Below are 72,089 nucleotides of genomic sequence, written 5' to 3' on the forward strand. Positions count from 1 at the left end.
TTTATTGGAAGCCGAGAACACCTCTGCACTTCCACGAGAAATCACTGGGATGTTGGAGAAAGGGAAAAGGTATAAAGCAGGGTTCGTTTTGGTAAACGATGCGCTAATTTCGAATGTCGGGTTCTTCAGAACAAGTGTCGCGCCTACAAGTTTATTACATCCGCCACGATATTCATAATGTGATTCGAACTTATTTAGTATGATAATGTAATACCGCAACAATAAAATGTACGCGAGGATACAGGACCTTTGGCTAAACCGAGATAACTTAAAACTACCGTATATCTCCTCGTAAGGTGATGCTCTTTATACCTAAAACTATTGCGCGTTGTTGATCTATCTGTAGATAATACGACCTCATGAAAGGTATCGACGCGGAGGTTGAAATGATATTTATCGACTGAACGAAATCTACTTCGATTTGCGATGTAATAATTTAGATGCAACGCGCGAGCAGTCTCCGGCTTGACGTTGATGAAGATGAGAAAGATATGATGAAATATCTGGGTTCACTTCGCGAAATCACCACACGCCGGAAGTCCATATATCAGCAAAACTCTCCCGGGCTGAATACGCGTTTACACCGAAGCGTTACGAACAACCGCTTTAATCCCCCCGGCCGACACATACGCGCAGGAACTCGGCGTTTACGTCTCTTATCGTTATCTCTTAACGATGTACGCCTAATACGCCTAATAAATATGAAAATTGGCAATGTTCCATGCATCCAAAGCCTCAACAATTTGAAAAAATGCAAATATACATATTAGCCAGAATATATTTTAAAATTTGTTGACAAAGTGCCGAACTAGTCATAAATATAACATTTTATGTAAAACAACTGGTCAAAAAAAAAGCTAGAACAATAAAAAAATCAAAGCATATGATTTCTGGGAAACACATACTCCAAACTCCACAAACCACACTAACACTTTGTGGACAAATACAAAACTTGTTACTGAAACCCTGCGGAAAAAAATACCGCGCACAAAATTTCAATGATGAAATCAAAATCTCTCTGTATCTACTTTCTCACAAAAAGTAAAACTAGAAACAAGCACCAAAATATCACTTTACAATACAGACAAGACAAAACGTATACTTAGCTTTCATCTCTTCATTTTCCAGTTGTTTTCATCATTTTTAGACTTTTCTTTAAATGGAAGTACAGTGGCAACATGCATGTATGCCTTCACACACTCGTTTAATCCATACAACATTTCATTCGTTGAAAAGAGATAGCACATAAACACTGTAAACGGCGATGCATGGTTTTGATCTTATTGGCAAATTTTCACTTCAAGTTCAATTAGATACAAGCCAAATATAATTTGCACTATGCCAACGAATAAATTCCTAATGATTCAATCACTATAAAACTATGTGGAGCAGCTGCTCGAAAAACACTCTCCTTATTGTATCCAATAACACCACACACTCCACACTTTCAAACCGTCGCCAAGACAATGATAGAAAAAAAACAAGAAAAAATAAACACTTTGGTGGATCTAAAAAGCAACGCAATAATATTCAATTTTTACAATTAAATTCACTTTTTTTTGTGGAACTTCACACTTTTCGCACTCAGCACATTGCAATAGAACACCTGTATATATGTTTAACAATTCTTCAAGTGTAAAATAACCGAAAATCACCAAATAATGTGATGATTTCAAAGCAGGAACCAGCTGGCCAATCTTGATCACGGCCTCGCACAACCATCCGCGAACTTTTCCAAAAATTAAAACAATTGTGAATTTAGAAAATAAACTCACTCCGCGATAACATCTATAACGCACATGCACAACTAAATTAAACAATTTTTCTTCGGATATAACATGCGAGCGAAAAATTTGTGCGTCCGATTTCGGTCATGGCTTGCTTCCTCAGTCAGAAATGGTGTCTTGAGCAAAGTTATAGATAAAGTTTTTTTTTTTTTTTTTATTCTCGTTTATTTTCCGTCGGTCTAGTTCCGCCACTGTTGTGGCCAATCACTGACGCCCAGGGAAGCGACTCCACACCCAGGACCCTAACTCACGACCCGTTTATTAACGGACCGGCGCCAACGGCTTTACTTCCTCATGCGATGGGAGGCGTGATCCCAGAGATTTTTCGCCTCAGAAAATCTCCCGGTGTCGGCTACGATTGAATCTAGACCAGTTGGGTTGGTTGTGAGTGGATCACCCCACCTCACAACCATCGACACCTATGTCGGCGGTGAGATTCGAACCCAGGCGTCGAGCGTGGTTGACGGAGACGTTACCAACCACACTAGGCCCCCGCTCAATATAGATAAAGTTCTTTTTTTTTTTATAAATAAAGTTCTTACAAAAAACTTTGTCGAAGACACTTTTTTTCTTACTCTTCTTGTTTTGGATATATAACGTTTCTTATTAGACTTGTCTTTAGAATTAGTTTTTTTCAAATATACAAAAAACTGTAACATTTAGAAGGTTATAATGTTCGGCATATATTTGTATATCATTAAAACACATAACTTTGTAGAAGACACAAAATAGCTAGCTTCCACACAAATCGAGTTATTGCCAAAAAATTTAAAAAAGCATCATTTTTTGTACACACCAAGAACACAAAAAAGCAAAAACTAGCAGACGAAACCTGCATAGAATGAAATGTTATCATAATCAATCTTTTTCAACCACTGTTAAATCAACCACTTTTAAAATTCGATTCATCTATAATTTTGGACCGTAATTAAATGATCATGGAATGGAAAGGAAATTATTGCATAGGTATTGCTTGCAGGCATGGCTCCAGGGCCGACGTTTCATGTGGGTAGTATGGGTAGTAGTACCCACTCGCAAAATATCCATATAGGTACTCACCCACACGGAACTACCGGACAAAACCAGAAAAAATGTAATGTTGCGTGCGACAGTCAAAACACAAGTCCGTCGCTCAGGACAGCCATACAACAACTACAGCTCCACGACGTGTGGGAAATACTCTGCCCAAGAGATACCGGCTTCACGTTTATAAACAGAAATGCACGATCCCGCCTCGATCGTATTTACGTAAGTACTGGGCTGCGCGATCATCTCCGAACAGCACATGCTCACGTCTGCTCTTTCTCCGACCACAAAGCACTCACACTCCGACTATGTCTTCCCCACCTCGGCCGAGAACACGGCCGTGGTTTCTGGTCCCTTCGCCCTCATTTGCTGACCGATGAAAATGTGGCGGACTTCCAATATCGGTGGCAATATTGGACCCGCCAGCGCCGAAACTACGCATCTTGGATGGAATGGTGGCTGTCGTATGCTAAGCCCAAAACCAAATCTTTCTTCAAATGGAAGTCGCGAGCAGTTTTTGATGATTTCCATAACGAACACCAGCGGCTCTACTTCGAATTACGGCTAGCATACGATGGCTACTACCAGAATCCAGCGATGCTACAAACTATAAATCAGCTTAAAGGTGAGATGCTGGCGCTGCAGCGTAACTTCTCGCATATGTTTATGCGCATCAACGAAACGTACCTGGCTGGAGAACCTATCTCTGTTTATCAACTGGGAGAACGGAGCAGGAAACGAACCATCATATCCTCTCTGCAAACCGAACAGAACGAATCCATCGACCAGCCCCAGGCCATCGAGGCGCATATGGTCGACTATTTCTCCCATTTATACTCCGAGGAAGAAAGAGCAGAAGAAGCTGACGACGACACGTTCGTCTGCGAAAACGTAATACCACCCAACGACGTGATCAACGAAGCCTGTACGAGTGAGATAACTACGCTAGAGATTCTCGCCGCAATACGAGCGAGCGCGTCACGGAAATCGCCCGGTTCCGACGGTCTCCCAAAAGAGTTCTACCACCGCATGTTCGACGTTATCCACCGGGAACTCAATCTTGTGATGAATGACGCTCTTTCTGGCAATTTCCCCACAACTTTCGTAGACGGCATCATCGTCCTAGTAAAGAAGAAGGGTGGCGATGGCACAGCCCGCTCGTATCGCCCCATCTCACTTTTGAACACGGACTACAAGCTGTTTTCTCGCATCCTCAAAACCCGACTGGAGGATGTGATGCGTTACCACCATATACTGAGCGACGGACAGAAATGTTCAAACTCAGAGCGGAATATCTTCCAGGCAACTCTCGCTTTGAAAGATAGGATAGCCAGTCTCCGGCATCATCGTCGCGCCGGGAAACTTGTAAGCTTCGACTTGGACCATGCTTTTGATCGAGTCCGGCACTCCTTTCTCTTTAAAACCATGCGATCACTCGGCGTCAACGAACGCCTCGTCACACTGCTCTCCCAGATCGCTCAACGCTCCAGCTCTCGACTGCTTGTTAACGGACATCTCTCACGGTCGATTGACATTCAACGTTCGGTTCGGCAAGGGGACCCGTTGTCTATGCACCTCTTCGTGCTATATCTCCATCCACTGGTGTGCCGACTCGAACAAGCATGCGGGAATGATCTACTGGTAGCTTATGCAGACGATATCAGCGTGATCGTTACCTCGCCTGAACAAATCGAAGCAATGAATGAGCTGTTTGTTCGGTTTGAGCTAGTTGCTGGCGCCAAATTAAACGTCCGCAAAACTGTTGCAATCGACGTGGGTTACTATGAAGAAAACCAAATAAATGTTCAGTGGCTGCAAACATCTAGCACGGTTAAAATATTGGGTGTTATTTTCGCCAACTCGATCCGGCTGATGACATCATTGAATTGGAACGCTGTGGTTGGAAAATTTTCACAATTGTTATGGTTGCAGTCGTCGCGCTGCCTATCTTTGCATCAAAAGGTAACTGTGCTTAACACTTTCGGTACTTCCAGAATCTGGTATCTATCTTCTATCCTGCCACCATTTGCCGTACACACAGCCAAGATTACATCGAGGATGGGCGCCTTTCTGTGGAGCGGTCTTGTAGCCAGAGTTCCAATAATGCAGTTGGCGCGCAACCGCGAGCATGGCGGCTTAAAACTTCAATTGCCGGCACTTAAATGCAAATCACTAGCCGTTAATCGGCATTTACGAGAAATCGATTCCATTCCTTATTATAGATCCTTGCTTCTCCAAGACAATCCCCGCCCAACAATTTCGATAGATAATCCTGACATCAAAACCATCCTCACCACTATATCCCAAATTCCCCTCCAAATCCAACAAAACCCCTCCGTCGATCTAATCCACCAGTACTTCATCCGGCAAACCGAACTGCCAAAGGTGGAACAGAACAATCCGACTACCGACTGGCCACGGACATGGCGAAATATTGCATGCAAACAGCTCACATCGGTAGACAAAAGCTATCTGTACCTGGCGGTAAATGGCAAAATACCGCACAACAAACTGCTCTTCGTGATGCAGAGAGCTGAGACTGCCGAATGCGTACATTGTGAGGATCATGCGGAGGAATCGATAAACCATAAATTCTGTTCCTGTGATCGAGTTGGTCCTGCCTGGGAATTATTGCAGCGAGAAATCACCAACATTTTGAGAGGATGGAGACGACTCTCTTTCGACGACTTAATCGTACCGACCTTGGAAAGGATTTATCAAAGAAAAAGAGTAAAAATTATGAAAATGTTTGTAAATTATTTATATTATATTAACGCTCATAGTAACGATAGAATAATAAATTTACAAGGTTTAGAGTTCCATCTTAAGTTATAAATAATGAAAATTGTTATACGCTATTGACAAATAAAACCAAATATTTACAAAAAAAAAAAAAAAAAAAAAAAAAAAAAAACAGTTGTAACGTTTCTCAGGCAAAAGGATTATTTTTTAATTGTTTCATTTACGATCGAATTCTAAATTTCATTTACGATAGAGTTGTAAAGTCTTGTTTTCTCGTAAAAATTTCCCATGCTAAATTTGAGCTCAATCGGACTTCGGGAAGTAGAGTCTCAAAGCGGTCAAAGTAACAGTTTTTTGATCGACGGAAGAAATGTTCAAGCTGGGAGTGTCTCTTGTGTTCGGGTGTAGCTCGAGTCTTCCAACGCAACAGTTTTCATGTCCCTGAAATTGAATTTTTGTTTTTCAAACAATTTTTTTATGAAACAACATCAGATCTCGACATTACATGCATTTCTAAGAGATTTGCTATAAAAAAAAATCGATTTCGGAAACTTCAAGAACTATTTTTGTGCATTTTTAGGTTGGTCAAAAATGTAAGACTTTCACGACTGTAGGTGAAACCTCATCAGAAGTTCGATTAAGGTCGAATTTTGGGTGGGGTCTTTCTCCGAGAATACACAATTACGAAACTACCAATGCAGCATCAATCATAGTAACCCATGAGTCAGCGGAAAAAAAAAATTTCTCGAACTATAACCGTAATGGCGAAAACAGTGAAGCTATTCCGTTCAGAAGTGTGTGCGATCCAAGAACGTTTCCCCGCCGCGTCGAAAACATACATCGTACGGAAAAGAGACGCCGGTTACGCTTGTTCCAGTATCTACAACATCTTGGCACTGTTGGACTACAATCAGAGCATCGAAAGAAAGACTGGTTCCGGACGGCCGACGACCCTGAGCGTCAAGAAGCTCCAAAGACTGCCGAAGAGGAAGACCGAAGGAAAAGTGGCTACATCTCTGCGTACGCTTGATCGGGAAGTCGGTTCAACTGGCCAAACAATGAAAAAGTACCTGGCGAACATGGACATCAGAAAGCGGCAGTCCCGTCCATTGGTCTCGGAGCTGCAGGCAATGACGCAGTGTCAACGGCTGAATAAGATGGGTGAGTCGATTTTTCCGGCGAATCGCGGCGTGATGGTGGTCGACGCCGAGACCTATCTCACCCTGGATGACAACGACTGGTAGGGCAATCCGTTATTTACATTTCCCACCAAGGAAGTGACCTCTGAGGTGAAATTCATTTCACACACCAAGCTCCCAAAGAAGGTGCTGCTGTGGCTGACAATCAGCGAGAAGCTCCGTACTGGCCGTGAACGGGAAAATTTATAGTACGAAGTGCCAGCCGCAAAGACGCGGTGCTCTGGCTAGATCTGATGTCGGCCCACTACTCGAAGCAATCGTTGGAGGAGATGGAGCGGCTGAAAATCGATGCGGTACCCAGGTCGGCCAACCCACCCAACGTTTCCCAGCTGCGTCCCATCCGGAGTTTCTGGGCAAACCAGAAGCGTAAGACCTTCTCCAACAATTTTGACGCGAAAATAAAACGAAGAAAGAACTCAAAAACATGCCTACACGCATGTTTTCGTCCATCATGGCGAATGTTCCGGTAAACTCTCGGAAAGCCACTCGCAAGGGCGTGGAATACCTTTTGAAAAGAAGCCTATACCTAATTACCTTCCATGGAAAATTCATGGGAAGTATTACTACTGAATGAAATTCGAAAATCTACTTTCTCTCAAATATTCCATTGGCACCCTATTGTTGATGCTGTCGATTTTTCGTAAAATTATGTTCAGGTATCAGTAGGTCGCCCCGCTGGCTACGCCTTTGTCACCCATTCCCTATTCCTTACTACCCACTCGGGAAAATAATGTGACGCCGGCCCTGCTGGCTCACATCTCACTTAACCAATAAACACGCTCTCATCTATCTCATCACACTCTCTGGTGTTGCTCAACTTGAAAAGGTGTTGCTTGACATGAATAATCAGGCGTTTTGGAGTGATGATAGAACATACAGGGTGACAACGTGAATGTGATACACACTTTTGAGAGCCTATTTGCGCATCGGGAGGCTTATCCTGTTAATCAGCTCTGTTTGTTTTCGATTCGAATTCAATGTATTTTATTTTTAAAAATTCTTAACTTTTGAACCAGTTGAACGATTTTCGATCTTTTTGGATCAAATTAAAGGTATTTAATTCTAGTTTTAAGAAAAAATACAAAAAATAACAAATTTGTGTACTTTGTTATGCGTATTATAAAAAATTATTGAAATTTCTGTCATGTTTTTAAAATGAATTTACTCAAGTTTGAAAAATAACATATTTTGAAAGATGTCTCCATTTATAGAGTCAAATATGCCCTTTAAATTTAGACCAAAAGATATTTTTTTATGTTTGCCTCAAAAAGAATGACAAACAAATGAAAAACGCATATTTTGTGATGAAAAACATAAAAAATGTCTTTTGGTTTCAATTTAAATTTTTGACACTCGGTCCAATGTAGCTTTGATAAGTCGTGTGAGTTTATCCGGAAAACAGTAGTCGTGCATTACTTGCCATAGCTGGTTTCGATCGACTGTATCATACGCTGCCTTGAAATCCACAAAAAAAATGATGTGTAGACACTTTGTACTCCCGGCTGAGGGATCTGCCGGAGAGTAAAAATTTGATCCGAAGTAGCGCGTGCTTGTGTGAAGCCCGCTTGGTAGTGCCCTACGACCTTTAGCGAAAGATAAAGGAGATAGATGGCGGAGTAGAACCAGTCATTTTGTCGGCTCGACTCGACACCTAGTGCCGCGGTTGCGGCCTCTCCAATGGCCGAGCGTTACTTTCTCCATCCATCGTCAAGAGTCAAAGTACATAATTCTTACGTGGAAGGTAATACCTCATCGAGCAGGCGCGCGTAGCTCTCGGTAGCCTGCGGGTGGTTCCGACGTGTGTGAAAAACCGTGGAAAATCTTGAGCGCACATGTACTGCTACTAGGTGTTAGTTTTAGTCGATATGCGCACCCCGGAGGGAGCGTATGTTTGAAATCCCGAGTAACACTCGTTGTTATAGAATAGTTGGCGTTACCTATTCCATGACATCTCTATCACCAGAAAAGCGCAAAAATTGGAAGCTACTAACCTTTCAAAATAAGTTGTTTCTTTCGCTTAAATACTAAAATTGTTTTCACGTAGTTAACGTAGTCTGGACATAAAATCGAACAAAACTAGAGAATGTTGTCAGATAACCATAACAAAAGTTGGAGTGATATTGGTTACACTGCACTGTTTTGTTTATCTTCTGGTGGCATATTTTGACCCGCTTCGAATAAATATAGAAATCATTCAAATAACTGAAATATTATTTTTAATAAGTAATTTTACGTTGGGTTCTGAATACTATGAACTTTGTCCTAAGGAAAAGCACTTCACAGGTACGCATTGTTGTTATTAGATGGTGTAATATCTTACGGAAAGACGTACTGAGGATATTGTTATTGTTGAACTCATGTAAATAAAAATATTTCCTAAACTAGAAAAAAACGAGCTTGTTTTCAAAATGCGGTTGTGAAGAACAACTTCAAACACAATATAACAACACAAGTTTTCAATTACGCTTGTAGTACACTTATATACTGTAACTTATTTTTTAGAATGTTTTGTGTGTTACTTGGGATGTTTGACAAAAATCGGCCATAAATGAGAACGTGGTCAATTTTATTTGTTGTTCGGTGGTCAGGTGATCTCCAGGTGGCTTTGTGGACATTTTTGCGTGGAAAAAAGGTGCTTCTAATCACAAGGCCTCGGGAAGCTACGAAGTTTATGCATCGTTGGCCGTTGTCGTGCGTGTCGGTGTCGCCTCCCAATTGATCACGCCTTCTGTCCATAACACAAAAACCCGTACTCAGCTCGTTGGTTGCTTCACCGCTCTGGTAGGACTGGGCCTTGCTTCCACGGACTTTTCACACTTTCTCACCTTTGCGACAAATCTCCTGCAGAACCACGATGCGGAACTTGTGGGGTTCTAGCTGCTGAAGCAGCACCCTGGTTCCACCCACAAAGTTTGGCGACTTGCAGTCCCAGGTACCGAGTTTCCACCCATGGTCCGTTTTTTGTTGCTTAGGTTCATGCCAAATGTTCCGAGTTATATTTTCTTGAATGTTCGTAGTGTAATTGTTTAGGCAGGTTGCCTTATTAGGGCCACGCTACCGAGTCCCGTAATGGGTCTGCTACTTGGGTATAGCGTTCGAGACAGCACGTTTCTTTATTCAGTCGCCCGCGCCGGGTCAGACGCAGTTATGAGCCGCCCCTAACCTAAGAAACAGATACATGGAAAGACTTCTGTTTCTTCTATCTTTAAAGATAAAAAGTTAGATACGTTATTTCTTGCGCTTTATCATATGTAACAACTTTGTAGAAGAAAAGTTTTCTCTAAAATATTGCTATAGAGCTCTAGACCCAAATTTACCCCTGAATTTGGTTTCTGGACCATTGTGCAATGGGGTCTATTTTATGGCAACTAGTACGAGTTGTACTGCAGGTACGCTCTGCCCAGCTGTTTACCAGTCTGACTTGAAGAATGCAGCCGTTTTCTTCGCGGTGTGTTTTCGGATCGTTGTCCTGTTGAAAATTTTTATTGGTCTCCAGACGTACGGAAACCTCCAAATTCTCACATAGTATGTCTACATATTTACATCAGCTGTCATAATTCCTTTGATATGCGCCAAACTTCCCACCCCAGACCATGCGAACGATCCCCACACCATAGTGTTGCCACCTCCATGCTTCACTGTCTTGTAGATATTGTATATGGTTCCTTAGGTGCATCAACTGATTTTCTCCACACTCTAGACCGTCGTTTTGCCCGTAAAGCTCTAATTTGTGTAAATTTGAATTTAAATACCCAGCCTCTAACGGAGCACCAGGGCACCCTTCACAGTAATTAGCCCTTACTGCATCTAGCGGGTCACTGATGCAGCGAAATCTTCTTTACCTAGCGAATTGTGAGAATTTTATGGAAAACATCAATTCACAAAATTCGGCCACCGGCAGCCTTTCTTTGCCGGTATCCATGGACTTATCGGAGCGAAGTCTAATAAAAACAAACGCACCGGGCAGAACGAAGGAGATGGAGCATGAAGATGACTTCAACCTCGACAGCGAATCGCTGGACTGAGGACCCTCTGCTTCATCCTTAATCCTACGTTCTCCACAAGGGAATGACGAAAGTTAAATGGACTTACTTCCCGGTCCAGAGACAAGGCCCGATGACGAAGGGAAACCCGAATCATCGGCACCCCTTGTCAAGTGACTTTGAAATGCGCAAAGGCGGCGACTGAGCAATAATCTTCGCTCCGGTCTCTCGTACGAGCCAGGAAGGTGGCCCTTCCGACAGAGCAGCTCAAACCAACCAAGTCGCCGTTAAGCGTCAGCGGTCCTAAAAAACTGCGGAACGGCACTGGTTTGGGGTCATCGGGTCCGAAGCCGCTCCCGACGGCCACATTTAGGGACATGGCGGGAGCTATAAGCCTTGTGGTTACTTCTTCCACCCACCCCAGCTCCGAACTCACAACGGACCAGCTTCAGACTGTCCGGACCTCCAACCTCGATCACATTGCTGACCAGGAAAATCCAACCACCAAGCCCAAGTTTAACGGTTGCCATCTAAAAAATGGCTTCCTGCAACTTGCCTGTGACGGCACCGACACAGTGCAGTGGTTGGAAAGGGAGGTACCTTCCCGAAAGCCAGACGCTATGTCGGTTACTTCGTGGACAGTACGAACTCTCCGGACGAGAAGATCCTTCGTTCACTCCAGAATCAGAACGACCATCTCTCTACCAAAATATGGCGAGTCTGTAACCGCAAATTGGTAAAGACATTGGTCGAGCTAGTTCTGGATATTGACGAAGAATCGACCAAACTCATCGAAAATGGAAACCATGAACTGCACTACGGTTTCGGCAAAGCACGCATCCGAAAGGTAAGCGAAAGGCCGAACGTCACAGGCAGGAAAGACTTAGTCGCAATGTCAGGGAAGGTACGTGCGGGTAACTCCTCCGGGAGTACCCTGCCACCACCCAGGCAAAGCGATCCTGCGAATGGGCTAAAGGTTCGCGTGGGAAACTCCTCCGGAGTGCCCCACAACCACCCAAACGCAACCCTGCGGCTGGAAAGGTACGCGCAGGATGCTCCCTCGGGAGTGCCCTGTCACCACCCAAGCAACGCAACCCCGCGGCTGCTCGGACGGTTCCGCCGACTAGAAATATCGCTATCTTCTAGCAACCGACTTATCGATCATGTCTTTTACCAGGTTTGATGCTTTTCTTGAATCCTAGTGAAAAAGTCAAGAAAAACTTCAGTCCTTTTCAGTCAGTTTCCAAATGATGCATCTGGATTTTCTTTCAAATGAAAGCTCTTTAGTTGTTTAATAACATGCTAACTTCGGGTTCTGGACTGTTTTCTGTAGAGAAAATAGCATCCCGAAAATCCAAGATAAATTTTTTTTTCGTCATGCAAATCCTTATGTCACTTTTTCATCTTCCCCTTAAGTTCGTATTTAACTAGAGTGATAATCTGAATTATTAGTAAATCTATCAAGTCTAACCCGAGTTCTTGCAGTTCTGGTGATTTTGACGGCATTTTTTGAAAAAAAAAATCTTCCAGGAACGTTTTACCCCAAATTGCGTATCTTCTGGTAAAGTAGGTAGTTCTGGTAAGGTAGAGTGATTATCCAAATTTTCAGCAAAATCTATTAAGTATAGCAGCAAATATAATGATTTTAGTGACTTTGACGGTTTTTTTTAAAAAAACTTCTATTCAAAAAAAAAACCTTCTAGGGCCGTTTTACCCCATTTGGCACACTTGGCTTATACATGACATCGAGCTCTTGAGTTGCTCTACAGAACGCTATATTCAGATATTTTTTCTAGCGATGTTGAGAAGAGTAGGATGACCCTGAAAATTGACAATTTTTAAAAGAAAAATGCTTTTGGCGTAGAATACGTCTTACGGCAACATAAACAGGGGTTTAACTTCAATACAGGGATCCAACTTCGAAAACCAAAAACATCAAGAGCGTCACGAAAATTGTCCAATTTTAAACGTTTTAAACTCAGTCAGTTTCCAACCGATTTCCGTCATTTTTGCAGCAATCGATTGGAAAATCATCTAAGCACCCTTCCAAATACAGAAAATTGTATTCTGATTGTTTTAACTATTGTACTATTGAAAATTGTTGAACCTCGTCGAAACGTAAATGTCGACCTTTGATTGGTCGCTTGCTGACTTTTCCTGAAAAGGACGACAGTATGGAGTACCTAGTTAACCGGAAATGCACTCGTTGGGCTATATAAGAGACTGCTTCGCCTCAAGCAAGCTTATTTTACTATCAGCAGGCAGCAGCGGCGGATGGTAGCAGCAATGGCAGTGGGTAAAGGTGGCGTGGAGCAGCAGCGGGCAACAGCGGTGGCGGTAGTGGTTCCAGTTCGGCTCTCCTTCGATCTGAGTTGAACCCACCAGCCAATTCAGAAATCTTTGGGTGAATACAGCCAGAAACTGAATGACACTCGCACCGCTAGCTGGTTTGAGAAGCCACCATCATCCAGCGTGTATGTATGTATAGGGTGTGTGCACATATAAAACGTGTGTGAATATCTATAGCGTGTGTCGCTAGCGTGCGTGGCTAGCTATATAGCGCGTGCATGTCTATAGCGTGTGTGGCTTGCGTGTGTATGTCTATAGCGTGTCTGTGCATGTCTATAGCGTATGTGGATTGCTATATAGCGTGCGTGGCTTGCGTGTGCATGTCTATAGCGTGTGTGGATTGCTATATAGCGTACGTGGCTGCGTGTGCATGTCTATAGAGTGCGTGGCTTGCTTGCGTATGTCTATAGCGTGTCTGTGCATGTTTATAGCGTGTGGCTTGCTATGTATCGCGCGTGGCTTGTTATATAGCGTGCGTGGTTTGCTATATAGCGTGCGTGGCTGCATGTGCATGTCAATAGAGTGTGTGGCTTGCTATATAGCGTGCATGGCTTGCGTGTGCATGTCTATAGCGTGTCTGTGCATGTCTATAACGTGTCTGTGCATGTCTATAGGGTGTGTGGCTAGCAGCATAGCGATTAAAATTATCAAATATAGTTGTATAGTAAATCATTCAGAACTAAATCAAAAATTTGCCATGTTGAAAAAACAATATTCAGTTGTCAATAAATGGCATTGACAAACATTATTAACCTCTTTTGACTTCATCTAAGCCTCAAAGTTTATACAATGTATTTAACATTTATTCGGAGAATGTTTGAGCCAGTGAGCCTGAATTACATAATTTTTCGCTCAAGTCCTACTATTGGCAGTAATCAGTTGTAAAATTATCTACGCTACTGCAAACTGCAGAAAATTGTTCGTATTAAACCTAGTTAATCGGGAATGCACTATTGGCCCTCGTCTATACTTCTTCGTAGCCACTGCCTAAACTAAGCTATCTCAGTGCAACTTGTTACAAAAGACAATCTCACAACAATTCAATTTTATTCTTGTTTTGGATACGGCAGCAAGTGAAACTGCATAGCTGCACATAGCTTCTGCTGTTGTTCATTGTCGTTACCGGGGCCGTCCGAGAGGTGAACGTCATCTGGAGCAGAGAGACCATTAAATTGATTAACCCCATTGAGTGAATTCCCAAACCTATTGCAAGAAATACATTGACTTAAGACAGGCTGTCATATTCTACGTTAACTCTGCGGTAGTGTCTTCTAAACAACCTCTTCAACTTTTTTTTCGTTATGTTACTTATTTGCCATATATGACCATTAGAGTGGCCATTTTTGTAACATCATGTGAATTCGATGAGCGTCGGGCGGAAAACGTTTCCGTTTTACTCCAAAAATAAGCCATGAAAATTTGAAGTTGATCCGAGTTCATTAAATGGACCCACAAAACGCTTATATTTAAAAAATAATAGATTCTCATAAGAACTGTTGTTTTTAACTCTTTTTGGAATTTTCGCCTTAGTTTCTTAAAATAGTTGTATATTTTGCGACGAAATACTCTTCAATTATAAAATCATATCGTTAGGGACATTCACATATTTCGTAACGCTAAATTATAGCAATTCTGAACACCTCCCACCCATAAATAACGAAATTTTGCATGGGGGCCTCGCGCAATGGAACTCTTCGTTGAATATTCCCTTCTACTTAGTACGTAATGAATGAATGACCTCTCATATTCGTTAGAGGTTTTGAAACTGCCATTCAGTGATTATATCCTCAATCGTACTTCATTGCTGCAACTGCGTGAAGTGAACCGCCACAATCGGATTGGTGAAGCAAAATTATTAAAATTATTAAGAACTTTTTGTATGGATTTAATGTTATTTTGAATATTATTATTATTATTATTATTTTCTATGAAACAGTTCAGCACTAGTGATCTGAATGCACTACGATGGCGAATTTTATCAAATACGGTCGGTAGATCTCCTGTTGATCGAATAGCAATTCTCAGAGTTTTGATGAAAGTGCAAAGTTCTTGGGTGCGCTCAAAATAGATTCAAGCTACGGCAAAAATATCGCCTAAGAAGTTCATAATACGCTAGTGGATCGAAATATTTCGGAAAAGTTTCGAAAATTCAAAAATATTACTTGTCCTCTTCATTTCTATGAACTTTTGTGCAAAATATATTACATGGCAAGAGCATCGGACTTCAAACACTTGTCTTTAACCGTTTCACAAGAGCATCAAACGAAATCAACTCATTCACAGCCAATCAAGTCACTCACAGCTTCAATGATCCAAAAGTTCTGATCATTGACCATAAATTGCATTCAAGACATGTCTCTGTTGGTAGTCAAACTTCACATTCAAGTGTTTTTCGGATGTACGAGTGCTGGCTAATGTATTTATCAAGTTATGAATTTTCTACGTGATTCTTTCGCTTATGCCGAAATTGATAGTCGTCTCAGACGCTGTAACTGAAAAAATGAAGAATCGCTTGTGGTATTTAAGCTTGAATATAAACAAAAAATAATCAGGCAAATAAAAGCGAATGGTCCTTAAGGTGAAACGGTGTTGAAGCCAATAACAGCCAATTTTGAGCCACCACTTCGTATTTTTAGAAGCACAGGACTCGGAAATAAATAATGCACTCCCTGTGAAAACGCTATTTTATGTTTGCTTCACCACAGCAAACATAAAACAGCCTTTTCACAGATGACGCATGACTTGTTACCGAGTCTTGTGCCTTTGAAAATTCAAAGTGGTGGCTCAAAGGCGGCCATTTTTGGTTTGAATACCGTTTGGCCTTAAATAGCTGATGTCGAATGTATGTTATTAATCCCATCTCGTTTTATACAAAACCAATGCTTTCTTTTCGAATTTTGAACTTAATATTGATTTTTTCGACCGTGACCCAGCCGAATAGAAAAATAATGGGGAATAGCACACTTTATTCAAAAATCATTCGCTTTAAACGACGCCAGAGAACATGGTGTTAAATTCATGAAAAATTCTAACTGTGTTCCAACACATAATTAAGACGAACTTCAGTTTATATTGCATGTAGTTGGTTCATACCGTAAAAATACCCACCTCATTCAAAATCCGATCTTTTTAACAAACATCAAAAGTTTTAAAATATTTTAAACATAAATTAGGACAATAATATAACGGTTTTATAAAAATGCAAGTGTATTTGAATACGTTTATCAAGAGATAAATGTTAAAAAAAGAAAAAACTCCGTACAATTTTCATGTAAATCGATTTCTAAAATATAAGCGCTTTGTGGGTCCATTAAATATACTCCGATCAACTTCAAATTTTCGTGGCTTATTGTAGAGGTCAAAAGGAAACTTTTTCAGCCCGGCGCTCATTAAGATCGATAGTTTGAAAAACGGCCATATAAAATATGGCCACTCTAATGACCATGCGACCATGCGTTCTGAAGTACCATGGAACGAGGTGAAATTGATCAATTTTTATAGCAATTTCCAATTAAGTAGCTTCATGTACATTTTTCCCAAAATAGTATAATTTTAAAACAAGTACTGGTATGTGCTCCAGTAAACCTCTATGGCTATTGGTGAAATTTTTATCGTCTACTTCATGAACTAAATTCGATAATTCTTTAAGGTACTATGAGGTAAATTGGGGTGAAATTGATCACCATTAAAATCCATACATTCTTTTGGCAATGTGCTTTTCTTTCGATATATTAAAAATAAATGATGGTTTCTGTACTGAAAAATATCATTTACAGCTAGTTTGAGAACGAAAATAACGATATTTCAGGTTAAAATTTGTTTATTTTGGTTCACGAGCTGCTTGTTGCTAAATTCGCTCTTATTTGATCGTCGTTTGACCGATTTCAATTCGGTTTGTTGCAAAAGCTCAAAAACTAGCTCTGAAATTAAAATCTTTGTGGTTTCCTGCGAATTCATCAATATTTTTTTAATAATATGGAATGATCAACGTTAAAAATTACATTTTTTGAGCTTTTATCAAACCAAAACAAAACATATTTAAACACTGCATCATCGTATCCTCCCTTTGGTATTCTATGCGCGACACTGTACCTGTGAATGATTGCATAGTATTTAAACTAGCGTTGATTAGGTCTCCAGTTTTCTGCAGCGTTGCAGCCAGTTATCAGCCTCCCGGAGGGGTCACGATTGTTGCCCATCACGTTCTACAGCGATCAGCTGCCATACGATGCGAAATTGAAATTGCACGGGGGAAATCCAGTTTAGTCGGAGTCTAACTAGGACGTAGCCTCCAGTCGCTAGTGTTCAATATCCCGCTACGACTAAATTGGCAATCTTTGCGTTGCATTAGGCACTAGCAACAGCAACAGAAGTCTATCTCAACGAACGACGTCGAACGTTCTTTGGCTGAGTGTACACTGGTGCCGATAGTGTGTACTGTAGTTTGCTTATTCTCCGTCAAGCCGTCACGGACATTTACTTCAAAAACTCATTACGAGTTATATTAGCTTAAGATTAATAAGTTATTGTCTTCCAATTGCATAGCCTACAAAATTCTATTGAAACGAACCGGATTTCACGATTACGAACTTAATCAATGAATCAAGATAAGGAGTTTTGATGAGAATTACGAATGATATTTAAGCATTCTCTAATCAACCCAATAATATGAAAAGAGAGTAACTATACATCTATTTACTTCACTGATCTCAACGTTGAAACAAGAAACAATCTCAACGTTGAAACAAGTTTACCCTTGTTAATCTCTCATAAGCCGTTTTCAATATGACTTGTCAATTATAAAACGGCGTTTATCGTTTCCAATTCGTTCTTGACCGAACATGATGCATGCACATTGTGTTGTTAATAATTATTTAAAGAATTTTCTATATACCATACAGCTATTATCAAACTCGCAGTATACCATAATCCCACATCATACAAAAAAAGATACAAAACAAAACAAAAAACATATCCACACTAGAGCTCTGAAAGACGACAAAAATTGCACATTCTGAGTAGTTTGTTTGGCTTGAAAGAGATCAGCTCAGCTTTGGCAGCAGGTTTAGCTTTTCTCAACAGTTGATTCCAAGCAGCAACGGTCGTACCAGCGCCATATATGAATCAAAACGGAGACCGAGCCGTCGCATCTACTCCAAATAGCTTTCGGCTACAGCAAATAGCAACTTCAACCGAATAAAAGAAAAACATCACCGCGCCACTACTGCGTCTCCACAAAATGCCACAGGTGTCCTGCAAAGAGTATGATGTGATTATTCCTGGCCACAAAGAATATTTGTGCTGCATTCGACAAAAGGGGGTTTAATTTGTACGAAATAAAATATTTCAAGATGTACAGCTCTGGGAACAGCATGAATTGGTTACATTGTGCTTCACAAATTTAATACGATAATTTTTTTCGAATTTTGTAAAACTCTTTTGGTTTGACTAAGTAATTAAAAGCTAGACTGTTTAAATAGTCAGCCTTAAGCTCATATGCTAGGCATTCGACATAAATTCGTTTTGCACGTGTGAACATCTTCAAAATCATCACCATTCTCGCTAAGCAAACTAACAGAGAGCGTTTCCTCAAATGGGATTACATATTAATCATACTCCTAGCAGAATGCAGCTGCGAATAAACGTTTATCACGCGTTCGCGTCAAGAAGAGCATCTTGAAGCAAACACAAAAAAACATAGCTTTGGTGTAAACTTACTACCGAACTTGACCTTCAGTTAACCAAACTTATTTTTCAATTAAAAACTTACACTCCCACTAACCCAAGCCCAACAGAGGCTGAAAATCGTTGCTTATCGAAACTCGAACAATAGATTGTTGAACACGCGCTACCTCTGCACCATCGGAAAACCATGCTTGGTAATCCCATGCATATCCATAATGGCCCATTCATATTATAAACGGGAAAGATCATCATACACGTAGCAACATAGTTTGCCTCAGTGTTCCACGGGTGCACACCGCGTTGATGGAAAATATATCCACCGGATGATAAATGACTTATATTGGAAAACTCGATATTATAATGTGTGCTCATCGCCTCATAATAGATGCGTTTTATTCGAGACTATGGAAAAGGGATGGTTTAAAGATGAAGTAAAAGGAGCGACTGGAAGATCGGATCATCTATCTTCCAACATTTTCCCTAGCTGCGAACATTGTATGATTGGGGTCTCCTTTGCTGGCACGGAAGCTGAACGATATGTAACTAATTTTATGCTTATCGATTTGGTCCTAAACATCTGTTGATTTGTTGGTGCTCTCCGTGGACGTCTTCGAGACATTTCGTTAGCAGCTGGCGAAGGAGCTTTCTGAAACAGGTCCCACAGATCGACTCTTGCCTTTTCATCAATCATCTGTGCAAGACTGAATGTAGCTACTCATCTTGGTTAGGGGCTATCTATTTTTTAGATATATGGGTATCAATAGGATGACGATTAGCTGGGCCAATGAAAAGAACCGACATAAGTCGAATAAAACAATGACTATACATCTTTTAATATATAAAAAAAATATCTCAAAACCATATCTTATCTTTTATTTTATATTTTTTTAATTTCAAACCTTTCAAAAGAGGTTAGTTATCCAACTTCTGATGTGATATTGATTTCGAAGACCATGCGTCCCCATGCATTCGTTTCAAAATGGAGAAGCATTGTTGTTTGTTTCAATACATAAAAAAGTACTGCAATGGATGCGAATTGAAGATACCGTAGAATTTAACATACTTTCGAACACTTATATAATAAATCATTAATTTTAAACAACAATTGTCTGCGGCGAACATTATTTACGAATATGTTACCGTCATATCTGTCTCTGTTGAAATATTTTCCCATACTTTTGTTTACGCAGTGCCAACAATTTATTGGTCTAGACTTACCACGAATATTCGAACATATGCGAAAAAGAATATCATAAGCAATGCCATAGCGTACCCTGTGAGGCAAGCAATATTAATTATATTAAAATGATCGGAATCCCATTATAACAAACTCTCTTGTTTTACCGCAAAACCAACACAAGATAGTTTTTCATTCATTGAAAATGGAAGCGAATTTGAGCGGTAGTAACAAATGCATTCAAATTAAGAATAAAAATAAAATGAGTCTTTATACAATCGATATGAGGATAGAAGATTACCCTATATTGAAAGAATACACTCCTAACACCTTTAAAACATATTTGGAATGTATATTTGTCGCATTACTAAAAATAATCTGTTCTAGTTCATATAATTTTCAATCTATGGCGATACAGATATTGTTTCAAATAATAAAATCAGGTGACCGATGTTAGCGACTTGAAAGGAAAAACAAAAATTATGTAACGTTATTTCATACTCGCGAAAGTCCCCAACGTGAACATCGACCAGAGCCAAGTAGCGTCGTCTGATTTCTCATTTTGGAATCGCTTCTCGACAATCATGTATTAGAAATTATTGTATTGCTGGACCAGCTGGACTGAAAATAGGAAACTTCAGCAGAGCTCGATTTAACCCAGCCGGAATATTTATTGACAGGGATGGTGTTGTGGCAGTTCTTTGGCCATAGCTTCACCAACCGACCGCCGGTTTCCCCCTGCCCGCTCCCTTCCCGGCGAATTTTGTTCCTAATTGCAGAGACGTGACTATTTCCCCAGCACTCGTATTATGTCTGTCCGGTTCCGAAAATGCCCATTCAAGAGACAGTAAAGGGGACGGTTTTACAAAAGGTCGTTGTTAGTTCCTTTCCATCGATCGGTTCCTCCGCAAATGGCTTGGCGATTCGTTGCCCGACGAGAACGAGAAGGACAAGGCTTTTTAAGAATCTCTCCAAATGATATTGCTATCTACGACCGACGAACCATCAGGGACCCGTTTTGTAACTGGGGCAGCTCTCTGTGCCTCTGGAATTTTTTTGCTCTCCTCTGTCCACCTTGGCATATGGCGTTCGTCATGTTGGTATATCGAACAGAATGGAAAGCGGAAAAGTCGAACAAATGAGAACGACAATAATAGCCTCCCGGAGTCCACACGGTGCTTCTTTTCTGTCCTCGAGAAATATTTTACAGGATCGGCAATTTATAAAATGTGATAAGGTTTGTAGACGTACAAAGATGTTTTATTTCTTGATTATTTTGTATACTATGAAACTCAGAAAAGTTTAAGTAAAATTACGCACATATCGTTTTTTTGATAAGGTAACTGCTCCATTATTCATCTCAGCCTGTATATTCATCTCATTCAACATGTAAACACAATTTAAAACAGGAAAAAAAACGCATATTTTCTTTTTAAACCAATCTGCTAATCCATGGAATGGATTCTTCTTAGTTCACTTTAGATTCCTCATAAAGTATAATCCCCAAAAACTCACTTCAAAGCACTAAATTTGATATTATAGTCGGGCATATGCACTCGAAAACTTATTTAATTCAATCACCTACCTCAGAAAACAAAATCCGCGCATCGTTCTATACGGCTACAACGGGACTCGTTCAGCAGCCAACCAAAGTTTTCTCATCACTAGTGGACCACTTTTTATTTCAATCACTAAACAAAAGCAGTCACTACACTAAGAATACTTCAGTCTTTAAAATGTTCACCTCAAATTTCCTAAAACAAGCTTGAATTATCAGAAATATATGAGTCATCTCTACATTTCTACAATTCCTAAATTTCAACTGTATGTATTTTCATCTGTTTTCACTGCGTTGAAAAAAATCAAGAGTTGCCAAATCAGTTCCTGTTAATACGAAAAAATCATACAGAAAATATTGTATTATTCCGACATAATTGACATAAATCTACAGCACTGTAGTGGTTACCTAGGTTACCAGTTTTGAACGTAAACAACTGCAGCGGATATCTAGGTAACCTACTACGACGCACAGTAGCCGGAAGCCGGACAAAACTCAAGTTCTAATTATTGATATTTTATATTTTTTTAAAGTTCTACTGCATTGAAAAAGGTGTTTTCCAAATATCAAGACAATTGGATTAAATTTGAATTTTTAAGGGCACTTCAAACGTTGTTAAGTCATTTTATTTCAACGATTTTTTTGCTCAGAAAGTACATATTGGGGTTTACTTTAACTAGTAAATACTCACCTAATTCTTATTCGAATTCAATGCGATAGGTTGCATTTTGAAGATAAATAATTAGAATTGTATTTCGTGTTAAATGTTTTGATATAATTCATCATAACTATTGTAAAATGTTTAAAATACCTATTGACTGGTCTGAAAAAAACTTTTTTTTTGCGCAAATGTATGCTGTACGATCTGACCTTTCGGTTCGCACAGGTCGCATAGTATGCATTTCATAGGAAATTTTCTCTACTTTTCGAATATTGAGGTCTCATTTTGCCCCTTTCTGCCCCACTGAACAAAAATTTCAATTGAAAATAAAATAGTTTTAATGAAGGCGCATGGTGATTTGTGAAAGTTACGTTGTTTACAGAAGTAGTAAGTAGTTTTATTCAATTGTTTAAGAAGAACATCATCGGCTTACGTTTAGATGTGAAAACAAGGTAAAAGAACACATATAATTATATTAAATTTACATGAACATTCATTTTTCAAACCAATACATTAGGTTTTAACATTTTACTCGTCATCGTCAGTATCATCATGACTGAAAATTAATAAATCTTCAACCTCTTATGTGAAAGCAGTTTTCAATTTGTTGTTGTGTCTAGAACTCGGAACTACCGGATCTGATGCAAGCTCACGAAACTTGTCACCGATAGTTCTCTCACGTGATCCTTTCCAGGCGTTTATTTTCTCGTGTTTTTCGAATTGCTTTATTCATGCTTTGTTGAGCTCCTTCCGAAAGTTTGCCAATGGGACTCGAAGATTAAACGATTATTTCACATCCTTGAATTAGTTATTTTGTGTACTGTTGTTGAACATCCATACAATTTTACGTAATAATAACCGGTAGCGTTGGACTCCAATTTTGATGCATCAATTCTTTCGCCACTCGAAATCGTTGCTAGAAGCGTTTGATATCGCTGGATTAAATTTAAATCGACTCCTGTTATCTCCAAAGAAACTTCTGCATTGGAAAAAACGTCCCGCTAACACCGTTATTGATATTGCCGAAGCCAGCGTGCAAGTTGTCGACATGCAGACCAAGTTTGGCAAAAAATTCTTTTTGAATTCGCTGTTTGATGCTGTTGAGCTGATCGATGTTACCTGATTTCAAATATTGAGAATAGGTAACATTTTCATTAAATTCTACTCTGAAAGTTTATCATGAAATTTAAGTTCAGTATTCAATATTAAATTTAAATTTAATATGAAATCTGCTTTCTTGAAAAACTGCAAATATAGACAAATGAACAAAAGTCTGCACACGGACTCTAAAAATCTTGATTTTCAGATAAATTTGCATATCTGGTATCCCTGATTACTATAATACGATGGAGACACGTCACAAATTATGCACTTACGTATATAAACACTGTATTTTTACTAGTATGAAAACTCATAAAACTGGCATACCCCCTTTTGACCACGTTGAACGACAAATTTTTACTTAGACTCAAGGTTTTTAAATCTATTAAAATGGGACCATTTTGCATATTTCAACATAATATATACTGTATAGTTCGTTTCGAATGCACATTTCTCTTAAAATAGTAAAGCGTGAAAAAAAAACAGAACAGTTAATTAATGGCAGTGGATTTTTTATTAAAGACAGCTAATTACACACACTATTGATCCTATATGAATGAATATTCCTTTGTTTGCTACTCTCGTATTTTAGTTCAACGTATTTAACATTTTGTTTCCTAAATTAATACGATGTATTAATTGACCAAAAAATGATATCTATTCCAATAATACATGATCGCAGTTTTACAACTGCGAAATTTGACACACAATCGGCTGGTTCACATTTTGACAGTTTATACTGGTTTCCTATATTCGCTTCGCCAGAAACTGACTATACTGACACCGTACTTATTTAAATTATATTTATGATTAAAATTTTATTTTTTTTTAAATAATACATTATTATACGTATTTTATATTATATATACTATTCTCAGTTTCGCTGATGACTACTGGATCCTCAAATATAACAAAAGATGGGAATATAAATGAATAATGATATATAAAAAAACACAACGACGTAATTTCAGCCATAAGAAAATTTTAATTGCACTTTAGGGAGATATTTTTCCAACTTTTTGAATTTTTGATGCCAAAATTGAATGCCACTTCTCAATAGCGGTATTGCTATTAACAGAAGTGCGGGATACAGCAGACACCCGGGCGTATCTCACAATAGATCTACGATTCTGGTCGCAGTGAGGAAGTCCATACAGGAAAAAAAATCACCCAACGTAAGCGACGAAGAAAGAAAGCAGAGATGCTTCCACGTGATTGGTTCTTCCCCCAATCACCCAAGTTCCCCACACTGAGTGACGCTATAAAAGGATATTCCGTGTTGAGAGAAGATCATTCCCTGGTCGACCGTCAAGGCGAACAGTTCGGCTTTCCTTCGATCTCAGTTGGACCCCACCAGTCTTAATCTAATTCAGACATCGTTGTTGGAATACAGCCCGAAGATGGACGTGAACGGCACTGGGGACCATTGGGAGACTTGGAAACCGTTTGGGTGCCGCCGATAGTGGAGTGTGTGTGTAAGTAGCGTGGGTGTGTCTAAGTAGCGTGTGCGTGTGAGTAGTGTTTGCGTGTGAATAGTGTGTGCGTGTGTGTGAGTAGTGTGAGTGTGTTTGTGTGTGTTTATTACGTGCATGTGTGTATGTGTGTATAACATGTGTGTGCAAAAATGCATTTATCCGAGGTAAATATATTTATGACAGAATACTTGTATAGACAACAAATAATTATTTTTTCTATTAATACTTCAATTGGTATTTCTATGATAGTGACCATAATTTATGCTAGTTATTTTCAGGACTGAGCTTGTGTTGCGTTTATTTGTAACATGGGACTGACCAAAATTCATATTTTTCTAATCAATTTAGCAACAAAAAGCTTTTTCTTGCAGTTTTTCGAGAGCACCGGGTATGTGAAGAAGTTTTTGAGGTTGAAGCAAAAAGTAATGAGAAATCACATGGGACTGTTATCGTTTTTGGGTAGTTCATGTGGGTATTGGTATTTGTATGCTGTGGTTTATGACAGTTGTATGTGTTTTTTTGTAAAATGCTCATGGATTATTGTGTATGGTGTTTGTACGTTTGGTGTGTGTTATATACTATAGCTATGGCAGAATTAAATCTTTACCTTCACCATAGTCCCACGGCAAGCCTACGTTTGTGCACTCAAGCACATACCCTTTAACTTTTTTAAATTTTTTTCAAATTTTTTTATGCTTCTATTTTAATTTGTACCATCACTTCATGACAACTTTACTTATAGTGAGAAAATATTTTAATTAAGTGCGCGAGTAAGTTCTTGCTGTTTTTTAATAAAAAGACAACTTAATTTTGGAAAACCATGCCAATGCTTTAAAAAGGCATCGCAGGTAACTCCTAATACCGAAGCAAACTGTTCCTACGTTTGGCGAGAGATCTCATCAAGCGATTTTTCTAATTCCGCCTTTTCAAAAGCTCTTGGAATTCCATCGCGCGGACTTGAAACCTTAAGTTTGAAATTCGGAATTTTGAACATGGAACCTTCAATTTTGAATCGAACGTAAAGATTGAACCTTGGACTTGGACTTGGACTTGAACTTGGACTTGAACTTGGACTTGGACTTGGACTTGGACTTGGACTTGGACTTGGACTTGGACTTGGACTTGGACTTGGACTTGGACTTGGACTTGGACTTGGACTTGGACTTGGACTTGGACTTGGACTTGGACTTGGACTTGGACTTGGACTTGGACTTGGACTTGGACTTGGACTTGGACTTGGACTTGGACTTGGACTTGGACTTGGACTTGGACTTGGACTTGGACTTGGACTTGGACTTGGACTTGGACTTGGACTTGGACTTGGACTTGGACTTGGACTTGGACTTGGACTTGGACTTGGACTTGGACTTGGACTTGGACTTGGACTTGGACTTGGACTTGGACTTGGACTTGGACTTGGACTTGGACTTGGACTTGGACTTGGACTTGGACTTGGACTTGGACTTGGACTTGGACTTGGACTTGGACTTGGACTTGGACTTGGACTTGGACTTGGACTTGGACTTGGACTTGGACTTGGACTTGGACTTGGACTTGGACTTGGACTTGGACTTGGACTTGGACTTGGACTTGGATTTGGACTTGGACTTGGACTTGGACTTGGACTTGGACTTGGACTTGGACTTGGACTTGGACTTGGACTTGGACTTGGACTTAGACTTGGACTTGGACTTGGACTTGGACTTGGACTTGGACTTGGACTTGGACTTGGACTTGGACTTGGACTTGGACTTGGACTTGGACTTGGACTTGGACTTGGACTTGGACTTAGACTTGGACTTGGGCTTGGACTTGGACTTGGACTTGGACTTGGACTTGGACTTGGACTTGGACTTGGACTTGGACTTGGACTTGGACTTGGACTTGGACTTGGACTTGGACTTGGACTTGGACTTGGACTTGGACTTGGACTTGGACTTGGACTTGGACTTGGACTTGGACTTGGACTTGGACTTGGACTTGGACTTGGACTTGGACTTGGACTTGGACTTGGACTTGGACTTGGACTTGGACTTGGACTTGGACTTGGACTTGGACTTGGACTTGGAAACTATGCTTGAACTTGAACTTGAACGTGGACTTGTTTAAGCAGCTGTTGTAGTTTTATGCAGTCAGTGTTGTTGCGATTAGTCATATAGATTTCCGCACCAGCAGCATAGAATTATCTAGTTACGATCGGAAACAAAAGAGACTAGTCATTTACAAACAGTGAAAGCAGCAGAGGTTCTAAAATGCTTCGCTGAGGTACACTCGAATTACTCTGGAAACGAACATATATTGATGCTCCAAATTTCATTGCCATTCTGCGATGTTATGGATATGAGGAAAGCCATGCTATGACATACGCCGATACACCAAACTTATCGAGTTCAGCTAGCAGATTTTTATAGTCAACACGGTCGGAAGCAGCTTCCAGGTTAGTATAAATGGCATCTACTTGATCACGTTGATACACGTTGATACAGATACAGGAGGTGAATTTCAGCAAATTTGTAAAGCCCCATCTACCGAGTAAAAATCCACGTTCTGTTTTTTACGCGAAAAAAACGGTTAAGGGCCGGAAGGCCGCACGCAAGATCGTAGAATTTTTTTGCGAGAAAGCTAACATAATAACCTTCCATGGGAAATTCATCAAACTCATTTATTTATTTTAGTTATTTTTTTACCACCATCCAGTCCATTTTTTACCGCATACATTCAATTGTTGTGTGGCTGAGAGTGCTTCACTTTCGCTATCAGCTTCCATTTGACACGAGAAAAGTTTGAATGTATTCCTGCCAAGGCGTATCATGTTGCGGTGTACTATTATGTTGCGAGATGGAAAGCTTCAGCGGCATTGGTAGCCAATACGAAATAGGATTTTCCATACATTTGTATCACATACGGAATAAACTTTTTTTGCGTTTAGCTAAATTGGAGAAATGACGTAACCCGAAAAAAGCTGGAGCCACTTACAATATAGGTCTATAATAAACATTCAATCGTTTTCTCACTGGTTTGCAGTGGAAAAAGTAAGCTAAAAAATGCATAAAGTTGGGAAAAAATATAATTATAATTAAGACATATTTTGAGAGGACACATTTTCATTACAGTTTCTATAGCATGCTACCATACTAAGCAAAGCAACTAAGGGCCGTCACTCTTCCTGATATTTTTTAACAGTGTTTGTTTTATAATTTTATCTGGATATAAACTGCTATATGCTGACGATTTGAAGATAATTCTTGCTGTACGGTGTTTAGAAGACTGCAGGCAATTACAAAATGTTATAATGTTAAATGTTATGTTGAATATCGACATTTCAAACAAACGGAGGAATGCTTCAAGAGCAATGTTCGCTAAACTATGCTAATGGGCGAAATTGATGCTCCTGTCGATGTTCAATTTAAACGTCAGGTCCAGGCCTGTAAGATCTCGAGACATTCTGCGACCTGTGTTTCATCGAACCGACTATCGAAAACATGAACCAGTTCAAGCGATGCGTCGTATTTTCAAAAGTGTATATCATTTGTTTGACTTTTCTTCAACTCTATAGCATTTTAAGAACCGAATCCTTCAAAGTGATGGATTAGAATAATCGTAGAAAATGTGTTATATTGTTATTACTTCTTATTATTCTTGACTGATTTTTGTATGTGATTTTTAATTATAAACTCCGCAACATCTCATTTAAAAATGGGTTTCTATACCGATTTGAAAGTGGTTATGATACTATAGTCGCCTTTTCCCATTGCATACTTCAATGAGACTTTGTCAGTTGGAGTTGAATAAATAAATAAATTAACTAATAATTAAATAAATTAATAAATAAATAAATAAATGAAGAAAATAAAAAAAATAAGAAAAATCCAAAGGAATCATGTAAAACAATAACGTATTTGTTCACGGTGTTCGCTGCAGTAGTTGTTCATTTAAAAATTAGTTTTTAATTTCACGATAGTGTGTACATTTATACGATATTTGAAATTTCCATTGATTGCCGTGCTTTTGCATACGACTGAAAATAAACAACAGAGCGTCTCCATTGGCTGACGATATATGGGGTCTTTGAAATTAGTACCATTTAACAGTAGCTGAACAACACTGGTTAACACAAGTTTTACCTTGGAGTTGCCCTTAAGCTCACACTTGAAAACATGAAATTATAGCTTAACTATTCCTGTAAACTCTGGTGCCCCTGGTAAATGCAGAAGTGCGTCAAAAGGTCGCAGAATAATTGCTCGCTAAGTTTGCTTATGTGAAAACTCATTAAAGTCTCTGAAAAAAGTTATCCATTACCCTAGTATGCTTAAATTCACAGGAATGGTTAAAAAGCTATAATCTTTCATTTTTTTTCAGTTGAGATTAAGGGCCACATCTGTGTTGAACAGTGTTATCTTTGTTTATGTCGATTTATTGGCTTATTCAGGTCCTCTTTGTTGGTATAGTTGATCATTTAATAGCTTGAAATTATTTTGGACCAAGTTTTCTGAAATTGTAAAATTTCATCTAAAAGAATTTTCGTAAAATATATCTTCATACCTTTATTCAATACAGCAAAGTTCCTCTTGAACCTACAGCGTTTCGGCGTCGAGTGAACATTGATTCCATGTAGACGGTTTCCGCAGCAAGCGAGACCGGCTCGTGCATACATGGAACCGGAATGCGGACCGTACAAGAACGGAAATTCATTTGCCATGTTCATTGAACAGCTTTGACTAGCAGCGGTAGCTGCTGTCCCGGGCTGGAAGGAGTGACGATGTAAAATGAATTTGAAATAACTTTTCAGGTCCTTTAATTAAAAGTTCAAATTAGCTGGTCGTTGTGCGTTTGGATTTTTTTCTTCTATTTTTTCCATGTGCACTATTGAATTTGCACAAATTACCTAGAGTGAACACTCGGCAGATGCAATCAGTTTCTTTCTACAACGCAACCATTCTCGGAAAAAAGTTTGGTCAGTACTATTGAATGTCAGTAAGACCCAGTGCTTTACGTCTGCATCCAGAAAAGTAATCAAGCATTATGCAAATGCTGCTTAAATTGTTTGAACTTTGGTATACGCATTCGAATGAAGCTCTTGGAGCTAATAGAACTTGGTGCACTGCACTTGTTAGTAAGTTTTCGATGAGGCTTATAGTAACCTTTCAAGCATACATTGATAAACCTCCTCTTTTCTTTCAATGGAGCGGATTATCAAACTATGAAACAAAAACATTTTGAACTCTTTTTGTGCTACGAAAATCATTAATATTTCAAACAGTTTCAAATCAGAACAACATCACTCCGGTAGATTAATGCATCATCGTTTCATTCATTCATGGTAACCAAAAGCTGAATGGTAACATACCTCAGCTGAAATTATACGCACTGATTATGTAGAATTATGGCGGGCCAAAACCTGCGCAAATAGTGAAATATGTAATTTGCATGTTTTCATCCCATTTTACGACCTCTCGAAAGCCGCTCGGAAAGCCTCAAATTAATTTCGCGGTGCAACATGTTGTTTTTAAAACGATTGTTTGCGAGCTTATCGCAAGCGGGAGATAAGTGCGTGATTGAGCCGCTTAATGCTGCTGGCGGGCAGCATCAGAGCTGAGCGTATTTCATTGGCAATCTAGCAAATGCAACGATGAGGCCCAAATGAACGTCAGTTCTTAATAGGGTGTTGTTACGCTCCGATTAACCTCATATTTCGCGGTAAGCGATCGCTTACCTGTTATTAATTGATTTGCAAAATTTATGTCAATCAGAGTTGTAAAGGCAGTGGTGAATAAAATTGTTATTTATTGACGAGGATTTACGTCTTTCAACAACATGGGCTTTCCGCAATTAATGGATATCTTTTGTCAAATGCAAACATTTTTTTTAATTCCTCCATTTTCGCTACTATTTCTTGTAACAAAAACGCTAAGTTTCGAGTTTCTTAAGAATGAAGGAAACATCGTTAGCTTACAAAATATAAAAGGACAGATCCTAAGTGAGAACCTTTAGGGACTTGAATCGGATTTGGGTTTTGTCCGTTGAATTTGATCATTTATTAAAGTTAAATCAAATATGACGTACACGAACATTTCAGGAGCCCTAGCTCAATTCCATGTGTTACGGCCCAAGATTAGGTTAGGATAATTAACGAAAATCGATCGAAGAATATGAAAAAACAGTTTGAAATAAAATGAGATTGTGATATTTGAACATCTGAATACTTCATTAAGAACTGTTTCAAACTGGAATGAATGACGGTAACTCTAACAACAACACTAGCTGACAATGAACTCGCCACTTAACACAAGATCTAATTATTCAAAATAGACACCATTGCTGTAAAATGAATTCATTATAGATGAGTAAATATTGTATTGGACTAAATGCAGTAATCTAACCACTGACTGTAGAAAATACCAATCATGAAATCCGAACTCAAACTACGGTTGAAAAAATCAGAGTCGTATTCAACAACGGAAACACAAAGGAACCGATAAAAACGCATTCTAGCAATCACGATGAGCTAATCTCTGTCGTTCGATTATTTGCTGGCATGCTGACCGAAGCACCTTTTCAGATGCTCAATGGATACAAAATTAAGCACTCCACTGTTGGTGTGTGGTATTCAAATAATAATAAAGCCAATCTAAGGTAACACTGAGACTAATTCTAGCTGTCAAATACTGCTACCAGCTATCTATTTATTCAACCTTTTCGATAGTCTTGGTTGGTCAATGAGCCAAAACTCCAAAACCAGTGATACAACCCTGACAATGTACAATCGACTGACTCAATCTAGTGCCCGCCTTGCAGGTGTAGGATGAGATCATATCTCACAGTACACCATTCGATTCTCAACCAGTAGCACCATGATATGCCATTGCATTGGCAACATAATTGAATGACTATTCAACATTGGAACTTGTACAGCATGTACCAAAAACTCTAATCCTTCTAATGGTGAATGCATGCCTTCTTTCTTCTGGCATTCCCAGCAACTTTACATGCAACCAAACTAGAGCAGTATGGATACCGACAGAATTAGCAAATTAGTGTTTCAAACAAAAAAGTTATAAAGCATACATGTGCACACAGAAATAGAAAGCCTAAGAGAACCTTGATTGAACTTTAATCGGATAAGTTCACTATCAAAGTGAAATTTTGGCAATTTTCTTTGAAGCTGAATGTACTGCACTAAGAACAATAACGCATACAACAATGTTTTCACCCGAACAACATTTGCACAGTACAATGTGCTGATTCGTGTGAAACTAAACTCCCAACTGGTCGGATGTAAAGTGCAAATTTCTCTCTCAAACACCGATATTTCGAATTGATATTTTGTTAGTTCTAGCCAAGCAATGTTGCAGATTCCATCGCCCTTCAATGCCTGTCTCCAGCTATGAGCATCCCCAGTAGCACACAGTAAAGTCTTCTGCCTTGGTTGGTTGCTGCTGCTGCAGATGTACATTCTACCTGTCTATTTAATGTATTTTGCCTGCCAGTGGCCTACCTTCTATAGCCGGCAAGGATAAATGGCACCGGTAGGGAAGAATTACGCTCTGGTGAGCATCACGAAACCGTAACAATTCCATTATTATTCATGATGAAAAGGAAACGATAAATATCGAGTGATTTCCTCGATTCGATCATTCATTGGTCTTAGTTGGTTTGCCTCTCCGGTCCATCAGGAATGGAACGATACGCTACGTGTAGGCCACCAAAGACAGCAGCAGTAGAGCAGCTCTGTTGCCTAGAAGGATTCGTTGACCTACACCTACGGGGATAGCACACACGCAGGAACCGTACCGGATATTGGCGGGTGTCCATATGAGAAGCATTTAATAATTATCACACGTCGGCCTGTTCCGTGCGGGCCGTAAACAAAGCCATAAATCACCAGCAATTATCGCTTTCGCAACGATGCAGCCCTCTCTGTATGTGAAGAGTGGATTTGCATTATGCCCTCGTTCGGTTCGTCAGTTTAGTACAAGTTAATTATGTTGTGTATTACCTGTTATTATAGTTTATCTGATTCATAAGTCATGTCCATTTTTTTTAAAGCTAGTTGAAAACTCGTTATTGATGGTATTGTTCACTTATGTATGAAAAACGATGGGTATTACTCCTTCATCAATTACAGTCTTCCTAAATAGGCAAATCATTGAAATATTAACCCGAATCAGCCCAGAATTATCTGTGAATATTTGACTTTTTTCAACTTTGGATACCTGCTACGTCCACGTACAAGACTAAACTAACTTGATGTGATTTTCTCTGTCAAGCGGTATCTATTGAGGTTAATAAAAGTACTCTCAAATGATGGAAATGTCAATCAATTTCATTTTAAATCGAGAAAATTTTCAATTTCCAAATGATGCCATATGGCGTCATTGGGTTGATTTGGGTTAAGGGAGAACCCTACTCTGGAAGGTCGAAAAATATTGAATATCCGTGATTTTTTCGAATGTTTAGAGTAAAGTGAAGTGTTCGAGTATTTTAGCTATTCATTAGGGTATATTTGATGATGTATTTCGTATGTCGTGGATGCAAATATAGTGAGAATTACGCTGTTGACAGCAGGGTATCTGGATGCACTTCTTAAATTACTACCTAACTGGTGGTAAGTTTTTATCAGCATCTATTGAACCTATTTGCCTAAAATTTTGTTTAAGCATGTAAAATATGTCTAACTTGTTAAACAGTCGTTATTAAAAATTCCAAAAATCGGCAAAATGGCGGCCATTTTAGTAAACAAATATTTTTTATGAATCATCACTATTGAGGAAATCAGAAAAATAAAAACTCAGATATCGAAAAACAGCTATGTAACAAATGAGTATTTAGTTCAGTATATGCTGAGAAAAACTTACCATCAGTTTAAATAACATGGTTTCGAGGAAAATGCTGCCAACAGCGTAATATTCACTATATTTGCATCAACGACATGCCAAATATATCTTCAAATATACATTATTCAATAGCCAAAATACCCGAACACTTCACCTTAATATGAATATGCAAAAAAATCACGAAAATTCATTATTTTTCAACCTTCCAGAGTAGGGTCCCCCATTAAACGGTTTTTCTTTAACTTTGAGAAGTGAGTTAAATTGAGAACACATAACTTGGAAGTCGAAGAGAGGCGATTAGTATTTTACTAATAGGCATATAACTAAACGGAATAGAATAAACATTGGTTCATTGAAAAGATAGAAAACACAATGGTTACTATCACTACTAACTACTAGGTCGATTTATCCATATATTTTCTGTGTGTATAAGAGAGGTTAGACTGGTTACACTACACCAGTTACACTGGTTGTAAATACGAAATGAGATTCATTTCAGAACATTCGTATAACATTCGGAATAGACCTGTTTGCGTCTAGTGTAACTGGGAAGTTGGCGTAACGAGTAAAAAAAGTTTACAACATGGTTGCAAAATAAACAACTAGAACAGAAAGGGAGCGGGGGGATGATTGGTTATCCGCTGCTTTTCCAATTGATTTAAGGATTATTTTTCACTGGTTTGGAATTGGAAAAAAATATGGATATGGATAGGTTGCCAAATGGCTGCACACGTGTAACTTGAGACCCTAATGTGGCCATTCACCTCTGTCCAGCAACTCCTATCCCAACCTCCACGTGGTACCGACCGGAATACGAGTAACCTTAGCGGAGATCAGGTAACCAAATCTCGGTGGAAACTATGGTCGTATGCTGACTGGGAAGGGGGTCGTACGCGGCTGTATCCCCATATTAGGGGCGGCGTACAACAGCGTCTGACCCAGAGCGTGCGGCTGAATTATGAAATGCTGTATCCCGCCAGCTACACCAAAGATGGCAGCCTCATTAGCAGGATGAAGGTATCGTGACCCTGGTAAGGGAGCATACCGAAACCTTTCTTCAACCACGAACAACGAATTTAGAAATAAGGAACGGATCAATTGGCAAAGACCTAGGCCACGAACAGGGAAAAAGATTAAGGAAAACGATTGAAAATTGGGTACTTGGAACATCCGATCTCTCAATGAACCGGCGCGGGCTGGCTTGCTTGCTCGAGAACTACAGCGGCAGGGAATCGAAATCGCAGCGATTCAGGAGGTTCGGTGGCCAAATTCCGGAGAAAGAAATTTCCGTGCAGTAGACCCTATTGTACGCACTTCTTTCAAGTACCACATCTACAGCAGTGGCGGCAAAGCAGCGGAACGGGGCGTCGGTTTCGTAGTGCTGGAAATCAGAAAACAAAAGTCATCCGGTGGAGGCCCGTAGATGACCGTATATGCGTGTTGAGGATTAAGGGCAAATTCTTCAACTACAGTTTAATCAACACCTACGCACCGACAAACGACATTTCCGATGAAGTCAAAGTATGTTCTCTGACAAGCTTGAGCGAATCTATGACGAGTGACGAGTGACACGACGTGAAAGTCGTCATCGGAGACGCAAACGCACAGGTTGGGAGGGAGGAATTCTTCCGTCCGTTCTTTGGAAGGCATAATCTCCACTCGTCAACCGATGAAAACGGCCTGAGGCTGATAAACTTTGCCGCGGCCAGAGGAATGGCCATATGCAGTTCCTATTTTCCACGTTGGAATATTCGGAAGCACACCCGGAGGCATCCAAATGGAGATGCCTGCTCCCAGATCGATCACGTACTGATTGACGGTCGGCACTTCTCAGATGTTACTGATGTTAGGTCTTTTCGAGGACCAAACATTGACTCTGACCATTATCTCGTCATTTGTAATATCCGCGCACGGTTGTCGAACGTGCTAATATCTCGCACAGATAGGATGACGCGTTTCAACATGCAGCGGTTGAAAGCTGATGGCGTGGCAGCAGAATACGCCAGAGAGCTGGATCAACGGATCGCAGAACAGCGGGAGGAAGGAGTGGAAGTTATAAATGGGCTGTGGAGCAGTATCCACGGCGCCATCGAAACGACTGCGAGAGAGGTGATAGATACGGCACGTGAAAGACAGCGTAATGATTGGTTCGATGCCGAGTGCCTGGAAACGACAGATGAGTAGAACTGTTCCAGGAGCCGCATGCTCACTGCGGCCACGCGTCAGAACAGAGAGAGGTACAGGGTGGCAACTTGCCACTGGCAAGAGCTGCCGAAAATAGAACCCACCGTCGGAAAAAGCGCGAGTAAGAAAAGCAGATGCTCGCCAGCGCAGAGGACAGCTATGCTCAAAACGACGTGCGGAGATTCTATAGAACTGTCAACAGAGTCGGAAGCAGGAATTTTCCTGTGCCGGTCATGTGTAATGACAAGGACGGCAACCTGCTTACTGACCGACGGTTGCAGCCAGATGGAAGGAGCATTTCCAGGCGCTATTGAACGGTGAGGAGCCGGATGAGCAGATCAGGAACAGGATGACGAGCTACCAACACAGGAGGAGGTGAAAAAGGCGATTAGTGAGCTGAAAAACGGCAAGGCCGCTGGAAAGGACAATATCCCGGCCGAACTTCTAAAAGCGGGAAGCGAGCGGCTGTACTATGCAATCCACCAGATAATACTAAGGATCTGGGCAGATGAACAAATGCCAAACGACTGGTTGGAAGGCCTCATATGCCTTATCTATAAGAAGGGCCATCGATTGGGTTGTGGCAAGTATCGAGGCATAACGTTGCTCAACTCCGCATATCAAGTGCTCTCCCGTATCCTGTTCTTCAGATTGAGACCGTTAACGGAATCCTTTGTTGGCGAATACCAGGCTGATTTTCGACAGGTGCGTTCCACGACGGATCAAATCTTCACCCTGCGACAGATCCTTGATAAGTTCCGGGAGTACAACTTACCGACTCACCATCTGTTTGTGGATTTCAGGGCGGCATACGACTCAGTGAAAAGAAACGAGCTGTGACAGATCATGCTGGAACACGGTTTCCCTACGAAACTAACTAAGCTGAGTCGTATGACGCTGGAGGGATCAAAATCGTGCATGCGGATAGCTGGCGAGACATCAACCGCGTTCGAAACGTTGGTTGGACTGTTGCAGGGGGATGCGCTCTCTAACTTACTGTTCAACATCGCTCTTGAAGGTGCAATACGAAGAGCAAACGTGGAAAGAAACGGTACGATCATCACGAAGTCTCACATGCTTCTTGGTTTTGCGGCCGACATCGATATCATCGGTATCAACCGTAAGGCCGTGGAGGAGGCCTTCGTACCTTTTAAGAGGAAAGCAGCGAGATTGGGACTTGTCATTAACTCTGCCAAAACGAAGTACATGGTAGCTGGCAAAGAGCGTGGGAGTCCCCGTGGTGTTGGTGCTGAGGTGGAGATAGGTGGGGAACGATTTGAAGTAGTTGACGAATTCGTTCATCTTGGGACGCTTGTGACATGTGACAACGATATAAGCTTCCTTCAGCGTCCATGCTTCATATCCGTAAAGGGCCACCGGGAGTATCAGCGTCCTATACGGTGCTAGTTCTGTGCGAGTTTGCAAACTACGGGACCTTAGCTGGTTACCTAGTCCGTAGAAGGCCCTGTTCGCAGCTGCAATTGTTCGGTTCACTTCACAGCTCTTATCGTTGTCACATGTCACAAGCGTACCAAGATAAACGAATTCATCAACCACTTCAAATCGTTCTCCATCTATCTCCACCTTAGCACCAACACCACGAGAACGACCACGCTCCCTTTCCAGCTACAATGTACTTTGTTTTGGTAGAGTTAAAGACAAGTCCCAATATCGCAGCTATCTCTTGAAAGGCACGAAGACCTCCTCCACGGGCCTACGGTCGATACGGCCGATGATATCAATGTCGTCCGCAAAACCAAGGAGCATGTGAGATTTCGTGATGATCGTACCATGGAACGGGGTGAAATTGATCAATTTTTATAACAATTTTCAATTGTAGCTTCATGTACATTTTTTCCGAAATAGTATAATTTTAAAACAAGTACTGGTATGTGCTCCAGTAAACCTCTATGGCTATTGGTGAAATTTCTATCGTCTACTCCATGAAATAAGTTCGATAATTCTATAAGGTACAATTATACATATTAAGTAAATTGGGGTGAAATTGATCACCATTGAAGTCCATACATTCTTTTAGCAATGTGCTTTTTTTTTTTGATATGCTAAAGATAAATGATGATTCCTCTAATGAAAAATATCATTTACAGCTAGTTTGGAAACGAAAATAACGATATTTCAGGTTAAAATTTGTTTATTTTGGTTCACGAGCTGCTTGTTGCTAAATTTGCTTTTATTTGATCGTCGTAAGACCGATTTCAATTCGGTTTGTTGCAAAAGCTCAAAAACTAGCTCTGAAATTAAAATCTTTGTGGTTTCCTGCGAATTTATCAGTATTTCTTTAGTGGTATGGAATGATCATTGTTGAAAATTACATTTTTTGAGCTTTTATCAAACTTCACTCACTTCTACAAGTTTATCGTAATAACCCTCAACTAAGATTACTTTAAGTAAGTTCAATACTTTTTTTTTGTTATTTGGAAACTTGTTTGTTCGAATTTGTTTCAGTTCTGACTGAGTTAGAAAATTTTTTCGAAAATATGAAAAATTGCACCGGGCATGCAAGGGTTAACTTCGACAGGTATGTGAATCATGCAAAAGTTGCGTTCAAAGACACGTTAACATTGTCTAGTGTTGTAAGAGCAGTATCTTTTGATTAGTATTTGTTATCACAAATTTCCAGGTGGTCAATTTCACCCCACTGATCAATTTCACCCCATTCCACGGTACCGTTTCTTTGCACGTTTGCTCTTCGTACTGCACCTTCAAGCACGGGTGTAGCCAGAATTTCGAATAGGGGGGAGGCAAGTTCTTCAAATTTTTAGAAGTAAAAAATGGTAGTTTTGAAAGAAGAAATAAATACTAGTGTTTAGTGATTGTTACATCAAGGCAACCAGTGAAGAGTTTTCCTTGACATCAGAGTGGAAAATTTAATTATTCTTTGTCCAACCTCGAATATAAATAGATGTTCTGTAGTAGAAACTCTTAAGTTCATTTAAACCTTTGGACATATAATTTTGGCGACGAGGATCTCAAGAATCCACGAACATGGCAGAAAATAGAGTTGATCAGCCGCATACGAGAATTCCAGATATGATTCTCAAGATGGCCCAATCTTACAGCAAATGGCGGCCCAGCAGCAGCAGCCTCAGTATCAAACCCCGGAGCAGATTCTGGAGTCCCTCTCATCGAACATCACCGAGTTCGTCATCGACGAAGAAAACGGAGTTGCCTTCGGAAGCTGGTTTAGCCGCTACCAGGAATTCTTCGAGAACGACTTTTGCTTCTCCGGAAAAAAATCAAAGTTGCAAAGTTGAATCGTTCAAGAAATACGTTAACTATGAGTCTTTTTGCGTATTTTGAGGCGCAAATCTCAAATTACGTGTTTTATTTATTGATAGGTACCTCAAAAAATTAAAAATAGCTTGGATCAAATTTTCGCTGGAAAAAAGTTGTCCTGCTTTTTAACTCCGACCAAATGGTAACCCTACATAACGGTAATACTAGCATCGGTTAATACTTCATAAGTGCAGTGCTTTTCAACCGTCCAATACATTGAACACTCGCTAGAGCATCAAATGCGTTATGAACAACACAAATCCGTTGTACTGGTTCCAAAATAGTACAGGAGATGTACTAATAAAACACAATATTGATGTGGTTCCGCACCATCCAACTTTTGTGCGTAGGAAAGAGTAAAAGCTAAACATTTTATGTGCGGTATATTTATTTCCAAACGTTATTATTTGGACTTGCAGAAGAACGTATCGTTATGTGATTTCATAGGTGAAAAAAAGATAAAGTATAACAAAATCAAGATAATGAGAAAAAAATAATTATTTTTAACTTTGTTGGTAAACATATTTTTACTCCCAGGAGCTCCCGGGCGGGGTTCTAGCTTTTTTGAAGTAGAATACTTCTCTCAGGAAGTTCGGCTACATACGGATGTGACGTGAAAATCTTAAACCGAAAAAAGTGAAAAATATGTCCAATTTCAAATGCTAATAAATCGGTTAGTATTCTATGGATTTCCTTCGTTCTTGCAGCAATAGATTGGAAAATCTTTTAGGATTCTTCCCAAAAGAAGATAATTGTAATTTTATCATTCACGCTATTGTACTATTGAAACTGTTTATTTTATCACAAGGAATACTTTATTCGCACTGTCAGTGTTAACGCAAAGATGTAATCGGCATCTCATCCGATACTAAATTGAACAACAAATTGTCCTTTTCAGGATCAAATGAAAACCTGATGATTAAAGCGTTAATGTTTTCTCTTGAGTTAATTTACATTTTCCAAGTTGTAAAAGTTATAAATTTTACTTTATTTCCGGGTCTCAGAACGTACTGAATTATCTTTTCCGTCAGTCATGAAAAAATTTCATCTCAAAATTTAAAAGTTGTCAAGCCCCAACCATAACAAGTAACTTACTATATTATTAATAATGGTCAATCTTTGTTGAAGCGCAAAATTCGATTATTCTGATTAGTCAACGTTTACTTACTAGAAAAAATGACTGACACGCAAGCAGCCAGGTTATCTTTCTTGTAAAAGTATTCTACTTCAACCTTGCGGTCGTGGCTCTGCACACAACCCACCTGTTATTTTTAAATTTCGGGTGTCTACTAACCATTTCGAAACCTCCGTAAAACATTAATTTTTATTGTGCCGTGTCAAATAAATGTTGTGTGAACAAAAAAAAAACCATTTTGAGCTTAGCTACGACCACCTGCGACCAAACGCTCATAGACGTTTTGAATTTTTATTTTTTTTTTTTTTTTTGAGAGGAAATATACAAAATCTGTAAACAAATTTTTTGAACATGATAACAGAGGTACCATTAGATTTATTATATTCTTATAAACATTATTGATTAGGCTTTCGCAAAAATCTGTGGTTGGTCTTATGGTTGGAAAAAAATAGCATAAAAAATTTGTACTCCCATATGTTCCCTTGCTAGGTCCTTGTATTTTGTTTCAAATTTCAAGTGTTTACCAACAATTTCGTTCGAGTCTAGCTGCAATTATCTGCGATCGCTTTGAGAATTTTTGATTTTCATCGAAAAAATATACAAAATCTTAACAATTTTTGTAATCACCCTAACAGAATAAATATTAAGTGTATTATATTTTTATAAACGTTATTGTTTCCGTTATTCCGTTATGTTATTGTAACTTTCCGAAAAATGTGTGGTTAAGTACCGTGCTGGATCGAAACCCGTACAGTATCGAAATCCGTACACCTTGATGTTTTTCTTCAGTTTTAAGCATTATATAAGTGAAAATTCATATGATAGTTACATGTACATATCCGTTGAGTTGTTGGCCTTCTGTTAAATTAAACTGTGCGCCAGTAGGCCATGAAATAAAAATATTAAAAATGAAAAATCAATCGTGTATCGGTTTCAGTTGTCATTTCGTTGTATCGTTAGAGAATTTACTAAGGAAACGTTCTTCAGATAAAAACGTTTTTCAAGTGGGATATAAGTGTTTTACTTTGTGAATCTTTTTAAAATTGATGGAAAAGGTAAGTCTTTGTCATTTTCGAGCTGTATATTGTCTAATAAATAGTGTAAGTTGTATTTATTCAACAAAAACTGTGCCGTACGGATTTTGATTCTTTTTATTTGCTTGAATCGAAATCCGTACAACGTGTGTATCATGCATATATTGTTGAACTTTCTTCTTGTTTTCAGCATAAAATGGAAGAAAACAAGTATAAATATACGGCAAACAATTTTAAACGAGCTGTGACTGAGGTGCGCAAGGGAAAGTCGTACCGGGAAGCTTCGAGAGGTTCAGGCGTTCCGGTTACTACGAAACGCTACGAAAATTGCACTATTTCAGCTGATATCAAAAATTAGGAAACCGTGTGAAACTTTAGAAGCCAGTTGATCCTCAAAATATACTTATTCGGTAATTAAAAGATAAATTATAAATAAAAGATGTTCATTTTTGTACTTCTTCATCTATACGGAGTTTGATTTATTGTTGTATGGACTTTGATCCAGTCTATATCGCGTGTGTGCGGATTTCGATTCAAAAGTGTACGGGTTTTGATTCAAACAAAAAACTGTGTACGGATTTCGATTCAAAACATGTTCTATTTAAACATGATTTTTTCGAGTTTCGGAGTGATTTTAATCATTTTGCTGGAAAATAGTGATAAAATATAAGTAGACCTATAACTAAACATGTCAGTTTAAAGCAATATGTGATTTCTTGATTTTATATTGACCGTCGAAGATTATCATGTGCTTAGGTGTACGGATTTCGATCAAGCACGGTATTAGGGTGAAAAAAAACGAAACTTGATAGCAGAAAGTTAGAACCAAGTTTTTTTTGTTCTATTTAGGGCACCAAACAATCCTAAATTTATCGGAAGTCGATTGGTTTTGTCTCCGCTTGGCGCATTACATTTCAAATTTATATGGAGATATGTATGGAAAAGCCAACGTTTTTGCATTTTCCATTCTAAAGAGCTCAAAGTGGCTCAAACCATAGGTTTCATGACTTCAAATGGTAGATTTTTGTATGCCTAACAACTTGGCCGAAGACATTAAAGAGCTAGGGTGTCCCAAAAAAAAATACTGGAGCTGTTTAAAGTTGAGTATGTCGAAATTTATGTTACAAATCATTTTTTCTGCCTACACTGCCAGTGTACCGGCGTTAGTCAGATTTCCATCAGAGGTAACCTCTGAAACACATGTAGATTCTATCTACGCCTACAATATTGACCTGGATTTGTTTGTTTGATCCAGCTGAGTGCATAAACTCGTTACCGTGCTGGACCGAAACCCGTACAGTATCGAAATCCGTACAACGTGATGTTTTTCTTCAGTTTTAAGCATTATAAAATGTACAATGAACATGTAACTATCATATGAATGTTCATTTTTATAATGCTGAACAAACATCAAGGTGTACGAATTTCGATACTGTACGGGTTTCGATCCAGCACGGTACGACAGGTTATTTCTGGGGGGAATCCTACTGGCGCCGGTACATTGGTAGCTTTTCAGGTTTCTAGTTGAGCGATCATGTTCCAGAATAGAAACAGTTTTTGATATCATGGATATTGTTTACGGTACCCTTTCATAACATGGAAATCCGTAATAGTCATTTTGCTCATTTCCGAGATTTCATCAGTACCCGTGTATGGCAACAAATATACTACTTGAAACATAATCCAACTCAATAATACGCTTAACGCTGCACAATAACTGGTTCTAGTTGCAAGATTACAGGAAGTTTCAGGAGAAATCATGCCAACCATTAAATGTGGCCATTTAAAGCTCAGCAACTGGCTATGGTCCACTTAAATCTTCATTAAATACGATAATATTCTGGCCCATTATGCTTATTTCCAGGTGGAAGCTTTGTTCGAAACTTTAACAGCATGCGATGTACGGATTCATAGAGAGTGACAGCCGTAGATTTGTATAAACTCATAGTAGATTCGAGCTCACAAAAACAGTTGAACTGAACTGTCGGTATTTCGACCCAGAATGTGTTTCATTATACACGAATCAGAATGGTTTATGCTAACATATGCAACGTAATTAATGGGCAAATTCATCGTCAAATGCATAGATAAATCCAGCTTGTTCAAACCGTTGAGTGAGTGCAATTTCCTGGAGTGTTGCGCTCGATTTATCTGCATGATGATGATGATGAGCTAGTTCGAATTTATTTATAAATGTTTAATAGCACGTTCAGATTCGAACGGATTCAAGTTGGTTTCGGAACTTAGAAAGCATCAAATCTATTCGATTATCATTAGTTTCGTTGATTGCATGACTAGTGCACCGAGTAAGAGGGATAACGGTTTGCCCAAATGAACCATCGATGGGATTACTGATGACTGACCGAAATGAGCGTGGGCCTCAGAGCTAGGATTATTATTCTCTCCTGGCAGCTGTCATATGCTGTTATCATGCGCTGGTTGATCAGATAAATCCTCTGCCAGATAATATGCTTGGCGTTGGGGCGGTTCGTCAACCTTCGCGTATTTAAAGTGGATCATGTGAATTCCAGCAGCCGGAATGATTGCATTGTACTGAGATTGTTGAATTTATACAGGTTTCCAAGATTCCTGTTACAGATGGTGGTGGAGGAGTATTCAACATAAACCGATTCGCCACACACAAGACACACGTCCATGGAAAGGTATTTGTTTCAAATGTCAACAGTGGATATATTTATCAGAAGTTTGAAGATTTTTTTATTTATATTATATTGCGTAGAAAACTAACAAAACAGACAAATGCAAAGGAACAGTCTTATATTCATGCGGTATTATACAGTTTATGTAAAGCAACTTGGTCATTCAGGTCGATATCTTTTAATAATAAATAAGCAGCCCATCTTGGGATTCTAATAAAATTCTCCTCCCATCGAAATATCAGAATAATCATGCCATTCAAAAGATAATTTGCGGGTACTTTCGGGATATGAAAACGGCTGTTCCTCCGAGAGTGCAACACACTTTTCCCTCGTTATTCCAGTGAAATGTACACCTTTTTTTTTCGCTTCTCAAAACATAAACAACGAGGCAATGTGCAACAACTGGAGCGAACGTCAAGCACCGAAACTTTCAAAAATAACAAACTTTTTACTGCCCGTTTCGCTTCTTCTAGCAGCACATTTCCCAAACGACAAATTTTGGTGAGAACTGATTCCGACACACGTAACTTTCCAACACATCTTGCCAAGGACTTGCCCGGGTTCTCATACACAAGCCGGTGCGGCCCTCAACTATCTCCAGCTTCGATGGCTTCCAGGAGCATCCGAGGAAGAAACAACATATGTTATGTCACACCTCGGTGCAAATAACATACATTCCGGCTGCGCAAAGTTGTCTAACTCGGCACTGCTGCACATTCAACAATGCCGATGTATGTTTCCCACGTCCGACAGGCCAGTTTGCCTTGCTTCCCTAGCCCTCTAGGGCTGCCTGTCTTTTGGTGCGCTACCGGCAAATCAAATTGCTAACTTTTACCCGCCTCGCTGAAACCGCGCTTCCAGTAGAATAGCTCATGCTTACCCTTTAACTACCGTTGGACGTGGTGTTTTATCCAATTAAACTACTGGGGAGCTGTACCCACCCAAACTCAATACTGTCTCACACTTTGTTGCGCTCAGATCATAACATAAAATGTCGAAAAAAACTTCTAGTGGAATCGAAATTCATTTTTACAGCAGGTACTAAAATGTTTCAAGTAGAATTCCCTAAATGAAAACCTTGTCTGTTTCAAATATTCGGCTGTACTAATAGGCATCAAACATCCGGAGACGTGAGATACTTGTGCGTTGTGCATCAGCATACCTAACTTCTCTGCGGCGATAACACATTGGTCAGTAGCATATGCGAAAGGGTTAATATTTATGTAGTTCACGCCTAGACAATGGGTTGAACTTTCCGACGCCATGTATTCCTATTACCGTGCGCACACAAGCTACGAGTACACCTCTCGGAAGCGACGGAAATCATGTAGCTGTCAAACTTTCCTTTTCCTTCGCGTCTACTTACAGCTACCGTACAGCAGGTACAGCACTTTTCTGCTTGGTGCTGTAGGATCAGGCGGGCATTCTGTAACGTGAGTGTGGAACCATGGAGGACGCTACATACGAGAGTCGGTATATGTGTACAGCTGATCGCAACAAGCAGGAATCTTGTCGCCCCAAGAGGTAAAGCAACATGAAAGTTGCTGGCTGTCTGTTGTGTCTAATGGTGGGTGCAAATAGCATACACAATGGCCTCATATATTGGCCAGCACATCGAGGAACACACGTTGCCCGGTTGCCGCGTAGGATTGGAGTGGATTCACGTGTGCCAGCTATGACGAGCATAAATTGAAGAAATAGCTGCTGGAAAGTTTCTTCCCTCGTAAGGGTGAAGCATCATTCTTCTGAAATCAGCCGTAGTAAATCATAAATTCGACAATAGGGGTACAAAGTTCTTTGTTATATTCTTTATATATTCGGCCGGGTTTGCCAACCTTAATAATGATGACTGAATATGACACGTACCGGTATTTTACCAAAGCAAATTCTCGGATAAATTAACTTTTGCCATACTTTCAGTTGGTATTTGACACAATTGGTTTTATCATCATTAACCGTTACGTGCTCGACGGGTACTCGGGTACCTTTCTAGGTTTCATAAGACGAAACTTTTTAGGTTTACTAAGATGAAACATCATAAAAATAGAAATTAGCAGAGCCGGATTTAGAGGCGGTCCCACATTTTAAAAGCCCCTGTAAATCAAGAAAAAATTGTATGTCGTATTTATTTGAACGTTTCAAATGATTAAATATGACCAAAACAGTATTTTTATTTTACATTTATCAGCATTGATTTTCGAAATAGCGTGGACCTGTCTCTACGCAATCTCTCAGCTTCCGGTTCTCTTAACCTGGATTTGCCTGATATAAACACGTACTGTATAAATTGGTTGTCTTATATGTTCGTCTTATTTTTACAACTTTTTTCGCCGGTGAGTTACGCATATTCAATTTCAACAGGGTCAGTATGAAAATGATCGATTATGGTACAAAAACAGCGCGTTGGATTGGTATCATGCTATATCATTAGCGATAAATTTTCAACATTGTTATGTGTAGGCTTCAAATGGTGAGTTAACAACCTGGAAGGAGCGACCGACTTAGCTCCGGTCCTCACAAGTTCCTATCTCACGCTTCCACGAGTCACATGATCACAATAGACTGCCAGCTGAAACATGGACACAGCTGGTTGTCGTAGCCTGGACAATGTTGTCTATCCGGCAATAGCTAAGTGAGAAGGTGCGACGCGATCATTGGCGCGCTAACCATATTCAGGCGGTGGAGGGAATGCTTCGCCAACCTGAGCGTCTGTTCACCAAGATAGTGCGGCTCAAAACAGCGTCTGTTCTCCATGTTAGCGGCGGCTGATCGACGCCCTGGTGTCAACGTGGTACTCTAAACAGTGCTGACACGATGGTCCTCCGGCGAGACAGGAGGTTGGTGCAGGCCTTACAAGTCAGCCGTAAAAATCACCAGTACAGGAAGCAAAGGTCCGCAAGTTCGACATTGTAGCGCTGCAGGAAGTATGCTGGAAGGGAGTATCGGTACGTACGTACAAAAATGGTTTTACCATCTACCAGAGCAGCGGCAACACACACGAGCTGGCAACAGCTTTTATTGTGATGGGTGAAACGCAGAAGCGCGTAATTGGGTGGTGGCCAATCGACAACAGAATGTGCAAGTTGAGGATTGGAGATCTTAACGCTCAGGTAGACCAGGAGGAAGAATTTAGACCGGTTATTGGGAAGTTCAGAGCTCACCGGCTAACGAACGAAAACGACCTTCGACTAATTGACTTCGCCACCTCCAAGAACATGGCCATACGTAGTACCTACTTCCAGCATACCCTCTAATATCGATACCCCTGGAGATCACCACATCAGACCGATTCACAAATCAATCACATTTTGATTAATGGAAGGCACTTCTCGGATATTATCGACGTCCGAACCTACCATGGCGCAAACGTCGATTCTGACCACTATTTTCTGATGGACAAAATGCGCTAAAGACTTTCGATTGCCAAAAACATCCTGAATACGTGCAAACCTTTGAGGCAGCACTGCCGGAAGAGGGTGAACTCATCGAAGCCTCTCTGGGGGACTGCTGGAGTATTGTAAAAGCAGCCATTAACAGCGCAGCGGAAGGTGCCATAGGGTTCGTCGAGAGGAATCGACGTAACGGCTGGTTCGACGAGGAGTGTCAGACGATTCTAGACGAGAAGAAGCGCGGTCATTGATGCTGCAGCAAGGGACTCGTCAAAGTGATGCGATATAAACTAAAGCGAAGACAGCAGACCCACCTGTTCCGGGACAAGAAGTGCCACCTGGAAGAGAATGAGTGTGAGGAAATGGAGCATCTGTATCGTTCTCAAGAAACACGTAAGTTCTACAAAAAAATGAATGCATCCCACGCCGGCTCTGTGCCGCGAGCCGAAATGTGTCGGGATAAGGATGGAGGAATCTTGACGGATGAACGTGTGGTGATCGACAGGAGGAAGCAGCACTACAATGAACACCTGAATGGCGCAGAGGTAGAGGACCAAGGCGGTAGGAGGAACGACTTCGTCAGCACAGCGGATCAGGGAGACATTCCGACCTTCACGATAGGTAAAGTTAAGGATGCCATCAAGCAGCTCAAGAACAACAAATTAGCTGATAAAGATGGCATCGCAGCGGAGCTTATCAAACTGGGCTCGGATAGGTTGGCTTCCTGTCTGCACCAGCTAATAGTCAGGATCTGAAACACAGAACTGCAACCGGAGGAGTGGAAGGAGGCAGTAATATGCCCAATATACAAGAAGGGCAACAAGTTGGAATGTGAGAACTATCGAGCGATCACGATTTTCAACGTAAATCGCGTAGTATCGCGAATACCAAGTCCTCACGCACCACCTATTCATCAATTTCAAGGCCGCCTACGATACTATCGACCGTGTAGAGCTATGGAAAATCATGAACGAAAATAGTTTCCCTGCGAAACTAACAAGACTGATCAAGGCCGCGATGGATGGTGTACAGTGCTGTGTGAAGATTTCGGATGCGTTATCAAACCCGTTTGAAACACGCAAGGGACTTCGACAAGGCGACGGCCTTTCCTGCCTCCTGTTCAACATTGCGCTTGAAGGTGTGATGGAACGTGCGGCCTTTAACATACGGGGCACGATTTTCAATAAATCCAGCCTGTTCATCTGCTTCGCTGACGACGGGGATCTTGTCGGAAGGACGTTCCGGAGTGAGATGGAGAGTAAGATAAAAGTGGGCTCAGATTGCTTCCTTGTGGCACTCCAGAACAAGTAGGTTCGTCGCACTAGTACCAACACATACAATTCTGTCAGTCAGGTATGATCGAAACTATCTCACAAGCATGGCAGAGAGCCCCAATTTACTCAACTTTCAAAGAAGGATGTCATGATTTACATGATCAAACGCTGCACACTGGAAAAAATTAATTGAAGTTCCCACTAATTGGAAGCCGCTGGGCTGGCCACCTGAATTAAAGTATTTCTTATGTAAAATTGGTCAATAAATCGATTGGTGATATTTTCATTCTGTGCAGGGCACGAGAAAGGCTCTATATTTTCAAAAATATGCAAAAATAGTGTGAAAAGAGGCAAAATAGACCATTTCCCGTGCTCTACCCAAAATGAAACCATCACCAATCGATTTGTTGACCAATTTTACATTAAAAAATGCTATATTTAAGGTTGCTAGTCCAGCGGCAATTATTTAGTGGAAAAACCGGAACCCATATTTCCACTAAATAATCGCCGCTGGGCTAACAACATGAAATATAGCATTTCTTATGTAAAATTGGTCAAAAAATCGATTGATGATAGTTTCATATTGGGTAGGTCACGGGAAATGGTCTATTTTGCCCCTTTTCACCGTGGTTTTGCATATTTTTGGAAATAAAAAGCCTTTCTCTTGCCCTGCACAGAATGAAAATACCACCAATCGATATATCGACCAATTTTATATTAGAAATGCTATATTTCAGGTGGTCAGCCCAGCGGTTTCTAATTAGTGGGAATTTGGGCTTATTTTTTCCCAGTGTGCGCTGTCTTGAAGACTGTGTACACAGCATCCACTTGCAAGCCCGCATCCATTGAGCGAGTACACAACGAAAAGAATCGCCACAGATTGGTTGCGACGGATCTTGAAGGATTCAAAAAGAAAAAAGATCTGAAATGAACGTCTTTTTTGCAAAATCAATATATGTTTAATTATCCACAGCGTCGGATGTCCAGAAACGAATTCATGAGGGGGGCGGTCAAACGGGTCAGATGCTGTACGTAGTTTTAAATTTAAGAACTTCTAATAATTTAACGATATTGTCGCTATCAAACACAATTAGTTCTTAGGAAAGAGGGCCCCCGAGAACATGAGCCCCGGGCCACCAAGAAAAAAATCCGACCCTGGAGATGCGAAATTCATTTTTTTTGCATTATTTAGAAATTAAAATTCAGAGAGTTTCCTTGAGCCTTTGTCTACCAGTTTACACTTTTTTTATATATCGATTCATATAAAAGTTTAAAAAAGTCTTTCCAAACATTGAAGTAAATGAATTCTCAATAAATGATGTAAGCGAAGCTGCTCATGCCAACGCGCCCACGAAGTATCATTTAGTTCTCAGTGGATAGGCGTTAAACCAGTTTTTGAGTCCAACTGCTGACCCGTACAGATGTGTGGGGCCCTCGTAGCAAATTGAGCTTGTTATCATATATTTTGTAGTATTAATTTGATATGCTTTCACTGTATATACCTTGTCACAACGACCGATAGTATAAAACGCCTTCCTATTGTGAAAATTCTGTCAGTTTACGTTTCTCTACTAACCCCTACAAGTGTGTGCGGCTTTCATAGTTAATAGAAGAAATTGTTATAAAAGGATACCATTGTATAGTTGGCAAATGGTTGGATACGTGTAACTTGAGACCCTAATGTGGTCATTCACCTCTGCCCAGCAACTCCTATCCCAACCTCCACGAGGTGCCGACCGAGATACGAGTAACCTTAGCGGAGCTCGGGTAACCAACCCTCGGTGGAAACTATGATCGTATGGGCGGCGTACAACCGTGTCTGACCCGGAGCGGGTGGTTGAATGGTGGAATGCTGTATCCCGCCAGCTACACCTAAGATGGCAGCCCCATCACCAGGATGTAGGTATCGCGACCCTGGTAAGGTAGCATACCGAAACGTTTTTTTTTTCAACTACGAACAACGAAATAAGAAATACGGAACGGATCAATCGGCAAAGACCTAGGTTACGAACACAGAAAAAGATTAAGGTAAATTATTGGAAATTGGGTACTCGGAACGTCCAATTTCGCAATGAACCGGCGCAAGCTGGCTTGCTTGCTAGAGAACTACAGCAGCGGGGAGTCAAAATCGCAGCGACTCAGGAGATTTTGTGGTCAAATTCCGGAGAAAGGGAATTCCGTGCAGTAGACTATTGCAAATTCGGCCACCGGCAGCCTTTCTTTGCCGGTACCTATGGACTTATCGGAGCGCAGTTTTATAAAAACAAACGCACCGGGCGGAACGGAGGAGATGGAGCATGAGGACGACTTCAACCTCGACAGCGAATCGCTGGACGGAGGACCCTCTGTTTCATCCCTAATCCTACGTTCTCCACAAGGGAATGACGAAAGTCAAATGGACTTTCTTCCCGGTCCAGAGACAAGGCCCGATGACGAAGGGAAACCCGAATCATCGGCACCCCTTGTCCAGCGACTTTCTAACGCACAAAGGCGGCGACTGAGCAATTTTCTTCGCTCCGGTCTCCCGTACGAAGAAGCCAGGAAGCTGGCCCTCCTTCCGACAGAGCAGCTTGCTCAATCGAACCAAGTCGCCGTCAAGCGACAGCGGTCGGACGACTTGGTGTCCCCAAATACCAGTACTAAGTGTCCACAGCCTAAAAAACTGCGGAACGGCACTGGTTTGGAGTCATCGGGTTTGAAGCCGCCTCCGATGGCCACATATAGAGACATGGTGGGAGCTATGAGCCTTGCGGTTACCCTTGCTACCCACCCCAGCTCCCTACTCACAACGGACCAGCTTCAGGCTGTCCGGACCTCCATCCTCGATCACATTGCGGACCAGGAAAATCTAACCAAGTTTAACGGTTGCCATCTAAAAAATGGCCTCGTGGTACCTGGTACCTTCTAAATGGTAAATGGTACCTTCTCTCGTACCGTGGGAGGGAGCACAGCTTCGTGTTTACCACATGAAGGATCTGCCGAAGACCAGACGGTATGTCGGTTACTTCGCGGACAGTGCGAACTCTCCGGACGAGAAGATTCTTCGTTCACTCCAGAATGAGAACGACCATCTCACTACCAAAATGTGGCGAGTCTGTAACCGCAAATTGGTAAAGACCTCGGTCGAACTAGTTCTGGATATTGACGACCCAAGTAACACACAAAACATGTTAGAAAATGAGTAACAACGAAAGTAGTCATACAAATGTACTACAAGCGCAATTGAAAACTTTTGTTATTATATTGTGTTTGAAGTTGCTTTTCATCAGTAATACAACCGCATTTCGAAAACAAGCTCGTTTTTTCTGGTTTTGGAGATGTTTTTAATAACATGAGTGCAAGAATGACAATCACTATCACTTGGTCTTTTCGTAAGACGTTACACCATCTAATAACAACACTACGTACCTGTAAAATGCTTTTCCTTAGTACAATAGTCGTAGCATTCAACACTCAACTCAAAATTACTCGATCAAATTTTTATTTTAATATATGAACGATTTCTATATTTATTCGAAGCGGGTCGGAACGCGCCATCCAAAGATAAACACAACGCTTGCAGTGTAACCAATATCACTTCAGTTTTTTTGTTATTGTATATCTAACAATGTTTTCTAGTTTTGTTAGATTTTATATCCAGAATACGTAGAAACTATGCGAAAACAATTTCAATATTCAAGGGAAAGAAACAACTCTTTTTGAAAAGTTGAATATCATTTTTGTCATCATTTTATAATCAAATAAAACTGCCACTGATAAAAGCAATTGTCGATCTAGTTGCACTGCGCAGCCACAACACATTTGCGCATGCGCTTGTTAACAGTTGTCATAGCAACAGATTTGCGCATTGCCGATTTAGTACTCGAGATGTATTTTGCCACTTAATTATATCAAGTTGGCTTGCTTTCATGCAGTTATCGGTACTTGTTCTACTAGCCTTCATGTTTTGCGCTTTTCTGGTGATATTGATGTCATGGAATAGGTAACGTCAACTATTCTATACCAACGTGTGTTACTTGGGGAAGAATCGGCCAAACTCGTTGAGAGTAGAAATAATGAACTGCACTACGGTTTCGGCAAAGCACGCATCCGAAAGGTAAGCGGAAGGCCGAACGTCACAGGCAGGAAAGACTCCGTCGCAATGTCAGGGAAGGTACGTGAATCTCCATCACGCAAAAGGCGCCTCGGGTGTTCTTTGCAGGAGATTCGCCACAGAGCAGCTAGCGGCTGCATTCATCCAGGAGCCGTGGATCAACGAATCCAAAGTTCTCGGACCTAACGCTCCTAACGGTAGGTTAATCTACTGTGACACGCAGTCCAAACCAAGGACTGCAATTCTGCTAAATAGATAACTAAAATTTTTACCTATTACAGAATTTATCCAACGCGACGTCGTTGCCGTCACGGTTGAAGTAGCGACAACAAGAGGAAAGCAGGAAATGGTTGTAGCATCGGCCTACTTCCCGGGCGACCAAGGTGATATACCGCCACCCGAAGTTGCTGCGCTCGTGCGGTACTGCAAGGCCATCAACAAGCCGTTTCTGATCGGCTGCGATGCCAACGCCCACTACACGATCTGGGGCAGCTCGGATACCAACACCAGGGGTGAGTACCTTCTTGAATACCTTACTTCTAACGATGTTAATGTATGTAATGTAGGGAATAACCCCACGTTAATCAACGCTATCGGACAGGAGGTCCTTGATCTCATTCTGTGCAGCGCCTCTATTTCTGAAAGGATTAAAAATTGGCATGTCTTCGATGAAACTAGTTTGTCGGACCACAGACACATCGTTTTTAATATAGAGGCTAACCCTCTGAAAAGAGAGCTGTTCAGAAATCCTAAAAATACTGATTGGGAATCCTTTAAGGAACACCTGATCGATTCACGAACTTTCAGTTACAGCAACATTCGAAATTCAGTTGACCTGAATTCGGCAGCAAATGATCTACAAAACAGAATCATGGATGCTTTCGACGCTAACTGTCCACTGACACAGCGGTCAGTGTGCCGTGACGTACCCTGGTGGAATGATCAACTTAGTGACCTTCGTCGGGAAACTAGGCGGTTGCTCAACAGGGCAAAAGTCACGTCTAACTGAGACAACTACAGGGTGTCCCTCACTAAGTACAACGCCGAGCTACGCAAGGCTAAACGGAAATCCAGAGTTAGTTTCTGTGAAAGAATCCCAACTTTGCCGGAAGCTACGCGGCTCCAAAAGGCGATGTCCAAAGACCATACTAACGGTTTAGGACAAGTAAGGAAAGAGAATGGATGCCTCACTGTCACTACCAAGGAAACGTTGGAGGTTCTCATGAACACCCACTTTCCCGAATCGACAGAGACTGAAGAACTGAATAATGATGGGTCGCGGCGGGACAACTCGAGACATATGACCTCTCGGGAGTCCATCCTGCTGGCCCGCCGACTGTTCACGGAGGCTTCAATAGGTTGGGCTCTATGCTCACTCGACCCTATGAAGTGTCCAGGTCCAGACGGCATACTACCCATCTTTCTTCAAAAATCGGCCGCAGCTATTATGTCCGAACTCATAAACCTCTTCAGAGCCAGCTTTACCCTGGGCCATATTCCGGATAACTGGCTGAAAGTGAAGGTAGTGTTCATTCCCAAAGTTGGAAGAAAGGATGAAACCCTACCTAAGACTTTCAGACCCAAAAGTCTGACTTCATCAGTCCTCAAGTTGATGGAGAAAATAATGGATAAATATATCCGTGATGAGTTTCTTAAAGACTCCCCGCTGAATAGGAACCAACATGCCTATCGAAGCGGCAAGTCAACAGAAACTGCTCTTCACAGCTTAGTGACGTTGATTGAAAAGTCCCTGAGTTATCAGGAAACGGCGCTATGTGCCTTTCTTGATATTGAAGGGGGCTTCGATAACACGTCCTTTGCATCAATTAATTCGGCTGTCTCCAATAAGGGAATCGACCACACTTCAAGGAGCTGGATACACGCAATGCTCTCTAGCAGAGTGATCACAGCAACCTTGGGGGACTCATCTGTAACAATGTCAGTGATCAAGGGATGCCCGCATTGTGAAGAAAAAAAGAGGGATGCCCGCAAGGAGGAGTTCTCTCCTTCTTGTAATGGTCACTAGTTGTCGACGCACTTCTCAACAAGCTTACACAGCTTGGTTACGAGGTCATTGGATATGCCTTTGACATCGTCCTCATCGTCAGAGCTAAAGATGACGCAACTCTGTCGAGCCGAATGCAAACGGCTCTGAATACCACCATGTCATGGTGTTGTGTTTACAGGAGGGTCTGAACATAAACCCCTTAAAAACAGTCCTAATTCCATTCGGTAGACGAAGGAAGATCTCCATCACTCCTCCAATACTGAATGGAGTTAGACTGGGCTTCAGCAATGAAGTCAAATACCTCGGAATTATTCTGGACAAGAAACTGAACTGATCTGCACCACTGGATCATGCCGCTAAGAAAGCGATCTCAGCGATCTGGGCCTGCAGAACTCTGTTCGGCAAAACCTGGGGACTGAAACCAGTCTTGGCACTCTGGTCTTACAAGACCATTGCCCGACCAAGAATCACCTATGCTGCCCTAGTGTGTGGCCTAAGGTGAACGAAGGGATTGCGCAAGCCAAACTCAAAAAAGTTCAAAGACTTGCATGTCTTTCGGTTACCAGCGCTATGCGAACAACTCCAACTGCAGCCATGGAAGCTATGCTTTGCCTACTACCTCTACATCTTTATGTGAAAAAGGAAGCAGAGCTTGGCGCTCTAAGGTTGCAAAGGTGGAAAACTATACTTGAAGGGGACCAAATCAGCCACCTTCGCATACTTAGGGAGTTCAAACTAACTCCGCTATTAATCACAGTCTCCGACTGGATGGACGTTAGGACCAACATGGATATTCCATATAGAGTGATTGAAACAAACCGCAATATGTGAAACAATGGAAGGCCTAATCTTCCACCTGGCATCGTCAGCTTTTATACGGATGGCTCGAAAATGGGATCCCTAACGGGATCTGGTATATACGGACCCGGTATCAGGGAAACGTTTTCCCTGGCAAAATGGCCCACCGTTTTCCAAGCAGAGGTATATGCCATATATATCTGCGCAAAAATATGTCTGCAACGCAACTACAGACATGCGAAAATCGGTATATTCTCCGACAGTCAAGCAGCACTACTAGCACTTAAGTCCGTCAAATGCGCTTCCAAACTTGTTTGGGAATGCATTGAAACTCTACGGGAACTTTCCCGACAGAATTCAGTTTTTCTGTTTTGGGTGCCCGGACACTGCGGAGTCGAGGGTAATGAACACGCTGACTACCTAGCAAGACAGGGATCAGCTCAGCGGTTTATTGGCCCCGAGCCGTTTCTGGGTACGTCCATTTCCGCTATCAAAAGCGAACTACTAATTTGGGAAAGGCTAGAAATAGTATCCCAATGGCAACAGGCACAGGGTTGTAGACAAGCCAAACAGTTTATCTATCCGAACCCTGGAACCACCAGAAAGCTACTTAGTCTAAATCGTAGTGACCTACGGATTCACGGGACTCCTTACCGGGCACTGTCCCGCTTTTTATCATTTAAAGAAAATCGGTGTAGTGTTGAACGACACCTGCCGATTCTGCAAATCTGAACCAGAGAGTTCAGAGCATTTGCTTTGCTCTTGCGAATCTCTTGCTTCCTCTAGGTACAACTTCTTAGGAAGTTACCTTTTAACTCCATACCAAGTGTGGAGTTCTATTCCCAAACAGGTAATTAGTTTCATCAACTATGTTGTACCTAATTGGGGTACAGGTTTACAACAAAACAGCTCTACTCCATCAATGAGTACGAGCAAGCCGTAACCTATGCACAGCAATCGGGGCCCGCCATAAAAGACAATCAGCGAGAATGTCGCAATGGCATTTCAGTACCCAGTGCCATACATTAGTATAAAAAAAAATCTGGGAAATCAGAAAGCAAGAGTCATCCGGTGGAGGGTAGTAGATGACCGTATATGCGTATTGAGGATTTAGGGCTAATTCTACGACTAGAGTTTAATCAACACCTACGCACCGACAAACGACAAATCCAATGAAGTTCTATGACAAGCTTGAGCGAATCTATGACGAGTGACGAGTGACACGACGTAAAAGTTGTCATCGGAGACGCAAACGCACTGGTTGGGATGGAGAAATTCTTCCATCCAGTCATTGAAAGGCATAGCCTCCACTCGTCAACCAATGAAAACGGCCTGAGGTTGATAAACTTTGCCGCCGCCAGAGGAATGACCATATGTAGCTACTACTTTCCACGTTTAAATATTCGGAAGCACACCTGGAGGTATCCAAATGGCGAAGCCAGTTCTCAGATCGATCACGTACTGATTGACGGTCGGCACTTTTCGGATGTTACTGATGTTATGCCTTTCCGGGAACCAAACATTTACTCTGGAATCTCGCACAGAGACGACGACGTGTTTCAACATTCAGCGGTTGAAAGCTGATGGCGTAGCAGCAGAATACGCCAGAGAGCTGGATCAACGGATCACAGAACAGCAAGAGAAGGAGTGGGAGACATAAATGGGCTGTTGAGCAGTATCCACGGTGCCATCGAAAGGACTGCGAGAGGGATGGTAGGTACGACGCGTGGAAGACAGCGTAACGGCTGGTTTGATGCCGAGTGCCAGAAAGCGACAGATGAAAAGAACCATGCCAGGAGCCGCATGCTCACTGCACAAGAGCTGCCGAAAATAGAGTCCACCGTCGAAAGAAGCGCGAGTACGAGGAGCAGCTAGCGCAGAACTATGCTAGAAACGACGTGCGGAGCTTCTATAGAACAGTCAACAGAGTCAGAATCTGGAGCTTCCAGTGCCGGTTATGTATAATGACAAGGACAGCAACCTGCTTACTGACAAACCGATGGTTCTAGCCGGGTGTAAGGAGCATTTTCAGGCGCTATTGAACGGTGATCAGCCGGAAGAGCAGAGCAGGAACAGGATGACGATTTTGAGTGAAGAAACAAGCTGTGGAGCCGCCAACACAGGAGGAGGTGAAAAAGGCGATTAGTGAACTGAAAAACGGTAAGGCCGCTAGGAAGGACGGTGTCCTGGGTGAACTTTCAAAAGCGGAAAGCGAGCGGCTGTATTATGCGATCCACCAGATAATACTAAGGATCTGGGCGGATGAACAAATGCCGAACGACTGAATAGAAGACCTCATCGATAAGTTCCGGAAGTAGAACCTGCAGACGTACCATATGTTTGTGGATTTTAAGGCGGCATACGACTCAGTGAAAAGAAACGAGCTGTGGCAGATCATGCTGGAACACGGTTTCCCGACGAAACTAATTAAGCTGATTCATATGACTCTGGAGGGATCGAAACCATGCGTGCGGATAGCTGGCGTGACATCAGTCGCGTTCGTAACGTTGGATGGACTGAAACAGGGGGATGCGCTCTCTACCTTACTGTTCAACATCGCCCTTGAAGATGCAGTACGAACGTCAGTTTGTGCTATTAGTAACTCATTTTTGAATCACAATCAATTTTTGAGAAGTGTATATGTGATAATGCTATCTCCCAGATAGTCTCGAGATACGATGCTGGCCCAACAAGCCAGTCGTCGGAGTTCGAGTCTCGGCTCGGGAGAGACTGTTAGTGTCAATAGGATCGTAGCGCTAGCCCCACAATTGTCGTATACACTAAACAGTCGGCTGCGAAGTCTGTGTATAAATAAACAGAAGGTCAAGTTCCGAATCGGAATGTAGCACCAAGGCTTTGCATTTATATGTGAAAATGCTATTATCGATTACAAATATTTCAAGAGCCATAAAAAATTGTTTGATCGATGTGACATCTTGGGTAGCACCAAGGCTTTGCTTTGCTTTGCTTACTGCCGTAATCTTCTACGCCACAGCTAACTAGGTATACTATTCTATCAAGCTTTTCAATGAAAGTTAGGAAGCGACCGATCAGAGGACGTTATTTTCGTTTCAACAAGGCAGGACAATTTTCAATAGTACGATAGTTTACACAATCAAGCAACATTTTTCCGACCTTGGGTGGATGTGTGTATAGTTTTCCAATCGATTGTTGCTAGGATGAAGAAGATAACAAACCTATTTATAAGCATTTAAAAAGTGGCAAATTTTGTCTCCTTTCCGTTATTAGATTTCCAACTTACACCTCTATGTGGTAGGCTAAAGAAAAACGTAGTTCTACGTCAAAAATATGTAAAATGATCTATAAGAGCTAATTTGAAAAAAAAAATTCTATCGTATCTAATGAAGTCTATGTATGAACATTTAAACAATAATGTTTATTTGCTCATAAAAAATATTATATTCCCGCCGCAGCGGTGGTGACGCTGGTGTACTTTTTCCCCTTGCATTCAGTTGACAGTTGTCGCACGCCGTGCTGCCAAAACAGCAGAAAGGCTGAAAGCTTATATTTTGCGGAATATATCGCACAAGTTAGTCGGAACCACAATTTTCTTAGAATTTTGTATGGAGTGGTACGTCTGTTTGTCTGTGATCTAACTACAAATGCATCTATGGCTTATGGATTTCTTTGATTGCATCATGCAGATATTTTCTATAGTTTTTCACTATTAGCACCCGATGAATTTTATATTATACTAGCTGACCCGGCTTTAAGCTTTTGTACATGACCTCTATTCCGAATATATATTGGGTGCATTTCAGTTATTTTCGTTGTTTTCCAGAAACTGAAAGTGATCATCTTCTAATTCAAAATGGTGTCCAGGGTCAATGCTTGGCTTCTTTACATCATTTCGATTACGGACTTATCCATGTGTAGTAGTATTCGGTTATTTTCGGCTGTTTTCCAGAAGTTGCAATTTTTCAATCTAAACTGTTGTCTAAGGTCAATCTATAGCTCCTTGCATCATTCTGGATCCGGTGATCCGGAACCGTAAGTCGCCATCTTGGATTTAAAAATGGCATATGGAGACAATTTCTGGCCCCTGAGCGTCATTCTGGTTTAAGAAACACCCATATTGGGTGTTATTTGGTCATTTTTGGCTGTTTTCCAGAAACCGGATGTCACCATCTTCGAATTCAAAATGTTGTCTGTGGTCGATGCTAACTCCTGTGCATCATTCTGGTTCCGAAGATACTCATTTTGTATGGAAATCGGCCATTTCTGGCTGTTTTTTAGAAACCGGAAGTTGCCATCTTACAATTCATAATGGTGTCTGAGGTCAATTTTCAGCTTCATTCTCGTTCCAACGATACTCATATTGGGTGGTATTTGGTCACTCTAGGCTGTTTTCCGGACACCGGAAGTCGCCATCTTGAATTTCAAAACAATTTCGGGCCTCCGTGCGTCAATCTGATTAAAGAAACGATCATATTGCGTAGTATTTGATCATTTTAGGCTGTTTTCCAGACACCGGAAGTCGCCATCTTACAATTCAAAATATTATCTGAGGTCGATTTGTGGTTTCAGTGCATCATAACAATCCCAGAAATACCTATATTGGGTGTTATTTGGTCATTTGCCACTGATTTTCAGAAACCGGAAGTCGCCATCTTGGATTTCACATTGGCATTAGGAGACAATTTTTGGCCTCTGAGCGTCAATCTGGTTGAAGAAACACTCATATTGGGTGTTATTTGGTCCTTTTTGGCTGTTTCCCAGACACCGGAAGTCGCCATCTTACAATTCGAAATGTTGTCTGAGATCGATTTGTGGCTTCAATGCATCATAACAATTCCGGGAATACCCAAGTTGGGTGGTAGAAGGTCATGTGCCGCTATTTTTCAGAAAAGGGAAGTCGCCATCTTGGATTTCGAAATGGTATTTGGAGACATGCCAGAAGAAGGAAGGGTGTCGAAATATTATGGACATGTTTGTTACACCTAAAAACATTCACCTGCTAAATTTGGTTATATTTGCTTGATTGGTTCTCGAGCTGTGCGTAATTTGAGTTTCATTTGTATGGGACCCCTCCCTTATAGAAGAGAGAGGGGTGTCAAACCATTATATTTGTTACCCCTAAAAACAATCACCTGCCAAATTTGGTTCCATTTAGTTGATTAGTTCTCGAGATAAGCAGAAATTTGTGTTTCATTTGTTATGAACCCCTCCCTCACAGAAGAGGGAGGGGAGTCGAACCACTATGGACATACAGGGGATAGTCAAAATAAGTAGTATAGGCAAACTTTTGAAGTTTCATTTTCTGACCTCAGATCTGGCCTAGGTCACCGGATGTGGGAAATATTCCTGAGTTCCGGTAGGCATGTCAAACCTACTAATTTTTGGATGGATTTGGTGAAGGGTTACCTGATGAAAATGCTTATTCGCATCATTGACATAGATGACAAAATCATTTCTGAAGCGAAAGGTTCATCAAGATCCGGAATCGGCCAAGAACTCATCGAGAAATGGTTAATTTTCATCCGGAAGTCCTCAGAAGAACCTTTACTAGGGGCCGTTTTTGCACCATATTCAGGATTTTTCATCAGAAATCTTTCAAAAGACATATTTTTGAATATAGGCTTCATTGGCCTCATCCGAAAAAATCTGGATGCTCCGAAGGGATCCGGAATGGGGATATTTACATTTTTGCATCAAATATAGCGTGTGACACCTCTATCTTTGATGCAGAAATGTAAATTTTCTCACTACGGGTTCCTCCGGGGCATTTATATTGTTCCTGTAGTGACCAATGCAGTCTGTATTCAGAAACATGTCTTTTGGATTATTCCTGATGAAAAATCCTGAAGATAGAGCTGTCGCATACTAAATTTTGATGCAGAAATGTAAATTCAATCACTACGAGTTCCTTCGGAGCATCCAGGTTGTTCCGGAAGTGGCCAATGAAGCCTATATTCAAAAATATGTCTTTTGAAAGATTTCTGATGAAAAATCCTGAATATGGTGCAAAAACGGCCCCTAGTAAAGGTTCTTCTGAGGACTTCCGGATGAAAAATAACCATTTCTCGATGAGTTCTTGGCCGATTCCGGATCTTGATGGACCGTTCGCTTCAGAAATGATTTTGTCATCTATGTCAATGATGCGAATAAGCATTTTTATCAGGTAACCCATTACCAAATCCATCCAAAAATTTGGATGGAATATTTCCTACATCCGGTGGCCTGGGCCAGATCTGAGGTCAGAAAATGAACTTCAAAAGTTTTCCAGTTCAATAGTGTTCGAATTATTAAAATCGAATAACATTTGGCAAAGCTACAGCATTTCAAATTCCACCAAAATTTTGCCTATCCTATTTATTTTGACTATCCCCTGTACTTGTTACAGATGTGCAGAAATTTGTGTTTCATTTGTATGGGACCCCTCCCTTCCAGAAGAGGGAAGGGTATCGAGTCAACATGGACATATTTGCTATTCCTAAAAACATCCACATGCCAAATTTGGTTCCATTTGCTTGGTTAGTTTTCGAGATGTGCAGAAATTTGTGTTTAATTTGTATGGGACCCCTCCTTTGCAGAAGAAGGAGGGGTCTCGAACTATCTTAGTCACCTTTCCCGGCCCCTAAAACCCCTATATACAAAATTTCAAGCCGATCGATTCAGTAGTTTCCAAGCCTATATGAATCAGACAGACAGACAGACAGAGCTGCATTTTTATATGTTTAGATAGATGTCCGTTGAAATTCCTTATCTTATAAAATAGTGCTTATTTGCTATATTTTTTATTTGCTTTAAATTTCTGAGTGCTAATATTGAAAATTCACGAGGGTAAATAACGCTCATTTTTACTGCCGGCTTTATTAACATGAAGTTGTAGGTTTAGAAGAATCCTAATAAATATAATAGATTTCCAACCACTTCAGGCAACTTCCGCTATTTATCAATAAATCAATTTTCCGTTCTAGTACTCTTGAATATCGTAACAAGAACTTTTTATAATTCAGTTATTTGCTAGACGAAAAAATGGCGTTGGTTGCTCGAACACTAAATATTTCTTCGAATCAACCTTTGAAAGTTATATATGTTATATAACCATCAATTGAGAATGCTGACAGTGTGTTTGTTCAGTACTTCTCTGTAAAAGTTTGAACTCCAACCAATATCAAAGCTGAACTCGATTGTACTCTGTAGCAGTGCTGATAAAAGTCATTTTCCCCAGCAAAATTCTTCGAAAATTACAGCCAATCGTTTTCAATTTTCACTTCCAATGATCGCAGCACTCTTTCAGATACACTAGATTTTCGTCCTAGTAACGTGCTTTTATTAAAAATATCTCCCAGATATTGAATAAAATTTGACGACAAATCCAACCAAATGATCTTCAACCAAAATGAACCTCACCGAAACACTTTTTCACTGACACTTACCGGTGCCTTGACAATCTTCGTTACCTGATAAACTGATTTTGTTGTCTTGCTTCCATCGCATGAAATATAATGAGATGTTTTGACAGTTCACTTCCACGCAAAAAGCGGGAAGGGAGAACTCTAAAAGGATTGTAAAAAAATAACGTTTATGGATACTTTTTTTCACTTTCACTCAAGAGTGTCAACAAATATCAACCCTGCTCTGTAGGACTCTAATCCATCGCGTGGGACCGCAAAATGTTGATGGCTGGAGATTTGCTGGAGATCTTTAATATTATTCAAACGATGCAGCGACAAGACAAATAAGATTCGGAACATTGCGGACGTTTCTATCGCAAGGAAAACAAGTTTTCTATTTGTTTTTTGATTACCAATCGTTTTCCAGTTCGAATCATGTTATTTTTAATTGCTTCTGTATTAGACAGAAATGGTTTCGCATGTAACTTTTCGTACTGCATTTGCACAGTACATTTTGATTTAAAATATTTTCTTTCTAGGTTCATGACGAATATCGTCACTCACTTTATTCTAATTTTAGAATATATGTTGCTGTTTCCTCGAGTCAAACAACAGGCTGTACCAATACTGTAGACATGCTCGCGATAGAAACGAAATTAGGCAAATTTCACTTACCAGATATCAAACAAAGATATGTTTCGATGCTTTCTGTATCGTGGACCATCAGCTAGGAAGGTTTCCCCCATTCGCTTCGTAGCTTTTTTGTTCAAACCCAAACCGCAAAAGCGCCGGATCTAAAGCGCCAAAATTTACCAATGTAGCAAAACAACTTGTGGCTCGAAGCAGCAGCCAGGCCAAGAACGACAACGCAAGCATCGTAGATTGTATATTGCTCTTTTCTGTCCACTTCGAGCTCATACTCTTATCTGGAAATATTTTAATTTTCATTTCCCAGTGCTTTTAGCTCTTGAAACCAGATACCGAGAACTTTGCTCGCATCCCTCGTTGGCCCTGTGCAAAGCATAATGGACGGAAGAGGAAAGTCTCTAGCGGAGATATACGTGCGAGCTTCAGCTGCAAAAGATTGCGCAAAATTTATCAGAAAATTTAATGTTACACATTGGTGAGGGAGGCGGACAGCAGCAGGGTGAGGCGAACGGTGGCAGAGTAAAGTTAATGGAAAATGAAGGGGTTTGTTCTAAAAGCAAACAAAATTTGGTAAATATGCATACAGTTTGTTTTATCTGGGATGTGTTAGGTACATAACCACTTCACGCATAGTGGCGCCAGCTGATGCAATTAGGCTTCCTGGAAATGTATGAAATTGATTTACAGCACAAGATTTTGGGAGATGAATTTTGATTATTCTGTACTTATCATTAAAGAAACATATTGCTGAGCACATCTAAGTGTAATGTGAACATAGAATTTTATTAAAAAAACACACACACACTCACATGAATTATCTTGTGACAAGCAAAATAGCTATATTCAATGTTTTTCATTCAATTTGTTTGCAAAACATTGCAATATTCAAAACATTATGGCCAGTGGTGGGCACCATTCCGCTAATTCGCTAATTCGCTAATTAGCGACGCTAAAATTTAGTTAGCGATTTAGCGATTTCGCTAATTTTTGAGCTGGTTAGCGAAACTGTTAGCGTCGCTAAAATTTTGGCCTTCGAAACGCTAATCGCTAATTCGCTAAATTTTGTGGAGAAGCGACAATAGAAATATTTAGAAAAACTGTGAATTGCTGATGGCGTACGTTAATTGCTTCGAAAGATGAACATACTTTACTGCGAAAGTTACCTTTGTCAGTTTTTTTACCCTAGAATGGAGTTCCAGTTATCGTACAAGCCACAGGAGCATTTTGAAGAACAAGCACAAGGTCTAGATTGAATTTTTGGCACACCAAGAACTTTGGTAAATTGCAATGCGCTTGAAATTATGACAACTCTGGTTCTACTTTTTCGATTCAGATAATAATTGAATTTTCATGAAAACATTCCTAAGAGTATCTATTTTCAATGCAAGCTAAATAACTTTTGTTATTCTTGTTTTTACAAAATCAAATATGAATACCTTTTCGTGAACCTCTTACTGTAAATAGCTTTAAAAAGTAATTGTTTTCGTTTGTTTAACCAAAAGAGATCAAAGTGGTCCAAATCTTACAAAACACGAGCAATAAATATAGCGATATGACTATTTACATATTAAAAAGTTAGCGATTAGCGATTAGCGAAAGTTCCGCTAATGTGGGTTTAGCGTTTAGCGTTTAGCGATTATCGAGCTAAATTTTCCGGTTAGCGACTTAGCGATTAGCGTCGCTAAATTTTCGGTTAGCGGTGCCCACCACTGATTATGGCACATTCGAAACAACATGGCGTTGATGATAAGTTGAATCTACAATGATTTTGTCCATACCAACAATTTTAAACTGCTCAATCCAATCAGGTGAAAATTGTTTTTTACCAATCCGTCGTTCAATTTTATGTTCGTGCTGTAGCAAGCTCTCATTGACTAAAAACCTTGAAAACGCCAATTATTGTAGATACTGCCGGGTCCATCACTGTATTGAAATGAATTTTTGCGTAAGAATAAAATTCCTCATCGTCGCGTCTAACTAAGGCTATGCATACAAAAATATTTCATTGCTGGAACGTTATAAAACGGGTCTCCAGTCACGGTTTCACCATCCCTAGTACCAACAACGGCTCGTCTGTGGGTATTCATCAACTCGATCGTGCATATTGGCACTCTATAGTTAACATAGAGGAAAGTGTACTACGCACTGTAAATAAATTTATGATTGGAGCGAAAAAAAATTCACAATAAAATCCATCAAAAATTTTCGAATACCAGAAATTACTTACAAAATGAATTAACAATTGCTTTCACTACGCTCCCGCATCCCCTACTTTAGCAACAATAATGATGATATTCTGACCGAAGAAACCAGTAGCGCCATCCAGTACAAACGCTTCCGGCTGTCTCTCGGACTGCCATCATTCTTCCGCAAAAGAAGAAAATGACTGTACGGAGACACATCATATATGAACCAGAGAGAGACCTCGCATCAATTTCAGCGATATCTGTGGTTCACAGGATCTTAAATCCACCCGCTATTATGCTAGGTTCCAGAGTGAAAATGCCATTATTGACACCCTAGCAGCTCGGTCAGGATTTAATATTACGACTTGCAATTCCGGTGAGAGTGCTCGATTTGCACTGTCACCCAGCAGAGCCGGCAGACTTTATGTGAATATTCATAACTTTCCAAACGATCTCCAGATGCTAGTTTAAGGACACTGTGGTTCGGAGCAACTGGACAGAAATTATAGTTACAAGTTGCAAGCTTCTAGATTAAATCAAATCAACATTGAATGAAATTCTAATTCCAAACTGTACTCACACCGTTGGTTGTCAAATAATAAATAAAAAACGAACTGTGACAGTTTGAATAAAGCAGCCATTCTTTCAATTTGTAATAACTTATAGTCTCACTTGTGGAACCGTACGTTTTAAACTGTGATCGTTCTGCTTCTCTGTGAGTGTTAATATTGCACTCCATGGCCCGTGCCGATAAATGGAATTTCTACTAACTATCTATTCACCAAGCACGAAATACCGTTCTGGTCCTCCGGCAATAACGTCAACGAAATTTCCCTTTGTCATGAATTTGCTCCAACGTCTGGGTGAGCCGAGAACTTACGAAGTATTCAAGCCTCTGACGAGCTGCCCTACAATAATATTAAATCACCATTCGCACCCAAAGCGAATTGTCACCGCCTGCATCGGCGACGACCGGCAACGAATCCGGACTGCATTGGAATGCTGAAGCAACCTAAGCGCCAGTAACTACTGGGTGTTATTTTTGCATTCTAATATAGAATTTTTTTTTTATTGTGCACAGTTTGAACCGAATATGAAAAACTACCCGGGATAAGGCCACATATTTTATTCTTCCTCCACGCATCTTGTAGTAGATTCGATACAATGTTGCAGAGATCGTTTACGCTGAATAATATTCATCGTGTGACATGACGGTTGAAAATATATATATATGAAATACTCTTAATGCTATAAGCACAGAGATTTAATTTTCCTTCGGTGACATGACGGTTCCGGGAAAAAATGTTTATGAAAAATCGCTAGGTCACAAATTCCACGAGCTTGATGAAACTTTTATAATTAGGACGCTATGAGCACTTAACAGAAACTATATTAATTCGCTGAAACTTGTTGATGTGATATTACGTCGCATCGTGAACGCTTCTAAGAACATTGAGAAATTTTACCATAAGAAGAAGGTTTCGTCTGTTACCGGGATAACTTTAACTTACCTACTCTATGGAATGTTAATTGTACACCTTATAGAGTGTCTTTGCCATTTTTTTGATGTAATTTTTCATAAAATCTTATATTGAAAAAGCAGCAATTAAATGAAGTTTTGAGTTTGAAATCTACTCAATATATCTCATACATGATAAACTCAATCCACGCAACTTCGAAATCGTACCGCTGCAGGAGCTTTGCTAGTCGGGACAGAAAGTGTGGAAAAGCGGACATCGAGAAGCTTTCTTTTGCCAGAGCTAAGAACCGGTTTCATAGTGCTGGATAGTGTGCGCGTGATCTAGTGACAGTTCTGCCCCCACCAAGGAAAATCCATCTGTGGTGTACGGGAACAGACTGAGTCGAAGGTAAAGATCGGGATGATGTTTTTGAAACCCGAACCCAAATTGAACCTGAAACTTTTTTTCTGATCAAGCTCGAACTGGAAAAATTCATTTCTGTGAATTTCGAGCCCGACTCGCACCCGCGGTTTTTTGGGATCGTTTTTATACAAATTTGAGCCTGTTCTAAAGCTTTTGTGCAAGATAAGTGATGTTATTTTTTTTTTTATTTTTTCTGTTTGTGTTGTTTGTGTTGACATACTATATACTCAATCAATTGTTTTTTGACATGTAGGCGGCACTGCATTTTTTGGTTTGATCATCGACGTGTAGAGGTAGACTCATACAGATCTGTTTTGTATGTATTTTCGGTTGAGAGTAGACGGAAAATAAACTAATTTTTAACTAGAATGTTTGTAGATATACAGATGATTTCTTGCTCATACCAATGTGTCACTTAACAAAATTTTTTAGAGGTTCGGGTTTATGTTTCGGAGAACATTGGACTTTGTTCGCGATGGTCTCATTTGACAATATTCGACAATCGGTTTAGATGTAATGGAAATATATGATGTGGAAAAACTCCTTTGGATCGGCTGTCTGAAGATTAATTTGCTACTGATTACAATTATGTCAAATCGGTGGATAATAATAAGCGTGTAATTAAACTATCTATGTATACATTCACCCCTAACCTCAAAACCTCAAAACATAAAATAGTAAAATTGCTATATAAATAATCTAAAAATTCAACTGATAATATACAATTTAAACTAAAAAGTCGGTAAATCACAACAGCCTCAGCTCTTATTAGCTCTTAAAATTCATACCTATAATAGAATCAATTATCGACCTGCAACATCTAACAGATGTATCCCAGGGTCTCCCTTTCCCACTAAAATTCACCATCTCATGTAAAATTTATGAGAGCACGTAGAGTTCTCTGCGGTTCTCTTAAGTGAATGTTGGACTAACATTCCTTTTACGTTCCCGCAACAGTTGCAAGGACGGGGCCAGGGCGGTAACAATTCTCTGGAGACATCTGACTTTTGTTTAGTAACATTTTATTAGATCTCAAATTTCGTTTTGCTGCTCAGGAACGAAGGTAATTTGTTCTCGTGAACAGAGTATTGTTGCTAGCACCAACTACGAAGTTGTGCAGCTGTTTATGCTATGCTATGCTATGCTAATTTGAACCTGTTCTAAAGTTTCGAGCTTCGAACGGTATTAAAATGTTTGTGATTTTCACAGTTGCATGATTTTAGACATCATTCAAGCAAGACATCTCCCAGTTGGTCTCGAGGTACGATGCTGGTCTAAAACAAAGTATTTTGAAGTTAGAAAGTATGATCCACCGTACAGTATTTCACTAACACCTATAAAATAGTTTCGCCAAGCCATTGAATTTTCAATGAAAAACTTTTTTTGTTCCCATTACATTACATACATCATGATCCTATAATCATACCTTCTACCTTCAAAATACTTTGGGTCTAACAAGCCAGACGTCATTAGTATTTGTCTCAGCTCGGGAGCCCTTGCAATTGTCCTGTACACCGAACATTTGGTTGCGAAGTCTGTGTAAAAGAAACAAAAGGTCGAGTTCCGAGCCGGAATGTAGCACCAAGGCTTTGCTTTGCTTTAAAGTAAGACAAGATCGGCTGGTCAGTATGCCCCTCGGGTATACTCAAGCAACCGGACGTTTGCTTCAGGTGCTTTGAGAGAGGATATAAGTCCTGGACCTGCAAGGGGTCCGACAGCAGCCAGTTATGCAGGCGTTGCGATGGTGCGGGCCATAAAGCGAAGGAATGCGAGGAGTCTCCCAAGTCCATGGTATGTTCCGGAAAACGGGACGCTGTGAACCTTTTATGGGAGGCCTCAGGTGCCGAGCCGGCAAGCAGGCAGCGAAACTGCGACCATAAGTGTGACGCAACTGAACCTAAACCACTGCTACTGGCTCAACAACTACTATACCGAGCAGTCCTCCAAACGGTAACTCGGTCGGTCGCGGATAAGTCCAGTATGGAGGCCGTACGGACGACAAGCAGGTTCCCGGTTTAGGAAGTTGTTTTAAACTCAAACGAAGGGTACGCGGTTGCCAAGGCGAGGCGGCAAGTGACGGGTAGAGCCAACATTTGGACCATCCGCGGGTGGAAGACATCGTATTTTGATGCCGAAATATTCGAAGAGGCAATGAAAAGAGAGCGCAATGGAGGCAATTGGCTCCGCCAGACTGCTGACCAACTAGCTGTCATACTATCGGGGACGTGCGACACCACTATGTCTAGCGCTCACCAACCTATGAATGGGAAGCCATCGGTTTACTGGTAGACTGACACGATAGCGGACCTCTGCAGTGCGTGCCCCGAACAGATGAGTGAGCGGTTCTTCAAGATCGGCGCTACAGAGTGTGATTAAGGCAAACAAGATGGCCTGCTTCGATAGGCTATCTGCGAGAGCCAATACGTACCCGTGGGATAACGCCTACAGGATCGTAACGGCAAAGACGAAAGGCGCGCTGGCATCTGCAGAGCGATTACCAGCGATACTGGAGCGTATCAGCGTATCTTTCCACCTTACGAGCTCAGTTCTTGGCCTCCAGCAGTCGAGTCTCACGTTCGATGATCCAGCATCTCAGACACAGACTAGGGATTATAGGCCAACCTGCCGAACATCCGATCCAGCGACAATAGCCGTGTCAAGATCGGTGAAGGAGTAAGAGTTACGAATAAAGAACTTGTCGTGATCGTCAACTCCGTAAAAGTGAACAAAGCTCCAGGACCGGATAAAATCCTTAACCTGCAATCAGGCACCGGGCTATCTCGGTCAGTCCTGCAGAGGTGCCTGGATAACTGCCTCTTTCCGGAAAGGTGGAAGCGGCAGAGATTGGTCTTATTGCCAAAGGCTGGGACACCACAAGGGACCCCTCGAAAAGCAGACCTATCGTGGAAAATGCGGGCAAAATGCTTAAATAGACTATGCTTAACAGACTGGTGAGATACCCGAAGGAAATACACGGTCTGGCAAGTTCGGTTCCCGGAAGGGCAGATTTACGTTGGATGCTATCCTATCCATCACCAAGACGGCGTAGGTAGAACTCCAGCGCGAGGTAAGAGTCATACGCTATTGCGCAATCGCCACGCTTGACGTGAAAAATGCGTTCTATAGCGCCGGTTGGTACTCCATAGCGCTAACGCCCAGGAGCATCCATGTACCGGTGTCGCTGTACAAGATTCTGGAAAATTATTTCCAGAATCGAGAACTTGTTTACAACACGGAAGAGCGTCTCAATTACCGCAGTAGTTTCGCAAGGTTCCCTCCTGGGCCAGGTGTTGTGGATTGTCATGTATGAAGGAGTGTTGAAACTCAAGTTCCCTGTAGGAGTTGATATAACGCTAGAGATCTACGGCGAATCGATCGAGGAGGGCGAGTTGACGTCCGCGCACTCTATACGCAAGGTCGAAGGCTTTGAATAACCGCAAATCAGAGCAACAGGCAGTGGTCAGAGTCGGAGACTGCACCATTACCTACAAGCGATCTTTGAAGCTCTTGGGGGTTATGGTTGACTTTAAGCTCAAATTTAAAAGGGCTTCAACGGCTATTGCAGTACTATCTCGAATGATGTCGAATAGCTCAGCATTGTATGGTAGCGTAAACTTCCTTGCTGCGTGTTTTCGTCCATTCTTAGGTATGGTGGCTCAGGGCGGTCCAAAGCTCTAGGTACTAATAGTTATCGTGATAAATTGGAAAGAACCTGTAGGCTCATATGCCTGAGGGTTGCGAGTGCGTTTCGTGCAGTATTATACGACGCAATCTGCGTCCTGTTCGGCATGATGCTCATATCATAGCCATTGAGGAGAACGTAGAATGCTTCGACCAACGTGACACACGGGGCATAAGAGGTACCAGAAGATCATTCTCGATGATCAGGTGCCAGCTGAAATGGTCCAATTCCTTGAAGAATAGATGGAAGCACCGACTTATTCCGGTGTTAGGATGGGTCGGGAGTCGCCACGGAAAAGTCAACTTCCACCTGACACAGATCCTGTCAGGTCATGGTTGCTTCAGGCAGTATACCCCATGTGCATATCCTGATGGCTCTTTACCTCCAAGTACTGGACATCCTATGAGTAAAGCCGCCACAGAATGGTCTAAAATCCTGATACGTACTACCAGAATGTTGGTGGGATCAACAGTTCTCTTTCGGAGTACCAATTGGCATTCAGCGACGGTTGCTTTGACTTCTATGCTTTAACGGAAACGTGGCTCACCGCTAATACGGTATCAAATCAACTATTCAACCTGTCGTGTACGAACAGCAACAACAGCTCTGAAAGTGACGTTTTACTCGCTCTTCGCTCGAGCTACGAATCACGTTTGGTAAGCCCTGCCGAAGGCGCGTCAGTTGAACAAGTATGGGCTGCGATTGCTACTGCTGATGCAAAGCTCTACGTATATATAGTTTACATCTCTCCTGATCCAGAGATAACATTTTCGTGTTTGAAGATTTCAACTTGAGCGGGATCTCGTGGCAGAGCAATTTCCGAGGTTTCTTCTCCCCGATTATCTGTCGTTCTTTGATTGGCCAGACGTCAAGTAAGCTA

Source organism: Wyeomyia smithii, chromosome 3, assembly GCF_029784165.1.
Source record: "Wyeomyia smithii strain HCP4-BCI-WySm-NY-G18 chromosome 3, ASM2978416v1, whole genome shotgun sequence".
NCBI classification, from domain to species: domain Eukaryota; kingdom Metazoa; phylum Arthropoda; class Insecta; order Diptera; family Culicidae; genus Wyeomyia; species Wyeomyia smithii.